Source organism: Eptatretus burgeri, chromosome 6 (assembly GCF_056783735.1).
Source record: "Eptatretus burgeri isolate ZD-2024b chromosome 6, Ebu_testis_v1, whole genome shotgun sequence".
Taxonomy (NCBI): Eukaryota; Metazoa; Chordata; class Myxini; order Myxiniformes; family Myxinidae; genus Eptatretus; species Eptatretus burgeri.
In genome coordinates, this window is record NC_140966.1 from 83,099,767 (window position 1) to 83,169,766 (window position 70,000).

At 43.3% G+C, this 70,000-nt stretch overlaps 1 protein-coding gene across 1 annotated transcript; it reads left to right on the plus strand.

The window, feature by feature from the left end:
* The first annotated feature begins 14,822 nt into the window (after positions 1-14,822).
* On the plus strand, positions 14,823-43,466 carry LOC147025191 (calaxin-like). The gene is made up of 6 exons (XM_085885897.1): positions 14,823-15,016; positions 16,369-16,524; positions 16,627-16,731; positions 32,592-32,743; positions 42,759-42,863; positions 43,372-43,466. Exons 1-6 carry the CDS (start codon positions 14,959-14,961, stop codon positions 43,414-43,416), a joined length of 621 nt encoding a protein of 206 aa, XP_085742023.1. The 5' UTR covers positions 14,823-14,958; the 3' UTR covers positions 43,417-43,466.
* Positions 43,467-70,000: the final 26,534 nt, after the last annotated feature.

The following is a 70,000-nucleotide window of genomic DNA, read 5'->3' on the forward strand; positions in this document are numbered from 1 at the left end:
CTGTCAGTATCTGACGACCCACATTGTGGACAACTAGACCAAACTGGTGATCACCAGAAAAGATCTGACACCAGTACAAGTATGGAACAATTCCACTCTCCAGAGACAGGATCTGAAAACACACCATGAAGAAGCAGATGTCATCATCATCCATCACTTAGTTAGAATTGTGTCAGGTGTCAGTGGTGACTCGCACATCAAAGTGGTCTACGGCGATACAGATGTCTTTGTCCTATTGATTAATTTCTACCTTGAGGAAAAGATGACTGTGGATGTCAGCATGGAGAATCCGTGTGCTGGGAGGACGAACGTAGACATTTGCCAAACAGCAATGAAACACAAAATAATCGCCAAATGTCTGCCTGCCGTACATGCTCTAACTCGATGCGAAATATCTGACCGGATACATGTACTGTGTCGTATTAGTTTGGCATTGGAAAGGCCACGGCACTGAAGGTACCAATGGGTGGACATCATCCCACCTTACTTGGTCAGCTGGAAGCAGATGAGGAAAAGATGATATCTCCACACACCGGTATCAGTTGTGGAAGTCTAAGATGGCCAACTCCAAGATTACCTCTGCTCCAAAATTGAAGTTGTGGCCCCCATCGCATGATGCCTTTGTTCTACATGTACATCGCGCTCATCATCAAGCCATTATATGGAAATTGGCCACTCAGTCAGACCCTCCGAACTTGGATTCCATCAAGTATGGATGGCAAGAAGGTGAGGACGGTGCGACGTTGTGTCCAACCACACTTACACCTGATGCGTCTGCTGCACCAGTCACCATTCTGCAGCTGATCAAGTGTGGATGCTCCACCAGTCGGCCATGTTCCACTGGGAGGTGTGGTTGTGTGGCAACACAGATGTCATGTTCGATGTTTTGCAGTTGTAATGCTGGATCAGACAGTTGTAACGAACAGATAAGGGCAGAAGCTGCTAATCACGACGACGATGACGAAGATTGAACATAATGTAGAACATTGCATCCTTAACAAAGTTAATATTTGTTTGCCTAAAAATAAAAGGTAATTTCAAAATCATATACATGTTCATACTTACTTTATGACATAACCCAAAGTCATAGTCAACTATCCACATGTATCCGGATATATTTGTGTAAAAATCGTATTCCAATATAATCATCAATTCATTGATCATTGCAAGTAAGTTACTTTAGCTGTCATTGACTATTATTGAATGTAGTATTAATATTTGAAGGTTCATCAAATTCAATTTCTTACTCGAAGTGATCAGTGGAACTGCAAAACAGCCATTTTTCATATTAAAATGGTGGCCATCTTGAAAATATGAGACAGGTCATATATATATATATATATATATATATATATATATATATATATATATATATATATATATATATATATATATATATATATATATATATATATACATATACACACCTTCAATTTTATCATTACCGGATTCCTTGGCCATGAAAACATAGTAGTAGACACCAAAATTGTGTGTGTAAGTGCATTAGAAGTGAAGATATAGCCCAAAACAGAATTTATCGAAAGTCGGTGGTGGCCATTTTGTTTTTCACCCCTAAAAAAATTCCTCAAGGGTGCGAGTCTAGCACCCGGCTGATTCTGATTCAGGATAGCTCAGAGATGATGAGTCAACCAAAAAACTTCATAATGACGCCACAACATGCTTTTTCACATTTCCGCTGGACTACCATTTCTCTGACATTCTGCACAAGATGCTGCCTGGGTCCCTCATAAAGAGGGCAATTTAGGAATAAAATATTTACATCTTCAGGTTTCCTGCACGTCTCACATAACCCCGTAGGGTGGCACCAAATTTTATACAGGTATGAATTTAGGCGGCAGTGCCCGAGTCAGCGTACCAAGAGCCACCTGGTCTCTCCGGGAAAGCATGGGAAGTTTAACTAGAGGTACCACATCCGGATGCACCGTGTGACAGAATGTTCCCTTCGTGCTGGAGTCCCACTGAAATTGCCATTTTTTCTCGATCTGGTCCTTGACCAGTCTAATGATTTCCGATGGTCCTAGGGGGATTTGGGTGATATTTTCTGGTTTAAGGGCATGCTTAGCCGCTAGATCACAGGCCTCATTTCCACCAATGCCGACATGAGCAGAGATCCAGCACAGGTTGACCACCAGACCCCTCCACTTCACGATATTAACCAAATGCCAAACTTCCAGTACCAAGTCATTCCTACAACCATCCTGTAAGGATTCCAATGTCTTCAATGCAGAAAGTGAATCCGAGAGGATAACCACACTGAGGGGATTAAACTCAATTATCCATTCTGGAGCCAGAACTATGGCAAATAGTTTGGTCGAGAAGACCGAGAGATGATTCGTTAGCCGAAATGCCCTGACCACCCTGAAATCAGGGATGCATATTGCAACAGCTGTCCTTCCAAGAAAAGGTTCTTTGGAGCCATCTGTATATACATGCAATGATTGTCTCCAAATTGAATTGATAAACTCAATAGCCTGATTGCATGTGGCTGCAGGATTAGCCATGTCTGATTTTCCCCAGAGATTCACATGAAGGCGAGGGGGTTCAAGGGTCCAGGGGGCCCAAATAGGAATTTTATGATGGGGGTTGACTGGAAAGGAATCCAACCCCATTTCCTTAGCAGTCATTTTACATGAAAGACCGAAAGGCGGGGAACTGGAATTCTCATCAAGCTCTAGATATTCCCAGCAGTTTACAAATAAGGCTGAACCAGGATGGTTATCCCCAGATGAGGTGGTTCTATCCCAATATTTCATTTTTTTAAATTCCCAGCAGAGAGACAAGGGCATCTCGCCCGCTTCCACCAGAAGGGCAGACACAGGAGTTCTGCTAAAGGCCCTTAAACAGATACGGATGGCTTTAGACTGGACAATCTCCAATTTTTTTTCCGATTGCTCATGGACATATTCCCAAGGACCAGGCCACCATAATCCAGATGAGAACGAATAATAGCTTCATATAACAGGAGAAGACTATCACGATGTGCTCCCCACTCAGTACCAGCAAGACAACGTAATAAATTGATGCCTTTTGCACATTTACCAGTCAGCCTCTTAACATGGAGAGTCCAAGTTAATCCCTTATCAAAGATGACTCCTAAGAATGATACTTCTGAAGATAGTTTGAGAGAAGTACCATAAACTATCATCGCTATGTCCTCAATCCTTTTCTTGCGGGAAAATATGATGAACTTGGACTTGTTTCCTGATAACTTAAAACCCCAGTCTGAGGCCCATTGCTCCACAAGATGGATATCATTCTGGAGTTTTTTTTTACCCGAAAGGGCTAAACTCTTACAACGGATCCACATGGCAATATCATCAGCGAACAGAAATATCTTGCTGTGGAGCTTGGAATGGGAAGGTACGTCATTAATCAGAATATTAAAGAGAGTTGGACTTCGGCTGCTACCCTGGGGGGTGCCCTTATCTGTATGAAAAATGGAGGAGAGGTTCTGACCGACCCTCACCTGAAAGGATCTATTAGATAAAAAGTCCCCAATCCACTCGAACATTCTTCCGTTGATCCCGTGGTTGGTCATCTTATTAAGGAGGCCATCTTTCCAAACTGAATCATATGCCTCATGGACATCAAGGAACACTCCCAGGAGAGACTCTTGATTATTTATTTAGGGATTTCCAAGCCTCATTTGCCAGTGCTGTAAAGTGGTCCATAACAGACCGTCCCTTTCTGAACCCGCTCTGGAATTTATACAGGAGGTTGTTCTTTTCCAGGAAGAAAACCAAGCGATTGTTCACCATCTTCTCCATTAATTTGCAGATCACTGGAATAAGAGAAATCGGATGACATGAAAATGGGGCTGCACTATCTTTCCCATCTTTAAAGATAGGGATTACAATTGAGTGTTTTCAATCACAGGGAAGTTTCCCTAAGGCCCAAACTTTGTTTAAGAATCGGAGGATCACATTCAACACCCTTTCATCCAAGTGCTTGAACATGAGAAATGATAACCGATCTGGGCCCGGGGCGCTATTCCTCGCCTTCTGGATTTCCTGCTTAAGCTCCCGAAGAGTGAAGTCAAGATTAAGTGAAGAATTTAGAGGCTGAACTGCGTTGGTGGTCACTGGAAATTGATTTGCTAATTGGGGAGTACGAGCTTCCAACTCATCATACTTTATGATATCGGCCCCACTTCCGGAAAAGAATTGGCCCAGCGCCTCTGCCTTGTCCATATTTGAACAAAAGGTTTTGTTCTGTAAGATAATCGCTGGAATAGACTTCCATCCAGAATTAACACCCTGCATACTTTTAACTCTTTTCCATATGGTTTTAAGTGGGGTGTCCGGATTAATCGAAGAACAGAATAATTCCCAAGAAGCAGTCTTTTCTTGTTTAATAGTCCTTTGAGTATACACCCTTTGTCCTTTTGTATTCCACGGCATCCTCCAACCTAAGGGTTCTCCTTAATCTTTTAAGAGCTGTCCTTCTTTCCTGGATCGCTTGTTTGCAACCCTCATCTCACCAAGGGACTTTGATTTTCTTACCCACTGAGCTTCTGTAAGTTAGGATTGTATCCCCAGCTATGCTATTCATAGTTAGGACAATATTCCTGTTGAGGCTGTCAATATCGCTATTGACAATCCCTTCCTTCACTTCTTTGGAACATCGACATGACAAGAGACCCCAGTCCGCCTTGGAAAAGTTCCAAGAAGCCAGTCCTTGTGGGTCCTCAGGATCTCTTTGTAGTTTAAAATTTGTGATCACTAGAAAGTGATCACTACCTAGGTTGTCGTCATGGACCTTCCAATCACATCTCGCTGCTTCAATTGATGAAATGAGAGTAAGATCCAGAGGGGACATCTTCCATGTGGACGGATTGATACATGTTCCCGTTCCATCATTTATTACCACCAAATCAAAGTAATCAATCAAACCCTCGATACATTCACCATTTCTATCTGTGATTTTAGAGCCCCAAAGAATGTTATGACTGTTGAAATCCCCACAAACAATGACCACCCCATCCCCCCTTCTAAAAGCCTCCTGGAGCCTCTTGTGCACCAATGGTTGACAGGGATTGTAGAAATTTGCAATAGAAACCATTCCCCTTGAGCCATGGATCTTGATAAGGTTAAACTCCAATTCTGCAATGCCTTCCATTATCGAGAAGGGTATACCAAATTTGACAAGAATCCCACAGCCACCCCCATTCCCACTTGCTCTATCCCGACGTATTGTTGTGGGGCCGGGTATCGGTAGTGAGCACGACCGCTAGAGGGAGCAGTAGAGTCGGCTCCACCGAACACACCAGAATTGAGGTCGTGCCTTTTGGATAAGTCCGAAAGGCACAGGTCCCTTACTGGACCATGAATCGCCAATAATTTGACCGTGTGGTGTAGGGTCAATTACCAAACTTCAATTTACCTAATTACCCACGCGGACAAAGCTACCGGGGAATTCACACCCTCGACGGACGTTGAGCGGAACGAGCCATTACCGAGCCCGAACCGTGTGTAACCCGAGCGGAGAATACCAAGGCCCGTCGGATCAAATAAACAATTTACCCTCGCTATCTCTCAATGCACACTGTGCCAAGCCAATGAAAGAAACACAGAAACGAGCTGGAACATTTAATAAAAGGGATATTTATTTATAATGGGGCAGGGGAGCACGCAAGAAGGCAGAGTTAACCAAATACTGAAGGAATAGCAATATATGTATAAGCACTCATGCAGTTTTACTTAATAGACTGGCACCACAACCATACACACACACGTACATCCAAAAAGAAACGGACCCGTCAGGTCTTTATTGGAAGCCTCCAGCTCGAGGATGGGCGAGCTGGAGGTCAGAGCCTATTCTCAAACCTCTCCGCCTCGTGCGGTCTTCGACGATCCGGTGTGGCAGGACTCGAACCCGCCGCACAATGCCACTCCAAGCCCAGGCAGGCGATCCTCGCGGGACAGGCTCGCAGGTACACAAGCCACACGAGAAGACGCTCTGTTGGCGGGACCCCAGGAAGGCGACGACTGGCTTCAGGAGACCACCAGACTTCCGAAGACCAAAGAACAGCAGACAATTCTCAACTCTCTCAAGACCAGAAGACAACTCTCAACAACCACTCTCCTTTGGCCCACGCGCGCCTCTCTTATCCCACACTCGCCCTCCCTCATTGGGCAGAGAGAATGCTCTATGCCCATATTTGGAGCCAAGCCAGAATGAGAATGCTCGTGCCCATATTTGGGGCTAAGCCAGAACGAAACGCTTGTGCTCATATTTGGGGCTAAGCCAGAGCGCAATACTTGTGCCCATATTTGGGGCTAAGCCAGAGCGCAATACTTGTGCCCATATTTGGGGCGAAGCCAGCACACCAACATCCAGAGAAGCCCCACCTAGCACACTGGACTTCACCCACGTACGTGCTGACACGCATGCGTGCAATGGTGCCAGTGGATGATGGTGGAAGGAAGTGAGGGTAGGTGTCGTCGTTGTTGTTGGTAATTTAAATCCTAACTATCAAAATAACTCACAGCGCACGTACAATTAATCACCCATTAAACATAGGACGGGACCCTAAGTAGAAACACATACTTACCGAGATAGCTGATCTATAGGACCTGGCTGTTGTGTGCAGTAAGCATCCAAATTCACAACACTACCCCTCCCCTTTTTACAGACTCGTCCCGAGTCGTCAAATTTGCATGTGACCAGTATGTGTAAGTTTTCCCCTAGTACGATTTACCTACGGATCCCTGAGTGTGACATTTTTTCATACATGTCCCAAAAATAAATTACCTAGTGCGCTGCGTAACTAAACTATCAGACTCACACAGATGACTTAACTACATTGCCGGCGCAAAGACAAACAACAGGTGGGACAATAACTTATTTACAATTTTAACTATTTACACTAACCATGGCCCAGGACCTGTTATCTGTGGGAAAGAAGCAAAGCAAGTCAACAGTCATTTTATGTGAGTGAGTGCACAGCAGCTGAAGGTCAGTCGTCCTCAGGGTGTGCTCAAAAGGTCCCCCTTGGGTGTTCCTTTCAGTGAACCTTCTTCTTTGTTCCTTTCATACCCCAGCTGCTGGAGGCAACTCACCCTAACACGGCAGGCCATGCGCCGTCCCACAGGCCATTTGAAACGGTCTTTATGCAAGAACAGGGAGGTAGCCGGCTGCTCAATGTTGCCACTTCTTGTCGTAGTTCATAAAGCCGTCCAAGCATGTTTCCTTTCGAAAGCCATCGTATATTTGTGTGGAAAAGCAAGGCTTGATGTTCATAATCCATATCCACACACAGCTGTTTGAAGAGATGACTGTTTACTGCTCCACCTTTGATGAAGTTGACTACCTTGATAGCCAGGTTCATGACATCCCTCATTTCAGCAGGTGGAGTTCTGGATGCTAAGGCTTTACGATGAAGGATGCAGTGCGTACCTATCGCAGATGGACTCTTTTCTTTCACTCTTGTTATGAAACCAGATTGCAAACCAAGCATGGCCGCAGCTCCATCAGTACACACCCTGACCAGCGAGTCCTACGAAAGTTGATTTTCCTGGAAGAAGTTTGATACCATTTGAAAAATATCTGTTGCTGTTGTATAACTTTCCATGGGATGGCAGAAGAGCATTTCCTCTTTTACACTATTGCCTGACACGAAACGAGCATCCATCAGTAGCTGAGAACACTGAGCAACATCAGTCGTTTCGTCCAACTGGATGGCAAATAGAGGAGAAGCTCTTACTTGGTTGAGAACTTGATCTTTGATGTCTTGAGACATTTCATCGATCCTTCGATTGATGGTATCGTTTGATGGAAAGATTTGGGAAAGCTTGTTTGCACGATCCTTCCCCAGAACAAGCTCTGCAGCACGCAGTACACTTGGTTTTATGAGTCTCTCCGATGTTAGGGCTCCTTTTGCTCTTTGCAATCAACATGGCGATCTCATAGGAAGCCTCAACAACCTTTGAAGTCTGTTGCCAAAATGCTCCACTGCTGTCCATCTTAGCTTGCTTCAAGGACTGCCTTTTTATTTCAAAGAATGCCTTGGGTTTGGTAGCTGGAGCAGGATACATTGTCCTCAAGTGGCGTTACAAGCGTGTGGGCCACATGCCATCATTGCTCAGAGATTTGTAGCATATTATGCACTGGGGTACCTCTGTGTCACCCTTTTGGAGGGACACAAATCCAAATCGAATATATTCGTCAAGATACATCCGCTTTTTTGCACTCATTGCGAATTATTTAGTTTCAAATGGGTACTACAAATCTGTGAAAAAAAATTTTATATTAAAATTTAAATAAAATATAAATTCCAATATTAAATTTAAATAAATGTTAAATCATACTTTTGTTTTTTTTTAATGTTTATCACGATATTATGCAAACACTTGTAAAGAGAATTCCAAAAATAATTGGAGAAATTCTTATTTTTTTTCTCCGGGCTCGTGCCCCCTCTGGAAATGACTCACGCCCCCCCCCCCCAGGTTAAGAGCCAATGGTCTAAGTTCATTTGCAGACAGCTTTCGTGGTGAACCATGTGGGAGGTACTCCACCTCATCTTAGCTCTTTTTCTCCTCCAAGAAGGACAAGACTCACCGTGCACCAACCGGTGCGCAAGAACCACATTCCAGCGTACCAAGTGCCTTCAAACATCTGGAATGAAATATACCTCACCGGGTTCGTGGGAAGGAGAAGTGGTTGTGGTTTACACAAAGACTCGGGTAAAATATCAAATTATTGATGACAGAATATACAGGGTGTAGCAAAACTCTGGAGTCATGGGTCGGCGATGGAATTCTTGACAAGTTTCTCTCTGGCTTAAACCTTAAACAAGTGCGTCCTGCAGAATTTGAGGGATATCACACAAACCCAAATCAGTCTTTAAGATGAAGTGTGCAATCCTTTTTAGTAATGAGTTTATTCTGGAACTTTTCAAGATGAAGGTTGGAGATATCTGAGAATGACCTGGAAAAGAGTGAGGAAAGAGGAAAGGACAGGGCAGAAGCACAATTCTGGAGGATTGCAGTGCATCTGTATCTAGTCATAGAGGAGGTGTCAAGATTGATTTGGAACCTTTCCACCGATGTGGGTGAGAAGTCCACTTTATGCAGAGATCAATCTGATATTGGGGAAAGGGTGGGCAGGGAAGGGAAGAATTGGACTTAATTGGAGACCTTGGTATTTTCATTGAAGACAGTACGAATTAAAATATTCAATTTTTCCCAGAGCAGTTGAACCTGACTCTATCCTTTTGGAGTGAAGGTATAGAAGGAGAATGTGTTCCAGACACAGACCAGGGAGAAAGAAACGAAACACAGAATACTTGCTTGCGGCCAATTTGGGTTCCGCTAGTCCAACAGGGTCTGTGCGTGTCCACTGTGGCCAGAGGCAGGCGAGGACCAGGAGCCTTCAAAGTCATTGGGAGCTCAGCACAATTCTAGAGCCACCACACTGGTGGTAGAGGAGCAGATGGTGTGATGAAAGGATCGACTTGCTCCGCCTCCCCATTCGGTCAGTCGTGTGTCAGCTTTGCTTCCTCCGAACTCCTGTAGACGTGACGGAAATCCTCTGACTCAACTCAACTCTCGCTGGATGTGCTGCCCACCAGCCCATTTATATCCTCCGCTTGTGCCCTGCCCCGTGACATCGCCTAGTCCTGCCTGCTTTGCACTCGTTGGTCATTCAGACATTGTTCAAGCCAAAGCTCCACCCCAAATCCTCTGAGCCCCTCCAAAAGGTTTGACACCTGGCAAAAGTGCACCTGAACTTGTGCCCTGGTTGGCCTGCAGGCCCACTGTCTTGAAGAATACATAAACGACAGATTTGCAGGGGACAAAACACTTTAAAAAAGGGGTTGATGAGAAGTGCTTTCAGACACAATAAGTTTTTGTTCCTTCACCCTCTCTACCTTCCTTCTCCTCAACATCTTGCAATCAATGCACTACAATGCACGTTCTGATCCTCAGATGCCATATTCTTTAGCGGAGGGGCGAACGCAGTTGCCAGAGAATAAGAACAACTTTCGATTTGCCAACCCACCACCCCACTGCCCCAGGGTGGGATGTGTCTGTGGTTTTGCTCAGCCAATCCAGTGCAGTCACAGCGGAGGTAACAATGTCCGACAACAGCTAACCAAAGTTGACAATGCCATCCAAGAGCCCAGCCAATGTTGATGACGTCCCACAACAGCCAGGCCGGCGCTGAGTGGGATGGTTCACTAAAGTGTGAGGAAGGGGGTAAGGAATAAAAGAAGAGATGTACAGAAGTCCAGGCAGCTCATGTGTGTCCCTTGAGGAGTTCAGAGCCTTTTGTTTTTAGAATTGCTTCGCTTCGTCTGTTGAATATTTCTCCACGTGGACACCAATGCTTCATATCATCTTCACCTCTCTCCATTCATTATTTTCATGCTTTCTGACTTTTTCCTTTCTTTTTCTCCAGACTTTCCGCATCTTTCTCACATGCTGGCACACACATACGAACCCGGAATGTAATCTACGGAGCATGGTTATTGGCACACCGCGTCGGAGACGCCGCCTGCCCTCGCAAGACGGAACAAGGTTCCCAAGGCCGCGCAGGTTATCACATTGAGCTCACGGACTTCCCGCAGATTCCCCATTAGACCGGGCACTGCTACCAGAGGAGGGAGGCAGAAAGTAGATAAGAATGGCAATGTGTATGTACGTGTATATTTGATTTGATTGCTTGCGATGCTCCATTCTGAATTCTCCCGCCATTTTACTATGATAATTCCACATTACCATTCCCCCCGGCATTTCCAGTTCAATTGCAACTTGTGTTAATAAATGAATGCAAGTGTTGATTCATTTCTTGACTTATCATGTTCGGGTTTAATCCGGGGTACCGCCCCGAGGCGATTAGTCCGAGTGTTTCAGCGTAACAGTAGCCAATAGAGTACGGCAAGTGGCGTTATCACCGACACAACTCCCCATATGCTTCATTCATCTCACAGGTATGGTAAACTGACCTTGGGCATGAAGGTCCGGTGAGAGGTGAGTGTTGTCAACAGCGTCCGTGGTCTTTTATATCGACATGCCGGATTTGGAGTTATCCGCCTGAGTGGCTAAAACTGCTTCCTTGAATCCACAAATCCAAATTACTGCCTGATGTGTAAGTGTCTGACGTTGGACTCATTCTACAGTACTGACCAGCATGCAGTTATGTATTAATTATACAATACCTACCATCACACAGGTATACAATACCTACCATACCACAGGGAAACACTAATTATACAGCACCTACCACAACACAGGTATACACCAGTTAAACAGTGAATAGGTGTTTTCATTGAAGACATTAAAGAAGACATTCATTGAAGACATTGAAGAAAAACAGGTGTACATTAAGAGTGTGTTGTTATAGGATCGTTGTAGTAGCTAATTATAACATCACAAAATCCACAAAACTGAAAATAGCAGAAAAATATGATCAAATTTTTTTATGCACAAGAACTTCCATAGAAAACCACATGCCATTTCCATGCACAATGATTAGTTTGAAGCAAACTAGCTCAGAAAACTTTCCTATTCATTTTTATGATGGATGTATCCAAAAAAGCACTCAAATAAGGTTTGGGGAGCTTACTGTGTGTATGTTGTCATCAATCACCAGTGCATACACAGAAGAGAGTGACTTTTCCTTACCTCGTGCTACAGAACACCTTGAAGGATCTATCGGACAATGCTTGTATAATACTGCGGCCATGGCATGGGCTGTTGATTTGCCATCAAGGGTTTTTTCATTTTGGTCAAAATTGTCAATAGCAGCATCCACCATAGCATAATCATCTCTCCTTGGTGGGAGATCCTGATGATAGTTGGTCAGAGATCCTGATCGGAGTTGGTGAGGGATCCTGCTGATGGTTGGTGACAGCTCCTGACTGTTCCTGGCTGTTGGGGACAGCAGCAACGGCAGTTGGTGACAGTTGGACTGTTCCTGCTGATTCTGCTCAGTACCTGATTCTTGGCGAACCTGATTTTTGGTTATTTTAGTAGACGCACAATGACTTCTGCCTTGGTAAGCTGAGACTGGATTTCTTTTCCCCCTCAGTAGTCTGCTGGGTACCCATGTCTCGTGTTTTATTGTTAAGTAAGGCATAGTGATAAGCATCTGCTCTTTGTCCATTTTTCTAAAAATACTTGTTGAATTCTTCATTTGTTTGATATTATTTTGTTGATTGAACATTTGATTTGAATTCATCCATTTAATCGACAAGGAAAGAAAAAGTCCTTCAGTTTATTTATTTTTCTTCATAACAAAATTCCTTATTGACGTTTCAACCGATCCGTGCTTGTCATTTCCTTCCATTGATCCAGCATCGTCTGAACCTAGATAGACTTGAAGATTGTAATTCCCAAACGAATTAACTTATCATAGTCAGCGTGCACCAGCGGTAAATGCTCGGCCGCATTACTTAAGATCTAATCAAGATAATATTGGTGCAATGCCGAGGGCACATTCCCCAGTAAGGAGGCCACGTGATCTTCAGTGAAATGGCAAATTAGACGGTGGACACTGGAACTCGTGATTAACTACCACTGTCGCTAATACCACTGTCTTCTACCATCTCCTCTCCGGTCTCGCTCCCCCCCCCCCGCTCTGTCTGTGATGATACTCCATATTTCCGCAGGGTGCTCAATGTCCGCCAGTAACTCCCTTCTGGTAAAACTACCAAAATCACGAATCACTGCTCACTTTCACTCTTTCATTCCTTTTTTTTTTCCCCACCTTTGGAATAAACTCCCACACTCTCTTCAATCCCATTCTTCCCTCCAGGTCTTCAAAACAGCTGCTCACCACCACCTCTCATCTTCCCTCATCCAAAACCACAATCTTTTCTACCTCCGTTAATCCACCCCAAACCGACCTCCTTCAAATTTCCTGCCTTCCTTCCCGAAAGCTCCCTGTCGTGTAAGGTCCTGAAAGTCACTGTGGTGTCCATCTCGTAAACCCTGTGTTCCCCACCCCAACCCTCTCCCTTCCACAGATCTCCAAATGTCTCTGTTCCCCACTGTTTTGTCCTTCCCTCTCTCACCCCTCTTGTCTCCTGTCCCCCTTGTTGTGCATTGTGTTAGCCCTCATACGAGCCTCGACAATGTGTAAAAAAACAAACAAACTTATTGGTGTTTGTGGTTGTTAAGGCCTAAGTCACATTTGCCACGGCGGCCGCAGTATTTCCACGGTCACACAATGTAGCAGTCACATTTGTTTTTATTTTTCGTGGAGCCGCACGGCATATTTAGAAATTGTGGAGACCGAAAACGTGGATTGCCGTACGGTCTTTGATTTGATGTCGCACGGTGACCTGAAGGGGGCCCTGCGGCGGCCATAGAATTTTCAAGGCAGACGCAAGGTAGCCTCAAGGTGCCCGCAAGGCGACCGCAGGGGGGCCCTCAGGCAAACCTGCGGCCAGACGGACGGTAACGAGTGGGTTCATTTTTTTTTTTACCAGTTTTTTTTTCGGCTTGTTGAATTGCTACAGCGAACGTAGAAATGAAAAAAGTTATAACTCCACGTTATAATTCCACGGCGACCCCTACGGCCTGTAAAAGATAGCCATACGCCCAGGCCGCCGCAGAAACTCTGCGGCTGCCGCACGTTTCTGTCAATTCAGAGGGCGTACGGCCACCGTATCCTCGTCGTAGAGCAAATGTGACTTAGGCCTAAGCAACCCACTGCATCACAAAGTTAAATGTGAGTGGTGGTCCCAGGTCCGGTTTTTCCGAGGAGAAACGAGGATTAACCCCCTAATAATACACTCAGTACCCGTGGCCACAACAGTATTTATTCTTATCTGGAGCTGTCACAGATGATGAAATATTCTCTGTCCCAACAAAGACAAAGAGGAAAGACTGGTGAATAAATCATTAGCAAATCAAAATAAACATATACTCAGAATTACTAAAACTTGATCATATTTTTCGGATAATTTCAGGTTTGTGTATTTGTGATGTCATAATGAGCGATGACAGCCAATCTATGAAAACACACTCTGAACAATATGACACCTCATTGATGCTAATTGGTTGAAAGTTGAATATTTAACATCCGCATTTTGTGATTTTGTGACTCGCCCAAAATTGCAAAACTCCAAAAACACAAATCATGTCAAAAATAAATGTTATCGCCAATATGTTTTTTTTCAGAACCATCCATTTCTTACTCCACACTTCCCAATAAACCAAAAAAATATGCTCGTGCTTTGTTCTACCCTGGAGAGGGGTAACTCCTATTTATAGGGCCCATACTGAGAATGGTCGCAGTACTATTTTAGCGGCTCGGGTGGCTGGATTCGGATCCCATGGTCCTGAGATTGAGCCCCATTGGCTGCTGAATTAACACCAGGTGGGATTGACTCAGCCTGCAATCATCCTCCTGAGGTCGGTGAAATGAGTGCCAGTGTAGTGGTAGAGGGGCACAGCATCAGCGGCACAGCTGTGCTTTCAAGGAATGACAGTGACCTTGCAGCCAAGCTGCCATACACAAGAGCAGATCCAGAAGAGGACAATGTTGTCTGTCTATCAGTGTATGTCTGTCCCACACTGAAACACGGAAATGCTCCTCGGAGAGAGAAAAAAAAGAGTAAAAGTTAATTCAAATTAATCTAAACCGAAGGGGAAATTAGAAGTTTTTCAATCTGACAAGAATTAAAAATTTTAATTGGGGCGGTGTATTGGCGTCAGAGCGCAGCCACGATCGCTCCTGAATTTTTTTTCTTTGCTGTGAAGAAGTAGATATCCTCCCTCGTTCTCAGGTATCTCTTTCAATGAGCGCAAGAATAAATGACTTTTCTACATCGTGGTATTTTTTGCCGAGGGCTTCTGCGAGTTTAAATTAAAAGAACGAGTATTGTCGTTTCCATGGTGACAATAACCGACGACCTGAATCTCCTCACAAAAAATCCCATTAATTGATACGACTAATACAAACGCCGAAGGTTCCTCTTTATTCGCCATGTCCAGCAAAACGCAGCAGGAGGTTATGGACAAACTGACGGAACGACACAAGTGCTGTGAGTTTGGAATCACCAGGGGAATGGGTGCGATGGCGTTGCTAAGGTCCGAGGGGTACCGTCGGTGGTGTAACGTCTCCTCGGGGTGTTGAATGAACACCAGGTGGGGTTGACTCAACCTGTCATCCTTCCGAAGTCAGGAAAATGAGTACCAGCATGCTAGTATCAGGGGCATATCCATACCCTCAGAAAATGATGCAACCACAGGCTGCATATGAATAAATAAATAACCCCGACTCCGGTTCCACCGATGGGTTTGGGTCGGTGATTGCATTCACCTGGAAGAAAACCTCTAAACCCACATTTAATCCCGCTCTTCGCCCTCCCCTCCACAATCCCCACATTCAATGAGCCACATCCTGACATCCAGCTCACCTGAGCTCAAGCCCCTCCATCCTCCTACAATGCCTGATGACGGCTGGTCAAGTCTCTCGAGGATATGTCGATCTGATCCCCCCTTCTGTTCCGAAAACCCTGAAGAGGATGGAGTCTTGTTTGAACACTGCTCAGATGAGAAAGGATGTTTATACTGTAAATAAATGGGTATCTCCTCCAAGATGCTGGACCTCTAACCATTTCAACCATCACAGAATCCTTACTCCACCTTGTGGACTTCTCTCTCACGAAGGGTGACACTTTGCTCCTCAAACTTGAAACCTCCATGATTGAACCTGATGGTATTGTTGGTGTGTCTCTCCTATACTGCCCTTCGGGTCTATCCTCCCCTCTTCCCTCTTGCTCCTGTGAGTTCATCATCCCACAACACTCCAATTGCTTTACCTTTCCTGCTTGAAAGTGAATTTCTTTCTACTTTTTTCACACTTCTCTTTATTCATTCCAATTCTTGCTATTTCTTTATATTTTCTCTTTCTTTAATTATCTGTCTAACGGGAAGTAAATTACTGCAGAAATTTTTCCGTGGGTTCACTTGGCTGCACCTGGATGGGTTTGAGGGGTTCCTCAACCCGAACCCGATCCAGTTTCCTCCTGATGACTCCATCTTTGCTCTTTGCTCATACTAGTTCCTCCTGATGACTCCATCTTTGCTCTTTGATCATACTGGTTCCTCCTGATGACTCCATCTTTGCTCTTTGATCATACTGGTTCCTCCTGATGACTCCATCTTTGCTCTTTGCTCATACTGGTTCCTCCTGATGACTCCATCTTTGCTCTTTGATCATACTGGTTCCTCCTGATGACTCCATCTTTGCTCTTTGATCATACTGGTTCCTCCTGATGACTCCATCTTTGCTCTTTGCTCATTCTGGTTCCTTCTGATGACTCCAATGCAGTATTTGGTCTTCCATTTGATTACCTGTGTAAAGGTAGCTCGCTGGTGGTTGTGCGTGCAGTCTCAAAGCAAGAAGTGAAGGAGCTCATCGACTTCTTCGAGAACCAACTGGACAATCACAGCGATCTTCACAAGCCTGGGGGTTTAGATCGAAGCAAGTTCTTCCACATCCTCTTGCACACCTTTGATATGACCGAAGAAGTGATCATGGAAGGTGGTAAGCACATGATGAGGAAGGATTGATTAGATCCCCGTGCCAAGAAAACTGGACTCCTTACATTTTGTTTATTTATTAATTTCTCTGCATGTCTTTCGTCAGTTTTCAAAGCTTTTGCCAAAGAAAACTGTGATATCATCGACCTCAATGACTGGGTGGATGGCATGGCTGTTTTCCTCCGTGGGACGCTGGAAGAGAAGATTAAATGTGAGTGTTGTGATGGCTATTATGGTTTCCACGTCATCACAATTTAGCTCGGCTGTCCACCAAATGAAACACTTAGCAATATGGACATCCACGTGCGACTTCACACTTCCTCGGCAGACAACTCCTGACCGACTGGCAATAAATACCAGGCCAGCTGTACCGACAGCATCTGTCACAAGCCTGAAGTGTCCAGTGGATCCGTTTGTGCTCCCACCTTAGGAGATGATAATTGGGGTTTCTGGGACTCCCATTCAAATGAATGGGGGAAAAGTGGAGAACTTTCTGACTCAAGCTCCAAAAGCCCAAAATAGAAGACTAATTTTCTCCCCACCTATCCCCTTCCCTCCCATACAAGCAAATGTAAAATTGAGACTATGAAAGATTGCGACTTACTGATTAAAGCACTTCTTCCCTTTTATATTTTAATTCCACTCAAAGAGCGAACCAACGAATATTTGCCCATGTTCTACTTTAGGGAATAACTTAATTTTCTTATAACATTCATTTCCATCGAGTATATTCACTTTATCTCTTCAAGCACGAAAGAAAGGGAAGTTTAAACAGCTTTTAAACGTGTTTTCTCAAATTCATTCAAAGCAAGCCGTTTCATTTTCGTGTTAAAATGAGACCGTGTTAAAATAAAATGAGGAGTCAGCCAAGCTGCGTCGCCCGAACCAAGCCAAAAAAATTCCGGTCATTTCCTATGCGGGACACACCCTGAAAAAAACATTGTTGTGAAATCTCCCATTCCATCATCAAGTTGCTTATTTAAACCAACTTGCGTGCCAACTTTTATTTAGAGAATAGATTGTGCAGATAATTTCTCCGACCTTGCGGATCAATTGTTTTCACAAGATGACAGGTGAGATCCTTAACCCAATTCATTATTTGTTGTTTTATCCAGAATTAAATCACTATACAACCAATAATTATTGTGTGTATTTTTGTAACAGGTTGTCCCCAATAAGAACATCGTTGATAACTGATCTAGAACAGGAGGCCTTTCAATTACATGATGAGTGGTTAAAAATGAATGACTTCCTTGAAGACATTCAATCGTTCAGAAAAGAATTAAATGATATTTTTGTTGACTGGCAAGAAGTCCTCTCACTCACGTCCTCTGATCTTGAATGAGTCGAGTCAAAGGTGAGAAATTATCCCTCTGTGTGTCTGTGTGTGTGTGTGTGTGTGTGTGTGTGTGTGTGTGTGTGTGTGTGTGTGTGTGTGTGTGTGTCTGTTTGTGTGTATGCATGTGTGTATTTGTGTTTGTGCATGTGTGTGTATGTGTATGTGTGTGCATGTGTGTATTTGTGTTTGTGTATTTGTGTGTGTGTGTGTGTGTGTGTGTGTGTGTGTGTGTGTGTGTGTGTGTGTGTGGGTGTGTGTGTGGGTGAGTGTGTGTGTGTGTGTGTGTGTGTGTGTGTGTGTGTCTCTCTGTCTTTGACTCATTATTATTATTATTAATATTATTTTTCAGTTTAAACACCTGTCTGGATGAACCAAACACACCACTCTATCTTCTGGAGGTCAATGTTATATTTATTATTTTATTAATATCATAATATAATCACCCTTATATACCCTAATTGTTCTTCACTCTGTTTTGAACAGAATATGTTGATGGAATTTCAAAACCAAAACAAACCATCAGACTGCTGCGAAAGAAGATTTTGTTCAAAGTTATTACTTTTGTTTAATTATAAATGCTTTCCTTATAATTATCTGATTTTGAAGTACAAGAAAATAATAAAGGAGATGTAAAGGGGAGGAGGGTGAGGGTGGCGGGGGGTTTGGGGAGCGTTAGGGTTGGGGGGTAGGTGCGCTCCCCCAACGACCCACCACCCCCCCTCATCCCTCTCCCCTCCCCATGTGTGTGTGGGGAAAGGTGGGGGGTGGGATGAGGGGGGTGGTGGGTCAAAGGTGGGGGCACACATGGGGGTGGGGCTTGTGTGGGTGGGTGGGGCTTATATGGGTGGGGCTTGTGTGGGTGTAGCTTGTGTGAATGGAGCAATTTTTTAAAATTTAATAAACATGTGCATGGGAACTAATAAAATAAATCACTAATTATGTGGATATGATGGATGTTGGATGCGGCTTATGTGGGTGGGGTTTGCGTGGATGTGGCTTGTGTGGGCGGAGTCGAAAAGGGGCGGAGTTAAAAAAGGGTGGAGTCAAAAAGTTCAATTTATCTTTGTCTTTTGCAATTCTTGTGAATAAAATGAAACGAAAATCTCTTCCCCCTTTAATTCACATAATTTGTAAGTCCAAGGAACTGTACCGATGACATCAACAATTTAAAAAATTCATTTGTCCATCGCTTGGTATAACCTTTTTTAAAATGAGATTTCCACCTGTATATTCTGACTATATCACCAACTTTGAAATTAGGCTTTCTGACATTAATCTCTTTTTCATATTTTAATTTTGTAAATGTTTCTGATGGCTTTATCCAAATCTTTGGGAGAAGGGATATCATCTGTATTATCACTAAGAATACAAGTTATCGGCTTTGATTTATCACTAACGAAATATTTAGATTTCGTAAGTGTATTGATGACTTCCGTCATCTGCTTGTGTGTTTGTGTGTTTGTGTGTGTGTGTGTGTGTGTGTGTGTGTTTGCTTGTGTGTTTGTTTGTAGGCACGATAACTCGAGAACGGAAGAAGCTACCAACGTCAAATTACACCACGTGATTCAGGAGGGTGATGGCTAGCGCTGATTAGATTTTGGTCAAAATCGGTCAAAGGTCAAGGTCACAGTGAGGTCAAACATTTGATTTTTGATGGTTTGGTACAGAATCATCGTAGAAACTTCTGGTTTGCGTCGCTACCTTCTCTCGAGACAGCTTTTATTATTAGAAAAAAGAGACAAGGTCAGAGGTCAAGTTGACAATTTCGTAAGTATCAGTCTATGACTGCTTGTTTTTATGTTTATGTGAATCACAAAATAGTTGTATTATATCTTCAATGTTGTAATCATTTAGTTTGTTTTGAAGTTTAAATTAACCGATTATATCTTCTTTTTGAAGACCAGCATTAAAACCTTGTGAGAGTAGTTGATACTCAGGTTGAAAACTCGACTTTGTGAAAATTATTAAATTATCATAATCCAAAAAGTTGGGAGTAAGGAGCATCTTTAAAAGTAAGCAGGTTTTTCCACATCTGCTTGAACCAACTATGAGACATCTTAATGAATTTGGATGATTTTTATGGTTGTTAAATTTTATATTATTTTCCCAAATGGGTAAAAAATCATTCACTTATATATTTGGAAAACAGGTTATTTCATTTTTTATTGGCTTTTTTTGAAACTGTTTTTCCGAAGTTCAGGTTTAATTTCATTATAATCCATTATTTTATTTATACAATATCTTGTGTTGATATTTCCCTGAAAATGACAATCGTTAATAATATAAATCATCAATCCACGAAACATGGTCATCATTTGTTCAGTCTCTTCTCTTGTAAGAAAAGGTGATTTATCACCCTCATACTTTACATTCATTTCTCGAATCAATCTTGTAAAGTAATTTATTTTTGGTGTAAATCTCAAAGAATTATGTTCCTTTTTACATTTTTTATTATCATTAATTAGAAGATAATCACAGAACATACATTGTTTATAGGCTTTTGACTCTGTGTTTAATCCCCGTCTTTTACACGCAGTCAGGTCAGGTTCGATCTGTGACCTGCTACAGGTACCATGTAAACCTGTACTAACCTGTTTCATGGTCGGGTTGTCGGCGACTTAACTGTCTCCCCCACCAGGTTTTCTGGTGAGGAGGATGTTTGGATATGGACACCCAGCAGGATTAAAAACAAAACCTGTCAAAGGGCGGAGGAGCTCCCTGTGAGCCAACGGCCATCCATATCTAGTGCCTAACTGTGTCTACAGACGTCCTCCTGCAGTTGGGTTACTTCTTATTAGGAGGTTGGTGGCAGGATTTGCACTCCGGCCACCGTAAAACCCTTCATTCCGAAAAACGCAAAAACGGAAAAAAATTTGAAAACCCACTCAGTGGGAGTACCTCCTGCGCAGCTTCCCTTCGCAGGGCAGCTCACCGGATGATGGGATTGGGGCAAAGCCTTCGGGACCCCCAATCTTTGATGATAGGAGGGAAACCACGGGGTAACATCCCTGGGTCAGATTGCGGGAGAGTGTGTCGGAGTGGTGCTGAGGTGTCGTCCACCAGACGGCAATCTCCTTGGGTTAACCTGAGGCGGTCCCTTCGGGTGGGTGCCTGGAATGTCCTATCCCTAAGAGAGGATGATCACCTGTCTCTGTTATCATCTGAGCTCAAGCGTTTGGACATCGGGATTGCAGCTCTCTCTGAGGTTCGGAGACCGGATTGCGGCGAGATAATGGTGGGTGGTTACACCTACTATTGGTCTGGTTGCTCTGATGGTTACCATACCCAAGGAGTTGCTGTACCTGTGTCCAATAAGCTGACCCCAATGATAAATGAGGTAACACCGGTCAACGAGCGTATTATGAGATTAAGGATTCGTCACTCCTTAGGTGTCATTTCCCTGGTCTCTGTTTATGCTCCGACTGAGGCGAGTGATCTCACTGTGAAGGATGCATTCTACGCCACACTCGAGTCTGTGGTTGATCAGTGCCCCAGACGAGATACACTTCTAGTCTTGCGGGATTTCAATGCATCGACTGGAACTGATAGGGATGGTTATGAGGTGTGTGTTGGTCCCCATGGGTCAGGAACTATGAACCAGAATAGCACTAAGTTCCTTGACTTTGCAAGAAGTCATGGACTTAGGGTGGCTGGTTCATGGTTTCAGCGCCCATAAGCTCATCGCTGGACTTGGTATTCCAACGCTGGCGGTGTGGCAAAGGAGATTGACCATGTCCTCATTGACGGTCGTTGGAGGATGATCCAGAACTGCAGGGTCTACCGGAGTGCTCAGTTCCTCAATACTGACCACAGGCTTGTTGTAGCAACTCTAAAGCTGCACCTTAAATCCTGCAGAATGGTACCATCCCAGCCTAGGCTGGATGTTGCCAAGCTCAGGGATGAGAGAGTAGCTGAGGAGTTTGCGAACAGGCTGAGTGGACACTTGGGGGGTCTGGGTGCTTTGGGGGGTCCTGAAGAGTTGTGGAGCGCCTTCAAGACCACCGTCCTTGATGTTGCCGGTGGATGCCTTGGAGCTCACCGCAGGGTAAAGAAGAATTTTGTCTCTCAAGGGACCATGGACACCATTGACCAGAGTCGCAGGGCCAGGCTGAATGGCAGAGCTGAGCTGTTCAGGGAGCTGAGGCGTAAAACTGTACGTGCACTAAGGGTGGACAAGGAGGCCTATGTGCGAGGAATCTGTGAGGGGGTAGAGCATCACCTGTGGACAGGTGATTCTCGTCCCGCTTACAGGGGAATTCACGCATTACGTTCATCCAAGCCCATCCCTCGGAGCACTGCAGTTCGAGCAGAGAGTGGTAGGCTCTTGACAGAAGGAGTCTGAAGTGAAGGCCCGCTGGGCCGGTTACTTTGAGCGGTTGTACCAGGCTGATCCCCCAGCTGTCGAGTTGGACGTCAAGGGTGTTACAATCCCTGTTGCTGACCCTCGAATAAACTGTGGTCCACCTTCGCTTGTGGAAACACGGGCTGCTGTGAACCAGTTGAAACGGGGCAAAGCTCGAGGGATCTGTGGCATCCATGCTGAACTTCTCAAGGCTGGTGGAAATGCTGCACTCGTGTCGTTGCATGCAGTTTTGTGCTCTGCCTGGAACACAGGCATCATCCCAACTGACTGGAAGAGGGGCCTTGTTGTCCCTCTCTGGAAAGGGAAGGGTGATCGCCAAGACTGCAACAACTACCGAGGGGTGACGCTGCTCTCAGTGCCGGGCAAGGTCTTTGCTCGGATAATTCTTGATAGGGTTCGCCACCATCTGCTTGAGCACCAGCATCCAGAGCAGTCAGGCTTTACACCAAAGAGGTCAACGATTGACCGTATCCTTGCACTTCGTGTCCTCACCGAACGCAGACGAGAATTTCGGCAGGGGCTGCTTGTAGCCTATGTTGATCTCTGTAAAGCGTTCGATTCAGTGAATCGGGATGTCCTCTGGAGGATTCTTGGTCTTCGTGGGGTGCCACCAAAACTGATTGATCTGATGTCTGAACTCTACTCTGGTACTGAGAGTGCTGTGAAGTGTGGTGGTACCATCTCTGACTTATTTCCAGTTGTTACTGGAGTTCGTCAGGGATGTGTACTTGCCCCCACACTTTTCAGCACTTCTATGGACTGGATTTTAGGGAGGATGTCGGAGAGATCAAGTTGCGGTGCATCATTTGGCAATGTCAAGATCTTGGACCTTGATTTTGCAGATGATGCAGTCATCTTTGCAGAGATTTTAGACATCCTCTTGGGGGCCCTCGAGGTGCTGAAGGAGGAGTCGGAGCCGTTGGGATTACGGATTTCTTGGGTCAAAACGAAGATCCAGGCTTTCGGTGACATATTGGATGCTGCGATCTTGTCTGTACCTGTTTGTGGTGAGGATGTTGAGGTCACGTATAGATTCACTTACCTTGGCAGTGATATTCATGTTTCTGCTGGTTGTGGCCAGAGGCCAACAGAGGTCTAGGTCGGGCCTGGGGAGTCATGGATTCACTGGATCATGGGGTGTGGCGCTGCCGGTACCTGTGCGGGAGGACGAAAGTCCGAGTCTTCAGGTCCTTGGTACTTCCAGTCTTGCTCTATGGGTGCGAGACTTGGACTCTGACCAAGGATCTGAGACGGAGACTTAATTCCTTTGGTACCAGGTGTCTTCGGAGAATCCTTGGCTATCGCTGGTCGGATTTTGTGTCCAACGAGCGGTTGCTGAGAGAGACTCGGATGAGATTTGTTACCTGCATAGTCCGTGAGCGTCAGTTGCGGCTGTATGGACATGTGGCTCGTTTTCCTGACACTCATCCTGCTCACCAGATTCTCTCAGCGAGGGAGTCTCATGAGTGGAGGAGGCCAGTGGGCCGACCACGTGCCTCATGGTTGCAGCAGGTTGACCATCATCTCAAGGAGATGGGGATGGGCCTGGCATCTGCCTGGGGGATGGCCAGACGGAGGCCCCTGGAGTACTGGCGGAAAGTGGATGCAGGTCAGGTATGGGAGCATGTGCCAGAACAGGCAGAGCACAAAACTGCATGCAACGACATGAGTGCAGCATTTCCACCAGCCTTGAGAAGTTCGGCATGGATGCCACAAATCCCTGGAGCTTTGCCCCGATTCAACTGGTTCACCGCAGCCCGTGTTTCCACAAGCGAAGGTGGACCACAGTTGATTCGTGGGTCAGCAACAGGGATTGTAACACCCTTGACGTCCAACACGACAGCTTGGCGATCAGCCTGGTACAACCGCTCAAAGTAACCAGCCCAGCGGGCCTTCACTTCAGACTCCTCTGTCAAGAGCCTACCACTCTCTGCTCGAACTGCAGTGCTCCGAGGGATGGGCTTGGATGAATGTAATGCGCGAATTCCCCTGTAAGCGGGACGAGAATCACCTGTCCACAGGTGATGCTCTACACCCTCACAGATTCCTCGCACATAGGCCTCCTTGTCCACCCTCAGTGCACGTACAGTTTTATGCCTCAGCTCCCTGAACAGCTCAGCTCTGCCATTCAGCCTGGCCCTGCGACTCTGGTCAATGGTATCCAGTGTCCCTTGAGAGACAAAATTCTTCTTTGCCCTGCGGTGAGTTCCAAGACATCCACGGGCAACATCAAGGACGGTGGTCTTAAAGGCGCTCCACAACTCTTCAGGACCCCCCAAGGCACCCAGACCCCCCAAGTGTCCACTCAGCCTGTTCGCAAACTCCTCAGCTACTCTCTCATCCCTGAGCTTGGCAACATCCAGCCTAGGCTGGGATGGTACCATTCTCCAGGATTTAAGGTGCAGCTTTAGAGTTGCTACAACAAGCCTGTGGTCAGTATTGAGGAACTGAGCACTCGGGTAGACCCTGCAGTTCTGGATTATCCTCCAACGACCGTCAATGAGGACATGGTCAATCTCCTTTGCCACACCGCCAGCGTTGGAATACCAAGTCCAGCGATGAGCTTGTGGGCGCTGAAACCATGAACCAGCCACCCTAAGTCCATGACTTCTTGCAAAGTCAAGGAACTTAGTGCTATTCTGGTTCATAGTTCCTGACCCATGGGGACCAACACACACCTCATAACCATCTCTATCAGTTCCAATCGATGCATTGAAATCCCCCAAGACTAGAAGTGTATCTCTTCTGGGGCACTGATTAACCACAGACTCGAGCGTGGCGTAGAATGCATCCTTCACGGTGAGATCACTCGCCTCAGTCGGAGCATAAACAGAGACCACGGAAATGACACCTAAGGAGTGACGAATCCTTAATCTCATAATATGCTCGTTGACCGGTGTTACCTCAATTATCATTGGGGTCAGCTTATTGGACACAGCTACAGCAACTCCTTGGGTATGGTAACCATCAAAGCGACCAGACCAATAGTAGGTGTAACCACCCACCATTATTTCGCCGCAATCCGGTCTCCGAACCTCAGAGAGAGCTGCAATCCCGATGTCCAAACGCTTGAGCTCAGATGATAACAGAGACAGGTGATCATCCTCTCTTAGGGATAGGACATTCCAGGCACCCACCCGAAGGGACCGCCTCAGGTTAACCCAAGGAGACCGCCGTCTGGTGGACGACACCTCAGCACCACTCCCACACACTCTCCCGCAATCTGACCCAGGGATGTTACCCCGTGGTTTCCCTCCTATCAAAGATTGGGGGTCCTGAAGGCTTTGCCCCAATCCCGTCATCCAGTGAGCTGCTCTGCGAAGGGAAGCTGCACAGGAGGTACTCCCACGGAGTGGGTTTTCAGATTTTTTTGCGTTTTTGCGTTTTGCGGAATGAAGGGTTTTACGGTGGCCGGAGTGCAAATCCTGCCACCAACCTCCTAATAAGAAGTAACCCAACTGCAGGAGGACGTCTGCAGACACAGTTGGGCGTGGCATCAGCCTGGGGGATGGCCAGACGGAGGCCCCTGGAGTATCGGCGGAAAGTGGATGCAGCGACGCGCTGTTCTGGCTCATGCTCCCATACCTGACCTGACACGCAGGATAATTCTCAAATTTATCATGTGGACAATCAGGAAATTCAAGAGGCTCAAAATCTAGTATATTATTCATATTTATAAAGTAAAACTTTACTTCAAATAAAATTCATCTTCAGTATCATCTTCGCTACTTTCATTGGTGCTTTCACAATCATCTATAAACTACTTTCATAACTATCGTTTGAACACAAACTCTCGGTATCATAACTGTCTTCTGTTCCAACAGAGATACTATCATCACTCTCATAATCTTCAAAATCTTCAGTTGAATAATGACTCATATCTAATTAGTAGAAAAAACATTATCATCTATATCTATAGCCTTTTTTTCATTAACAGATTCAACTACGACATTTTTTTTATATCAAAGGTAATTTTTAAATGATCCTTAACTACAATTGAATGAAATGTCATTTCACCTGAAATATTAACATCCTTTATTTCATCAGGATTTACATCTTTAGGGTTGTTGAAAAAAATACAAATTTCTCCTTGCATATTACAGATGGTCTTGTCTTTTCTTTCTAAAGCTTCATCCATGAGGTTTTTCTTTTCTGATACTTTCTCTTGTTTCATTGCTTTTTCTGGTTTTGAATATATTGCCAGAAGGAGAGGAGAAACTTTTGTGAGAGCTACTTTAATTGACGTTCTTCCAAATATACCAAAAAGCCCTTCCACTGAAGGAAATTGAAGAACTCTTATTATTCACCACAATTGTTTTTATCCAATAGTTGTTATATTTATCTTTATTAAATTTTGCATCCTTGACACATTTCTCAGTATCTTTTACAAATGAAGAGATTAATTGAAACTTGTCTTTTGTGTCTTGATACATTGTATTTATTAAGTGAAAAAAGTTGGAGGATAAAATGGTTTAAAGCACATGTGTTGTTCGTCTTTCGGCTGCTCCCGTTAGGGGTCGCCACAGCGGGTCATCCGCATATGATCCGCATACTGATTTGGCATAAGTTTTACGCCGGATGCCCTTCCTGACGCAACCCTGGTCGCCTCTTACGACACAGGGATAAGGATTGGGTTTCGCCATGATTCTGGGCTGCCCTACACCCTCTCGTAGCGCGGCCTAGTGCAGAGCTCCCGTCCTCAAGCGATCCTCCAACCCAAGCCTCCGAGTAGCCGGAATACAGGCGCACACCACTACGCCCGGTAGTTTAAGCACATATTCACCTATAAATTAAACAATTTTCATCAAGAAAATTTTATTTTAAGCAAAGTTTTGTTATATAAATATGGTTAATACAACGGACTGCGATGTTTGTAATCATGAATATAAATGTTATAAAAAAAAAACACCTTCAAACCAACAAACACACATTCAATCTTTTCAGACAGATATCTCCACTTGACCAAGAAACAAAACATTGTGATAGATGTGATAATGATATTCTTCCTTTTTTTTTTAATAATAAACACCTTCAATCATGCAAACACAAGAACAATGAAGAAAGGGAAGGTGCCACTAAATTCTCCATTGAAAACACTGATGGGGCATTTAAAGAACAAAAAAAATAAGATTGTTTCACTTTCAAGACACTGGACCATCTTCAATCATGGAAGCTGTTGATATGGTTAAACAAAGTATTGAAATTATAATTAAAAACACATTCAGTGAAATGAAAACTTGTAAGTTTTATATGGGAGTAAAATTGAATATGGTAAGAGAAGGTGATGAAACTACTTCCTATATGAGGACAAACCCTCACTTTATCTCATCATTTCAATATTTTGTAAGATGTGATGTTTATGATGAACTCCAGAGACAAGAACAAGATGTTGATAACACTGTACTAGGTAGTGGATTTGCTATTACAAAAATAATGTTTTTAGATATACACATCTTAAAATCAGATGCTCTTCAAGCTTCTTCTTATATTGATTTACCAAAAGAGATAAAACTTAAGAAAGCAGTTGTTAATATTCAAAACAAAGATAATAAATGATATCTATGGTCTGTTCTTGCTCACTTACATCCTCCACAATGGAAACCTGAAAGGGTTGAACATTATAACAAATACGGGAATACATTAAATGCTAAAGATTTAAAGTTTCCAATGTCATTGAGAGATATTCCTAAATTTGAGAAAATGAATAATCTATCTATTAATGTATATGGATTAACGGATACAAACAAAGTTCAGATATTAAAAAATTCAAACAACTATAAAAATGATGAAACACACATTTACCTTCTCTACTTTACTTCAAAGGAAACATCACATTATACTTTCATCAAAAATTAATCAAGATTAACCAAATTACAACTATACAAGAGAAAATGTAAAATGTATCCTTGTAAGAGATGTCTCAACTCCTTTCATGCAAAAGAACGATTAAATCAACATTCAAAATATTGCAGTAATCATAAATCAACCATAATCAATTTTCCAAAAGCAGGTTCAAACATATCATTCAAAGATTTTAACAAATCTATAAAACATCCGTTTTGATATCTGCTGATTTTGAAAGTATCCTTGAAAAGATAGATACTGTTTCTCCAAATCCAAATAAATCATACACAAATAAATACCAAAAACATACTCCTTGTGGTTTCTGTTATTATATCAAATCATCTGTTGGTAATGAATACAAGTTAGAACTTTAAAGAGGAGAAGATGCCTCAGAGGAGTTTGTAAGACGATTGGAAAAAGACTGCACAAGACGAAGAGAAATAATGGTGAAAACCTATCAACCAATGTCATTAACAAAGGGAGAGAAAAAGGAATTTAGAAAGAACAGTATCTGTCATATTTGTGAGGAGAAAATTGAGGGAGAGGTCAAAGTTAGGGATCATTGTCATCTTACTGGAAAATATCGAGGTCCAACTCATTCCCGTTGTAATCTTAATTACAAGCCCCCAAACTTTATTCCTGTCTTTCTTCACAACAACGCTCACTATGACACACATATATTTATAAATGAACTTTCAAAGACATCTGGAGATATTTCTGCCATTCCTAACACAGATCAAAAATACATCTCATTCACAAAAACAATTCATACATCCCCCATAACCCATATCAGATTTCTTGACACATACAAGTTTATGTCAAGTCCATTATCTAACTTAGCATCAAATATTAAAAACTTACCGAATCTTAAATCACATTTCTCAAATCAAGAAGAGATTGATCTCTTATAACAAAAGGGAATATATTCATATGACTACATGGATTCATTTGAGAAGTTTAAGGAAGCACAGCTTCCTTCAAGGGAAAGTTTCTATGGAAAGTTAAATAAAACTCATATTTCCGATAGAGATTATACACAAGTTAAAAGGGTTTGGGAGAAGTTTAATATAAAGAATCTTGGAGAATATCATGATTTGTATCTTAAAACTGATGTATTGTTATTGGCTGATGTGTTTGAAACTTTTAGAAGTCTGTCACAATAAAAATTCTTATGGATTAGACCCTGCTCACTATTACATGGCCCCGGGTTTGGCTTGGAGTGCTTTGTTAAAAATGACAAAACAGAATTTGGAATTAATCAGTGATATAGATATGGTTTTAATGATAGAGAAGGCTAAAAGAGGAGGAATATCTCAAGTATGTTCCAAGAGATATGCTAAAGCAAATAACAAATATCTTCCTGATTATAATAAGAATGAGGACAACTCTTACCTGATGTATTATGCTGCTAACAATTTGTATGGGTGGGCTATGTCTCAATTTTTACCTCATGGAAAACTTCAATAGGTTAAAGAAAAACATTATGACAAAGTTTTACAAGATATTGTTGTCTCCTCTCAAAAAGAATTGGATGAAGCTGAAGTTGTATATTATTTTGAGGTTGATTTAAAATATCCAGAAGAACTTCATCACAAGCATAAAGACCTACCTTATGCCCCTGATAAAGAAAGTCCAAGAAAAGAATGGTTAAGTGATTACCAACAGTCATTTAATATAAAAGGTAAATCTCCAGAAAAACTACTTTTAAAAAGCTGTTGCCCACAAAAAAAGGAGTACAGAAAAATGAATACAATAAGAAGTTATAAACATCGATTATATACAGAAGAGATAAAGAAAGCATGAGGAGCTTTTGATGATAAAAAATATATTTTAGAGAATGGAATCAATCAATTGTCTCCCTTATGGTTATAAGTATAAGTTAAGATATTTGGTTGGGAATTTTAACAGGCTTCCGCCATCTTTTTACTGATTTATAAATGATAGAACCAATCAATAACCAAACCAAAGAGTGGAGATGTAATCAGCCTTGGTATTTAAATGGGAAACATAAAGAATGTGAGAAATATCAAATAAGTCTTATTGAAGAAATAACTGGGGCAAAAGTAGATAAAACAAATAAGTGGATAAATTTCATTACAAAATAAGTTGGAGGATGTAAAGAAAAAAATTAATATCCTTGAATGGACTGAAAACTTTGATGGTTATCAATTGAACAATGGAAAAACAATTTACTACAATCTCAAAATGATATGTGGCTCAGGAGGTGGTCAAATAAGAGCATTAAGAGAAGTTTCTCATTTCATTTCTGCTCAACAAAGACACTTAAACCAAGAACCAAGTTCCAAGTTATTCTTTGTGAATATACTCGATGGAAATGAATGTTATAAGAAAATTAAGTTATTCCCTGAAGTAGAACATGGACAAATATTCGTTGGTTCGCTCTTTGAGTGGAATGAAAATATGAAAGGGAAGAAGTGCTTTAATCAGTAAGTCTCAATCTTTCATAGTCTCAATTTTACATTTGCTTTTCTGGAAGGGAAGGGGATAGGTGGGGAGAAAATCAGTCTCCTATTTTAGGCTTTTGGGGCTTGAGTCAGAAAGTTTTCCCCTTTTTCGCCTTTCATTTGAATGGGAGTCTCAAAAGCCCCATTTATCATCTTCTAACCTTCATGTGCTTTTGCATTGTCGAACGCGGTTTTCCATTCTTTGCGCATCGTTTACGAGTCGACTTATTTGTTGACCTGGCAACAGATTCTTCCACCAATTTGCACTGCTGACCTCTGATTAATGGCTTGCCAGTTCTTTACTTATTACTTCGCAAAATTAAAAAAATTTTGACAAGTATGTTGATCGCCTCCGTTTGTTTGTTTGTTTATCTGTCCGTTCGCCTCCAGCCCAAACTTCTCAACCGATCGTTCTGAAATTTTCAGAGATTAACATCACCGACTCTGCAACAGTCCCGCATTGAAGTTTCGTCAAATCCGGTCAACCACAAAGGTCGATGTAGGCCAATAGACCAATTTGAGCCAAATTTTCTAAAATCCTCATTTTCATCCGATTGACTTGAAATTTGAACAGGATTTGCATTGCAGGTCAATGAATTCAACCAGCTATTACTGTTGAGCTAAACCTAGGGTAAAATCTCAACGTAGGCCAATAGGCCGATTTGGGCAAAATTTTCTAAAATCCTCAATTTTCATCCGATTGACTTGAAATTTGAAAAGCATTTTCATGTCAGGTCACTGAATTCAACTACCAATTAATTTTAAGGTAAAAAGGTCAACACAGGCTTTATTTCTAAAATTGAGAGGGCCAAAAAGTAAATATATCACGCTATCTCAAAAAGTTGTGGACGAGTTGTGACAAAACAAGGTGGATGAGTTGAATAAGTGACAAGAACAAGTGGATTTGATTTTGGTTTGGATCCAGCCCATTAGTGGGATACAAAACGTAAACTGTTCCAACTGTCAGAGGTATGCGCTCTTCCGAGTGCCATTCTACTTTGTGCTATTTTGCCAAGTTGTCACTATGAGTGATTTTTCATCTTTTATGTTGCTTATTGCAATGAATTTATGCTCCCAATGCAGAAATGTCTTTTTATCGGGAGCTTCTTTGGGAATTGTTTCTGGAAGTCGACACACACCTCTTCCATTGTTTTCTCTGTATATGGATGTTTGTGAACTCAGACACTGACAACAAAATGGTGTAATTGCTTGTATCACCCATGGTTATGTTCACTCAATCTGAAAATAGGGAAAAAGGAAACAAATTTACACTCTGCACACAAAGGCAATGTCATAATTTTTATAAGGGGCAACAAGACATTGTGGCCACCCTGTAGAACAAAACATGGGATTAGAGAAAACTTTTCTTCATTTTTCTTAGAGAGAGAGAAAAAAGGGGCTTTTTGCCATAAATCCTAAATTAAAAGAGAAAGACAATGATTAAGGAAGGGCTTCTTGTTGCTTAGAACGACAGTAACGTCCTCATACCTCTTAGATAGAAAGTACATACCTCTAACATGGAAGGTACATCCCTCTCACATGCAAGTTTTATGCTTCTTATCTCTAGTGAGGGGATCTGATAGAGATGTTTAAGATAATTAAGGGTGTGGACAAGATAGCTGCAGTAGAGGTTTTCAACAGAGTGGACAGTGTTAGGATCAGGTGCCAAAGCTTGAGGGTAAAGATGATGATAGCTAGGACAGTTTTTAGGCAGGGGTCTGTCAGTCAGAGAGTGGTTAATGCATGAATTATCTGCTCGGAAAGGTAGTGGCTGCAGAGTGGGGGGGGGGGGGAGGCCAACAATAGATATTACAAATAAGTTTAAATGGGATTTAATGGTGACATGGATGCATTGGAGATGGTGGAGTATGGGGATATTGTCTTGTGTGCACAGCAAGGAGGCTTGTGTGTGTGAATGGGTGATGATACTGGGGTTGGTGCCGAATGGCCTCCACCTGCACCAAAGTTTCTAATGTATCCTTACATGGAAGGTTCATGCGGTGCAGTTGAGTTCTCTATACCCCCATCCAGGGACTTTGTTCTTATCAAGTGCTGTGCAGTTTGCTTTCAGGTTTACGACTCAAACAGAGATGAATTCATAGACAAGGAAGAGGTCTGCCACCTGCTCAAGGACACCATTGTCCCGACGTTTCCCAGGGAGGATTCAACCAACAACATAAAAAATTTGGTGGATGATGTGTTCAAGATTATGGTAAACTTGGGATTATGTTTATGTTGGGATTATGGTCAACCACCATCTCAGATCGTCCCCAATTCCAATCTTTTATTCCCTCGTTAACCCCACCCAAATCCCTCCACCTTCTAATTTTCCAGTTTTCCCTCCTTGGGTTTTACTTCTGTATCCATCTTGTCCACCCAATGCATCCTCAATGTTCATCTTGTCCATCCCATGCATGTGTATTTTGCATCCTATTTTTGTCTATTCCGTCTGATCTGTTCAGGGCAAAAAGTAGCCCTTCCACAAACCTCAACTTTGTTTACAAAAGAAAACTATACAATGCTATAATACTCCACTGTTAAACCTGGTAAATATATCATCGGTAAGCAAATGTTGGTTATACACAGTAACAGATTGTTGGTTGATACATTGGTTTGTGTAGTATAATTTGTCTCTACCTGTGTTATGGTAGGTACTGTATAAATAGTGTATACCTGTGTTTTGGGAGGTAATGTGCAATGATTTTATACCTGTGGTATGGTAGGTACTGTATCACTAGTTTATACCAGTGTAATGGTAGGTACTGTATAATTAGTGGATACCTGTGTTATGGGAGGTAGTGTATAATTAATCTGTTCCTGAGTTATGTTTGGTGCTGTATAATTAATGTATACCTGTGTTATGGTGGTACTGTATAATTAGTCTCTACCAGGTGCTGTATAATTAATGTATACCTGTGTTATGGTAGGTACTGTACAATTAGTGTATACCTCTGTTATTGTCGGTACTGTATCATTAGTTTATACCTGTGTTATGGAAGGTGCTGTATAATTAGTCTCTATCTGTGTTATCGTAGATACAGTATAATTCTTGTTTACCTGTGTTATGGTAGGTGCTGTCTAAATTGTGTATACCTGTGTTTTGGTAGGAACTGTGTAATTATTTTATATATGTGGAATGGAAGGTGCTGTATATATAATACATACCTGTGTTGTGGGAGGTACTGTATAAGGTTGTGGAGGTACTTAGTCGTTACCTGTGTTATGGTCATGACTCTACCTGCATAATGGTCAGTACTATCGACACTTACACAACAGATAGTAAATTTCAAGTGGATTCAAGGAAGAATTTCCTTGTAGTGTTCCAATTTTTTACTCATTGTCTCTGTAGAAGAAATTATGAAGTCATTGTGTACATTTGAGTCATTTATTTAACAAACAACATAAACAAATACAAACAAACAAACAAATACATATGCGCATATGGAGGATCTGAACACAGACTTGCTCGACATAATAGATCTCTAAAATACATGGTGAATTTTAGTTATTTCGTGTTCAGTGAAACACAGCCCTTTGTCATTTTAAACACTGGTGCCACAGTTTGTCAGATCGATGTATTTCCAGGTGGAAACAATTTTCAGCTTTTGTGCAGCAATCAGCCTAATTTTGAAGGATTGTAGCATATATTTCAAGACCAGATGTGTAAAATCTCTCCCAGCACAGAATAATATCAAAACTGCAATCCTTTAGGTACATTGATGAATCAAATACAATTTATAGTATGGAAGGGGAAAGGTTCAACCTGCTTCTTTGGCAGACTGGGCAATTAAACATAATATGAAGCGATCAGAGTTTAGTGAATACACCTGTACATTTCCTGACACCAAGATTCTCGTTGAGTTGCAATAACGTTCTTCTATCAAGCTTGCTGGTACTAGTGGGGCAACTTAGCTAAATATAGCATAACAATTGTGCATTTTGTGAGGAAAGCACCAAATTTGGCACACTAGTAGCCTATCATATTATGAACAGATTTGGATATTGGGCCATCTCAAATTCAGCCGCTGATGGTTGTGGCAGCCATTTTCCACTGCCATCAAAAATTTTGAGATGGCCCAATATCCAAATCTGTTCATAATATGATAGGCTACTAGTGTGCCAAATTTGGTGCTTTCCTCACAAAATGCACAATTGTTATGCTAAGTTGCCACACTATACCTTAAATCTATCATTTCATAAAATCCCTAAGTAAGTAAAATATTGTTGCGGTTCTTGGAACCGCATGCATACAACAGATAGTGTCCCAAGACAGTTATTGCATTATTATACGTGCAGATAGCCCCTTTCCATTTGTTTAGTGGGACAACAAGGGAGTGCGTTGCGATGATCTAATAGCTAGGGTTGCTTAAATCATTTTTTCCTTCATTTCATCCCTACTCTTCTTTTCGTCTGATTATTCCTGAGGTAAATCAGCGCGTGCGGCACCGCGGTGAGGAAACTGCTGCACAGGTCCTCGTTCCTGGGCAAGCCCGAAATCCGGCGTGTGCAGCGAGTGATGTGAGCTTGGCAGTGCGGGGTTGTCGACTTGGGCTTCTGATGGTCTGGGGAAGATTGCCGGTTGCATTAAAAAGGCATGCGAATAAATACCTCTTAAGAGGCTGTATGAATGGTGTTTTTCACGGCATGGGAAACACGGCCAGCACGCTGCCCACACTGCACAAAACGCATATGAAGGCCGATAAGCCGACTCCACGCCATGTTGGGCGGGATATGAGTGTGCGGAGTAGAAGCGGCTTGTTCCTTTTCAACCTCAATATCCGACACATATTGGTGTTCGCCCCGCGCACACGCTAGCAGAGTCGTGTGAACACGAGTGCTGGCCACGTGTGTAATGGCGAAATCGCATGCACCGTATGGAATGTGCACGAAAGCAGACACGTACGCCGCTCGTGAAACGTGCATGGATTTATCCATGGCAATGTAACTTCGGCCCTCGCTGGCAGCAGTGGATTCTCCACGGATGGTGAACGTCTTCTCGTCTCTACGGCCAGCGAAGCTGCGATCGAGCCGATGAATGTACAGTGTGGGCCACGTTGGCGCACGCGGAGCGAGCGCGTTGATCGGCGCTGGTCGGGCGCCCGAGCAGGAATGCGGGACCCTCGACCAGTCGCCCGGGCACGGCCCAGGGGTTTTTGCAAGACGATTCGTGTGCCAATTTTGGTGTGGGCGATTCATGTCATCTCGTGGGGTTGGAGCGCAATATGTTCATTGTCTGAGATGACCTTGCCGGAAACGAAGTGAGGCGGTTTCAGGCCCAAGCTGGTGGGTCACATGAGGGGTCAGGGCCAATCGGAGTGCCTGATTCAGGTGATGACATTACGATTCAGGGTGGCCCCTCCCCCCGAGCTGCAAATCCTATAAAGGTCGGAGAAGTCCCTCCGTCTCTCTCTTGCTTTTTGAATTTCTCCGCCTCTCTCTCGCCTCACCTCGTCGACACCGCCATGACCAGCCTCCTGCTGCTCGGACTCCGCCTCCTCATCTCCACGACGTCGACCCCACCTGCCTACCTGGTCCCGCCTACTCCTCCACCCTCGCACTCTGGACTCTGCTCCTTCTCGACTAAAGCTCCTCCTTTACGGTGCCCAATTCCTGGTTCGAAACTCCCTCTTCATCAGGGTTTTTGTGTCTGTGTGTGTGCGTATGTGTGTGTCCTGGCGCCTGTCTGCCTAAGTAAGATAACAGAAGATCGTTATTGTTATTATTTTCGCGTTAAGTCTGCTCTGTGTCTGTCCCCTTTTGTAAGTTGCCTGTTTATTGTTGCACCATACGCTTCTTTCTATCCTTGCATTACACACAACAATAAAACTATTCACTGTGCCACATATCTTTCCTCGCCTGCTTGTAAATAAATTATTATTATTAGCAATGTTCCCTGCTCGTTTTTGTCTTTCCTTCCATTGGTCTAGCATGGTCCGAATCCTAGTTTAGCCGGGACTTTATTCCCAACGATCCGTTCCTTTTAGCCAGTACGTCCTTGGCAGTGTCTCTCGGCTGCATCTGATCCGGTAAAGTGATCCGGTTCGGACAAGGCGTACCGAGGGCGTGTTCCCCGCTAATTAAACCACGTGATTAATTAGGTAACCCGATTAACCCATAGACGGGAGGACCCTAGGTCACGCGGTTGAGTTATTGGCGTCCACGGTCGGTTAAGCGACCTGCCGCGTCACGGAATTATCCGTGTGCAACGGCCTTCAATTCCGGGGAGTCTGGTGGGAACAGATATAGCTTAGTGGTATTCTCCTAGTGGTATCCCCCACCTAGTGGTATTCTCACCTGACCCCCTGGCCCGCAACAATATAATTAAATAATAGGCAATTCTTTTCTACTGAATTCAGTTTATTTGAAAGGTCGGCCGGCTTATCATATCTTTACTCGATCAGTCGATCATCTTTCAATACAAAGGAAAGATATGATTTTGTTAGTTAAAATTAAAATAGATACATGTTCAAGCACATAAAATCATACCATATGTGAGTACATTTTCCATTTCAGATTGAATACATTTATCTTAATATCAAATATTAATTAACATTTTATTATCGTTTTTATCACCCTCAAACCCATTATGCTAATTTCGGAGAAATTGCGTCAACATCTCCAATCACGAAATGTGATATTGTTTTGGCCACCTCGGCGGATAATTCCAAACCCGGTGTGTCAATAAAATGACTACATATGCCATTCACGACAGTCACCTTTGGTTGGACCTTCAGGCCCAGGGTCGGTTTACCATACCTGTGAGATGAATGAACCATGCGGGGGAATTGTGCCGGCGACAACTCAATTGGCCAAGCAAAGCAACGCCACTTACCGTACGCTATTGGAAACCGTTACGCTTCTACACTTGGACCAATTGCCTCAGGGGCATGACCCTAGATCAAACCCAAACATGATAAGTCAAGACACGAATCAACACTTGCATTCATTTTTTAACATAAGCAACAATTGAACTGGAAATGCCGGGAGGAATGGTTTTGTGGAATTAATAACGGAAAATGGTGGAGAAATTCAGCATGCAGTAGCACAAGCAATCTAATCAAATATAGAGGTTTGTACACGTTCCCCTTGTCCACTTATTGCCTCCCTCCTCTGGTGGCAGTGCCCGGTCCTATGGGAAAGCTTCGGTAAACCCTTGAGGCCAACGTGATAACCTGGGGGATTTAGGAATGTTCCGTCATGCGAGGACAGGTGGCGTCTCAGACGTGGCGTGGCAATAACCGTGGTCTGTAGAACGTGTGCCAGTATGTGGGAAAGTCTGGAGAAAAAGAAAAAAAAGTCAGAAAGTATGAAAAGAATGAAAGGAGAGAGGTGAAGCATTGATGTCCATGTGGAGAAATAAAGCTATGGACGAAGCAAAGCAATTTAAAAAACAAAAGGCTCTGAACTGCTCAAAGGACACACACAAACTGCCTGGACTTCTGTACGTCTCTCCTTTTATTCCTTTCCCCTTTTCCCACATTTTCGCAAACCCTCCCACTGAGCGTCAGCCTGGCTGTTGAAGGACATCATCAACATATGCTGTTGTAGGGTATCACCAAACATTTGCTGGGCTCTTGGAGGGCATTTTCAACTTTGGCCGGGCTGTCGTAGGATATCATTACCTTCGCTGTGGCTGCAACAGATTATCTGAGGTAGACCCCAGACATGTCCCATCATGGGTCGGGAGGCGGGGGGGGGGGGTGCTTGTAGGGGTCAGAGCATTAAAACATGTCCTTATTCTCCGGCATCCATTTTCGCCCCTTCGCTGAAGAATGAGGCATTTGAGGATCAGAACTTGCAGTGTAGTGCGTTGGTTCCGAGACGTTTTGAGGGCGAAAGTAGAGAGGGCGAAGAACACAAACTTATTCGATCCCACACTCCAATTCATATTTATTCCCATGACCTAAATTAAATGTTAAACAGAATACTTAAATGACTAATCTTACGTATATGTGCTTTGACTTCACTGGAGAGGTGCAAGACGCCCTCTGTGGACCCACAACTGACAATATTGTTGTGGAAATGACTTATCGGGGCTAAGAATGAAAAGATTAGAATAGTTATTTCCCTTAGTTCATGTTTTAGTGCAAGAGTGAGGTAAAATGATCTGTAATAGGAACACGTGTTGATAATATTGTATCGACAGCACGTCGTCTCCCCTCCCAATTCTTTGTGTCTAAAAGCACTTCTCCTCATCCCCCTTTTTAGCGTTTTGTCCCCTGTAAATCTGTGGTGTATGTACTCTTTAAGACAATGAGCTTGTGGGCCAACCAGGGCACAAGTTCTGGCACACTCTTGCCAGATCTCGAACCTTTTTGACAGATTTAAGAGAATTAGAGGTGGAACTTTGGCTTGAGGAATCTCTGAATGGCCTATGAGTGCAAAGCAGGCAGGACGAAGCAATGTCATGGGGCAGGGTACGAGCAGAGGTTATAAAAGGGCTGGCGGACAGCACATACAGCAACAGTTGAGTTGAGTCAGTGGAGTTCTGTCACGTCTATGGGAGTTTTGAGGAGGTATAGTTGACACACGACTGACCGAATGGGGAAGGTGGAGCAAGTCCATCCTTTCCTCGCACCATCCACTCCTCTCCTGCCAGTGCTGTTGCTCCAGAATCGTGCTGACTCCCCAATGACTTGCAAGGCTCCTGGTCCCTGCCTGCCTCTGGCCACAGTATTCAGTGTTTCATTCATTTCACCCTGTTTTTCTCCTGTGTAACGCTTGAGGCCATAAGTTAGATAAGTCAGAATCCCGTTGTTCGAATCCTCAGGGGTGTGTATTTTGGTTTTGCTATAAACTTGTGCTTTTTTGTGATGTCATCATCCTCTCTCTGTTCTTCCCATCCTTATCTCACATACACATTCTGAATTGACTGGGCCTCTCTTTGAATTATCTGGACTGCTATTGATTGCTGATTGGAAATATCTGAGTTGGTTAAAATCCTTTTCGAGGATATTTTGATTTTCGGCACTTCATATCCATTATTAAATTCACCACCTTGCTGGTAAGACCACCACACTGTTTCATTTTGATTATGTCCTCAGAGAGGCAAGTTGCCCGGCTTGCCGCTCGATGGGTTGCGGACGCTCCAAGTTGAGCTTGGTATAAGAGCCGACAGGCCCTAAATCTGGGTTGGTGTATCTCGGCCATTTGGCTGATGTGATCACCTTGTTAATAATGTGATGGACTAGATTAGTTAACTTGACATGCTGTCCGATACATACCAGAATATGTCTTGCATAAGTGATGTGAATTTTAATGTTCTTGTGCATGGTGTGATGTAACCAAGTTTGAATGTAAAATGCATATTTATGCTCCGCCCATGTGTTGCGTCATCTCCGCAGGGAGGGGCGCGGGTGTTCTGCTCTTCCCTGTCTGGCGGAAGGGTGTGTTTGCGTGGAAAAAACAGTTTTTACTGTCACACTTGGAGCGTTTTAAAATGAAGTAAAAGTGATTTAAACCTGTAAGTGTTGGTAAGCTGCCTGGAGCCTTCTTTATTCAAAGAATCGGGACACATAGGCTGTTCCAGGATACGTGGTCCAAATAACCGACACAATCTATACAAATAAAAGGGTGTGTGTGTGTGTGTGTGTGTGTGTGTGTGTGTGTGTGTGTGTGTGTGTGTGTGTGTGTGTGTGTCAGTGTGTGTGTCTCCTCCATAAATCCAAAACCATGAAACCTAGCAGCCTGAAACTTTGCCTGCATACCAAGAAAACTCCAAGGAAGTGTACGAGTGAAAATTAAGTGTTTGGGTTAATTAAAACACCCCTTTTGAAGATAATTAACAGCCTTATTTCATTATATCGTTCATCAGGCGATCCCCGGCCACCTCCCTCACTGGGGTCTGAAGCCGTCATGTATTTTTTTTTGGCCTGCTCAACCATGCCTTGACTTGGAACAAGCCGCAACGATTGCTTAACGATAAAGTTTATTTTTCACTTTCCTCACTCATATCGAATGCCTGTTCATCATCAGCTACGAATCGTTGTGTACATCGCTATTGTAAGTCCTATAACTTTTCAAATTCGGAGCTTGGAGCGATTTCATGCTTGATGAGATGATTTTCCACGATCTACTCTCACGAACTAATTATAGTATATCATTGAAATATGATTTCGCTTTTTAGGATCGGATATCGTCCGGACTAAATAAGTGTCGAAATCTCTTGTGAAATCTGATAAATTAAAGAAATAACGAGTGTTACAATTAAGTCGACATACCTATTTATTTTAAGCAAGCAAGGTTATGTTCCCTCCTCCATCCATACACAAGAAAATGTGAAATTTCCAAAGCAATAAACTTATCTTTTTCTACTGTTTGGAGAATTATATTGAGTGAACAAAAAATTTAGGAACGTACCAAAATTAACCAGCTTCATTGAGCTAAAAGATTTAATGCATTCACTGTATGATTTAATGCAAGACCTCACACCCTGTCCCCAAGAGGGACTGCCTATCCATAGCGTCTGCCAGATCTGTGTCGATATTTTCAGAGGTTTTGTGAGGTGCTCCACATGGAATCCAAGAAAATCTGGTTTAAAAAAAAAAAACGGACGTTTAAAAAACAACAACAAAAAAAAACATTTGTGCAGACCCCAAACCGATGTACCATGTGACACGTGCACAGATGAGCAGGCAAAATGGCAGATTTTCTACAATGTGTTTATTTCAGGGAACCAGCTTCGTTGAGCTATACGATTTAATGCATTTACATAAACGCCTGTTCATCACAGCTACAAATTGCTGTATACATCACTTTTGCAAGTGCTCTAGTTTTTCAAATTTGGAGCTTGGAGTGATTTCGTGCATCGTATGAGATGATTTTCCACGATCTACTTTCACGGACTAATTAAAGTGCATCATCGAAATATGATTTCGCTTTTTAGGATCGGATATCGTCCAGACTCAATAAGTGTCGAAATTGTCGGTCCTGGACTCGTTTACGGTAAATAAATAAATAATTGGACGTGGTGTGTCGGTTCTGTTATTGTTTAAGGTAAATATGTAGTAATAAAAGTGTGTGTGTGTGTGTGTGTGTGTGTGTGTGTGTGTGTGTGTGTGTGTGTGTGTGTGTGTGTGTGTGTGTGTGTGTGTGTGTGTGTGTGTGTGTGTGTGTGTGTGTGTGTGTGTGTGTGTGTGTGTGTGTGTGTGTTTGATTGGTATCTACATGTGTGGTTTCAGAATGTTGAATGGAGTCCTCCTCGGGTGGGCTCAAAGTAACCACCTTCATTTCAGTAAGAGGTCACGATTCATGGACCAAGCTGTGAAGTTTTCTGTTCTCAAAGTTTTGTGCCCAGGGCTCTCTTCAGGATTATTACTTAGCCCAGGACGACTTCCAACTGCAGTTTGTTTGTGGCAATATTTTCAGCGATGGTTTTTAATAACTCTGAGGTTCTTGGTCATCACTGGTTTCACATTGCCATTCTTCAGCTTCCAGGATCTTTTCACTCCATGCTTGAGATCTTGGTATTTAGTCATTTTCTTGATTTTTGCATCGTTAGTCCAACATCACTCATATTAACACCTCAATTAGCAATGCCTTCTTCTCTTCTTTTTGCATCTAAGTATGATAATCTGGTCGCAACGCTTTGTTTTTCATGTTCACGCCCGATGGGATCATTAGGTCGTACGTGAGCGATGGGTACGTCCAATCGTCCATGTTTTCAGTGATTGCTTTGAGTTCATTTCCCAACAAATTTTCTGGAACTGGAATATCAAAGTTTTTTTCAGATGTGCCAGCGGATTACTTTACAAACTCTGGTGTCGTTGTGTGTACTGCTGTTCTGACACGCGTTTTTTATTTTATTTTTTTAGTTCTGTTATTTAGAGTCACATATCATTCTCTTTGCTAACCCCACCTCCACCCCTCACCTGTATTTTTTTTTCCTCCTCTCCCCCACCATTTTCTCTCTGTCCCCTCCCCACTCCCCCTCATAAAATGCTGCACTCTCCACACCTTTATCATGGTGTGTGTGTCTCACGCACCCTTCTCTCCCGCAGTGAATAGCAACGTTTGGTGAGGTGTCACTCTCCCCACCTCCCCCCTAACTCCCTCCCCCCCCCCCTTCCCTACACCTACCTCCTCTCTCTTTCTCCTACCCTCACTTTATTGACATGTCAGTAAAGCGACGGGTTGTATTTGCTAGTAAATTAATATACTGTATGAATTTGGATGAACTAACACTTGAATCCTTCCCATCACAACTTTTCCAATCTTGTATTCATGAGGACTATGATCAAGACAAGAAGATATCATTTGAAGATTTCAAACAATCTGTCATGAAGGAGAATCTTTTGCTCGAAGCATTTGGGCCTTGCCTTCCTGAACACCAGGTTCGTTCTTGTCATTTCATCAAATTGGATTTTTTTTATTTGATGTACCGTACTCTTTACAGAGCGTTGGTGCTGCTGAAGGAGTTTCTTGGCATGGTTATCCTGAGAGGTTTGCATTATTTGTCCATGCTCTATAAGCACGTACCATTTATAAAGCCTCTCTCTGGTATGACTTGGCCGAGGCTTGAACCACCCACGTTCCAGACTCAGAGCACACAGAGCAGACGCTCCAACCATTTCACCACCGAGTCTGGTCCAATTGGATTTAAAAGTTACAGTTCAATAAAATTCCTCCAAAATACTACATTGTATTTTCACCTTATTTTTATTCCATCATACATAATGATAATTCTAATGGAGACTAATGATGTGCAGTACCTTAAACCGTTAATGATCTGAGCTTCCATGTGCTGGGTGATTGTAATATTTAGTGATAAATGTATTTTGCACAGCATTGCATTGTGGGTAAAATGCCATTTTAATATGACCGACTGGTTTTGTTTTTCAGGGAATGCTCAACTCCAACAAACAAATGACCTTCTTTCCTGTTTGACACTGGTCGGTCACAGTTTGGAAATATTATAAATAAACAAACAAACTCTCTGTTGGTTCTTTCAATTATTGTCTCCATCCATTTTCCAATCGAGCACACCCTTTCCTGAAGACACTTCTGCAATTTTTTTTTAACCATCGAATGTTTTGTTTGAGACACTGTTCCTGAATCGATCCCACTCTGACTGCCAGGGTTTGTTGTTCTTCTTTTTCCCTATACAGCACAAGGCTGTGAGTAGCATCATTCACTGGGGGAGCTCCCGTGCCACTGATGCCTTGCCCCTTGTGGGTTTTTGCCAGGAATTTGTTCACTATCCTTATACCCCCTCCCCCAAAACTCCACCCTCACGTGGGGCTGGGACCCCTGTAACAATATCATCCCAGACTTGGTCCTCGAGTGCCCGCACATGGGTATGTAATGGAGGAAGGTGAGGTGCCAACATATTGCCGACATGAGTGGTGCCTGCCTGTGGGCCTGGGGGTGTGTGGTGGTTGGTGTTTTTGGTTTGTGTTTAGAGTTCTCGTATGGGGTTTGGGGTGTCAGTGTCGGGTTTCCTTTATAATTGTGACTTGTTAAATCAAAGTTGTGCGTTTAAAAAAATAAATGTTTTGAAGGAAATGTGGACCGAAAGCGATATCATACACGAGAGGCTGTACCTCCCTCTGTTGAACATCAAAACACCTTCTCGTGGACACAATATAAAAGGTAGATTTAATTGGATTGCACACCAGCACGTTCATACTTGTTAACATTGTTGCATTGGCTCAGTGTACGAGAACCAAGATAAACCATTCAAAGGAGTTTTCATCCGAGTTATCCAGTGGATTGGTGATGTCCCTGTTCATTTGGAATATTTGTTTTAAGTTTTTAACCTCAATTTGTTTTGCGGAATCGATTTTGCTAACACGCACAGTTCAAAGGTAAGTTTCACTTGAACCATGTTTGTATTTCCAGGAATAAAACAAATAATCAAAATAGCTACATTATTGTATTTCTGCCCAAGTCTTTTTGAAGAACAGGATGGCCACTCCTGACACCTGACTGGAACAAGTTTAGGCAGGAATTTGTAATCTGTTTTGGGAGCTGATAACTCACCCACTCTTCGCAAAATATACCATGGGTCTTGAATGTTCACCAACTGATCGTAATAGATAGAACTTCGAGATTTACATTTATCGGTGGGGGGTAGGGGGGGGCACTTTGTCAAGGGCACTCAGACAGATTATAGTCAGGTCAGAAATCAAACTCAAGCTGTACAACTCAAAAGTAAGTGCATATCTTCACCAAAATCAAATCAATTCTTCCTTGTGACACACCCAACCTGTCCACTAAATTTCGGCACATCTTGCTCACAGACAAACAGACGGGAGAAAACATCGGTAATAAAACCAGAGTGAAGTCGATAGCACGTCATGCAAATCCTCACGCTTCACACTTTTAACAAGGTTTAAAAATTCTAAAAACTTCCATCAGGAATGACCTCATGTAAAGTTTTGAGTTCATCTTTTTGTGTTGTGACCCTAAGCTCCCATCCCCTGGAGCATGCACCGGGGGTGGATTCCAAAAATTAGTTTAAAATTTCATACGTTCTCCAATGTTGATTGCCTGGACAAAGTTTCATTTGAAAATGTGCCTGTAATTCCATTTTTGGGGGTTTTTCACTTTTTGACCCTGCCCCAGGGTGTGGATCTAAAAATGGTACTGCCCTCACACCTTCTTGCCATTTGGTGATCATCACTACCAAGGTTGGTGAATATCGGCACAATCGTTTAAGGGGCTGTCACACCTTGACGATTTAGCCAGCGTATGCCGACGTATGAAAAAATTGTCTAAAACGCTGGCACACGTCGAATACGTTATGGGTAAGTTTTGTATACGTTAAGAGCACGCTGAAGCACGCTGGCATACGTCATAGTACACCGAGCTCGTTGACAAATTTTAAGCATGCTCAAAATTTTTCGATGTATGACGCACAAGTTCCACATATGCTGGCCATAAGTTGTAGGCACGTTATGCGATCATTGACACACGTTACTTGTAAGTTAGTCATTAGTCGAAACACGTCGAGGTAATGTTTAGCGTACCCGAAACTTATTTCTAACCTATGAGTAACATGCTTTGAACCTATGTGTAACGTATCTCCAACGCATATTGACATATGTAGACGTATTTGACATCTTCCGGACGACCACAGAACTTACTGAACGTGTTACTAACTTACAGCTACCGTATAATGCCGCATTGGCAGCGTTTAGGGGAATTGGTATATTAAAATGGGGTTCACAGGAGGAACCTGTCAGTGTTCCAGACTCTATGGTTTTTTTTTATTTTTTTCTTCGGCATGACGGTGATGTTGACACTTCGATTTCTAGTGCGGTTATCATTTAAATCGTTGAGCGGACAGCCTATTAATAGCCTACACCACGTGATCGTCAACGATACGCTGCCACACACTATGCATACGTTAGACTATCGTTGGGCATACTTTGTGAACGCCAACAACACGCTAAGCATTCGTTGGTATAAGTTATCCATAAGTTATTGAAACGTTCTGTGTACGTTACTAATACGTTATGCATTTGTCCAACTCGTTATGAATACGCCAAAAAAACATCAATAGTTCAGCGTAGAAAACATTAAAAAAAGCCGAAGAAAACTTCAAAGAATGCTGCAAAGAAGTCTCCTGGCCGTGGCCATGGACGCGGACGCAAGGAGGATCCATCAATCACCTACATCCTCACCGACTACTACTACTACTACTACTACTACTACTACTACTAATGACACGCTCACTTACTACTACTACTGATACTACTGACGGGTTCCTCCTGTGAACCCCATTTTTATATTCCAATTCCCCTAAAGGCTGCCAATACGACATTATACGGTAGCTGTACGTTAGAAACACGTTCAGCAAGTTCTGTGGTCGTCCGGAAGACGTCAATCAAATACGTCTACATACGTCAATGTGCGTTGGAGATACGTTACACATATGTTCAAAGCACGTTACTCAAAGGTGAGAAATAAGTTTCGGGTACGCTAAACATTACCTCGACTTGTTTCGACTTATGAGTAACTTACAAGTAACATGTGTTGATGTGTGTCAACGATCGCATAACGTGCCTACAACTTTTGGCCAGCGTATGCAGAATGTGTGCGTCATACGCTGGCATACGTCAAAAAATTGAGCATGTTAAAATTTGTCGACGTGCTCGGCCTACTACGACGTATGCCAGCGTGCTTCAGCGTGCTTTTAACGTATACAAAACTTATCCATAACGTATTCGACGTGTGCCAGCATATTCGGCAAATTTTTCATACATCGGCATACGCTGGCTAAAACGTCAAGGTGTGACAGGGCATAACGGTGATGTTGACACTTCGATGTCTAGTGCGGTTATGATTTAAATCGTCGAGCGGCAGCCTTTTAATAGGCTGCGCCACGTGATCGTCGGCGATACGCTGCCACGCGCTATGCATACGTTAGACTATCGTTGGGCATACGTTGTGAACGCCGACAACACGCTAAGCATCCGTTGGTATAAGTTATCGAAACGTTTTGTGTACATTACTAATACGTCATGCATACGTCCAACTCATTATGAATACGCCAAAAACTTAAAAAAAAACATCAATAGTTCAGCGTACGCCAGCGTTTTACATACATTTTGATACGTTGCCATATGCTGGCTAAAATGTCAAGGTGTGACAGCCCCTTTAGGAGGAGAAAACATGATGGACAGAATTACAGATAGACAAATAAATATGCGGTCATAGACCAGTGCTTGTGAAATCAAGACTCAATGGACCCCTTTAGATGTTTAGACCCATTAGAACCCTTGAGACCTTTCGATCCATGAGATCCCTTTTGACCCTAACTACAAATGGAAAATCCCTTTCGATATTTCGACCCTTTCCACAAACAAATATGTAGTCACAGACCAGTACTTGTGAAATCAGTCGCTCCAACCTTGACCTTTGGACTTCAAAAACAATAGGCTTCTCACATTTTGATTGGTGAACCAATTCAGTGGACTTCTCACCCACATCGGTCGAAAGGTTCCAAATCGATGTTGACACCTCCTCTATGACTCGACACAGTGGCATATGCACTGCAATCCTCAAGAATTGTGCTTTAGCCCTGTCCTTTCCTCTTTCCTCACTCTTCTCCAGGTCATTCTCAGATATCTCCTACCTTCATATTGAAAAGTTCCAAAATAAACTCCTCTCTAAAAAGGATTGCACGCTTCATCTTAAAGAGTGATTTGGGTATGTGAGATATCTCTCCAGTTCTGCAGGATGCATATAGTTCACCAGCAAACCCCCTCCTAATGAAACTGCTGAAATCCAGAACCACTGCTCACCTCCACTCATATATTTCACTCTTTTCCCCGACTGTGGAACTACCTTCTGCACTCTCTTCAATCCCATTCTTACCCATCAAAATCCATGATCCTTTTCTACACCTGTTAAACCACCACCCTTCTCCAAATTTTACTTATGTATCGATTCCCCCCCCCCCCCCGTGTTCTCCCCGACCCCTCGTTTCGTTACCTGCATCCTTTGTTTGTCTGTCTCTCTACCTTTTCCCTCCACCCTGCTATTAGCATTTCCACTTTCTCCTGCTGTACTCTTTATGTTGTCATGTTCTGTTCTGCGTTCTCACTCTTCCATGAGCCAAGACCATGTATAATAAAAAAGAAAAAAGAAGAGGTAGTTTGAAAGGATCCATGATGCGAGGGAGAGAAGTGACCGATGGGGGTAGAGCCGATGAGCAGGGTCCCCCCCCCCCAACCCCCCATGAGCACCCAAGTACTTAATCAAAGAAAACCTAGCAGTTAATATTCAGCTAACATAATGTTATGGATTTCATACATTTAGGTCCTCGGACAGTTATTACATAAATGCATGTCCATGATAGACCCATCCCCATGTCTAGTAAGATTCTAACTTTGATGCATTGAGAAGGGAAAATAATAGATTCCCTTTTTTATAGGATGGCCTTTCTCTCTTTATGACAGACACGTTCATGCACGTGAGATAGCCATTAGCCCAAAAGAGGCTCATCTACCCCCTTTCCACGAGGACACATTGGCTTGGAGGTGGACGATTTATTTACACCTTGGATTTTCAGCACATCTGATTAAGCACACCGTGGGCTTTTCCTGAGCAGTTTTTCTAATGGTCAAATACGACTGTGGATCATTTACCTCACCCACCTCTTTCACCGACGTTGACACCCACCTCTTTCACTGACGTTGACACCCACCTTTTTCCATAGACGTTTGACACCCCGTTCAGCAGCTCTATGGATGCTAACTGGCTCTTTTTCATATCGGGCTGAACATCAAGGTGATAATTGTTGTTGACGTTTTGTGAGTGCTTCATGTTTTTGCTCGGTAATTCTGGCAAATAGCTGCTTTCTGCCATTCGTCCAGCACCACAAACATGGCATCGTAGGTCAGGAATGATTGCGAGACTGGCAGTTTGTCACATGCAACGATGCGCCAACAGGCAAGGTGGATTTGGCTGAAGTCTGCTTGAGGCTCCGCCCAGACTGGCCGCTTATAAAAAGGACAAGTGGACCGTTTTTGTGACAGTTGGTGACAGCTGATTGCAGCTCTTACAGATCTGAGAAGTTTAGTTTTGTGATAGTTCGTGACAGCCATTTTCAGCTCCAGTCAGATGGTTGGTGAACTGAACTGGCGACAGTTGAGTTTGTGACAGTTGGTGACGGCCTTGCAGCCTTAGAGCTTCTCTCAGCACCTTACAGTTTCTCACAGTGCCTCAGCGCCTTACAGCTTCTCACAGTGCATCAGCGCCTTACAGCTTCTCACAGTGCATCAGCACCTTACAGCTTCTCACAGTGCATCAGCACCTTACAGCTTCTCACAGTGCATCAGCACCTTACAGCTTCTCACAGTGCATCAGCACCTTACAGCTTCTCACAGTGCATCAGCACCTTACAGCTTCTCACAGTGCATCAGCACCTTACAGCTTCTCACAGTGCATCAGCACCTTACAGCTTCTCACAGTGCATCAGCACCTTACAGCTTCTCACAGTGCATCAGCACCTTACAGCTTCTCACAGTGCATCAGCACCTTACAGCTTCTCACAGTGCATCAGCACCTTACAGCTTCTCACAGGGCCTCAGTGCCTTAGTTTCACACAGCGCCTCAGAGCTTCTCACAGTGCCTTACAGCTGCTCACAGTGCTCAGCACCTTACAGTTTCTCACAGCACCTTACAGCTTCTCACAGCGCCTCAGTGCCTTACAGTTTCTCACAGCTCCTGACAGATGTTCGTTGGTTGTAGCTCCTGGTGGTTTCTGACAGTGGGTGACACTTGGACCGTTAATGCTGGTTCTGCTCGAGACCTGCTTTTGGCGTCCCTGGTTCCTGGGGGTGACGACGATTTGTGTTGAAGCCCGTTTTCCGAGTGGGTGCACGGCCAGGCAGGACGCTGGCAACAGACCAAGGCACGCTCACACATTACGGGATGTTTTAATTGATGCACGACAACTTCTACTTGGTAAGCAAGACCGGATTTCTTCCCCCGCTGAATGATCTGCTGGGTACCCTTGTCTGTGTTTAATCGTAAAGTAAGGCATAGTGATAAGCATCTGCTCTTTGTCTGTTTTTCTGTCAATGCTGATTAATTTTTTTATTTGCTTGAGATTATTTTGATTTACTTATTTTCACCACAAGGAAATAAAAAGTTGTTCTGTTTATTTATTTATATTTCCTGATTAATAAATTCCTTCTTGACGTTTCAACCTGTCTGTGCTTGTCCTTTTCTTCCATTGATCCAGCATTAGATCTGGAAGGTAATTACCAAAGTAATTGACCTGTCATAGTCCGCACACACCAGCGGTAAACGCTTGGACGCCCTAATTAAGATCGAATCAAGATAAGATTGGTGCTTTGCCGAGGGCGCGTTCCCGTTCAGGAAGCCACATGACCTCGAGTTAAACGGCAAATTAGACAGTAGACACTGGAACTCATGGTTAACTGGGTGGCGTTCGTGGTTATAAAACAACCCACCGTACCACAACGTTAATTGTGAGCGGCGGCTCCAGGTCTGGCTCGACCAAGGACAACCGGGGAATAATCCCCCTGAGTGACAAGCTGGTGTCTCGGTAACTGTGGCCGCAACAACTGGTGTCCGGGAGTGGGAGATTTTTTGAACCCCTTGATCAATAAATTGGTGTCAGGTCGGCGACCTGTGGTGCGCCTCACGCACTCAAAATTTAGAGCGGTTCGACCAAATTTTAGTTAAATATATTGGGACGGATAATGGCAGACCAACACGGGCAGGTCCCAGTGAGCCATGTAGATGCAAATATGGATACGGAATTGACCCAGGACCCGCATGAAGTCACAATGGAGGGTGAAGAGGAAGCAATGGGAGAGATGGAAAATAACCCCCACCCTCGGTCTCTGGAAAATGCAGCGCCGATAGCGCAGAACGCCAGGTTATCGCCACCAGTGCAGCCCCAGCACAACATGATGTTCATGAGGAAATTAATGGCACAAATCAAAATGGCGAGTGAAGAAAGCAACAGCAAAATGGACAGGATGAGCGAAGAAAACAGCAGAATGGAAGCGATGAACCGAAAAAATGGACGAAAACAGCAGAAAAATTGACGTGATGGGCAATGAAATAAAAAGGGAGATGAGTGAAGCGATGGGCAGAGAAATGGCGGTGGGAGGAGAGGAGGTAAGGGAGTGTAGGATCGGTGTCCGGGAAGAGATGAGGAGAGCGAGGCCAGACTGATGGGAGAGATTGGGAAGATAAAGAAGGAGGTGGAACGATAGGACAGAACAGAACAGAACGATAGGAGAGAACAATAGGATAGAACGATAGGACAAGTAGAACGATAGGATAGAAGGTAGACGATAGGACAGAATGAGTTGACGGAACAAATGGAGAAGAACACAGAGGCGATAAAGGAGTCAAGGGCCGCCGAGAAGGAGACAAGAGAGATGACGGCAATTAAAAACGAATGTAAAATGGCACACGATAAATTGACGAAGAGAGTAGAGGAGGTGACAGATGATGGGAACAAAGGAACGGGAAATGGAAACACAAATAGAAACAACGAAGGTGACGTTAGAGGGGGAAATACAAGGGGCGCATCAGGAATTAACGATGGTTAAAGAAGGAGGTGGATGAGGTAAAAATCAAGATTATTGAAATTGGAGCAAAACAGGAAGAAACAGGTAGTGGAGTAAAGGAAGAGATTATTGAATGCATGGACGTGTTATATTTGCAGCATGACAGAGTGCTCGAAGAACGGGAGGAGGTGAGTACAACAAAGGTGAGTCATGGCGAGACCAGGCACGTACATGATGTGATTGGGTGTGTGTCGAGTTTGGGGGAAAGAAAGGACCTGGGGTTTCTTGGAGTGCCCAATGTGCCGGAGTATGTGCGGAGTGCATGTGACATAACATGGATGAGTGCACACGAAAGAGTGGGACACGGATTGACCCAGACGGGAGTAGTGGTTAGTGTAGTGGACCGGAGTGGCGAGCCTCCTGAGTGAAACAGAGTTGTATTGGAAACCACGCGGGCTCCACAGGATTTTGCGTACGAGGTACGGGAGTGTGCGCGGTCGGTGCTTTGCCAACCGCCCAAGCACGGACGGTGGTGCGATGTGTTAATGGTTTCAGAGGGACCGGCGTGTAAACGCTTCGTGACAGATAAATCACTGGAGCATGGTCGGCGAAACAGAACGGATTTGGCTGCAGTTTTTTTCCCACGGGTACCAGGTGTGCAATATGCACAGTAACTCTGGCATGAACAATGGGCGTGGCGAGCACGGCTTGGTTCCCCGTGGGAAAACCCCAATTCCCAGTGGCAAGAATTAAAACACAAATTGGCTTGCAACAGACATATGACTGAGCATCTCCGGGACGCAGAGGGCTCATTATCATAGGGGTAACAGTGACGGGGCGACATTATGCCCTCCTGTATCGGCCAAAGTGAAGGGGCGAGTGCGCTGTCGACCATCGCCCTGGAGGTGCAAGGGCCGCCGAGCCTTCCCACGAGTACACGAACATGGTAACCATGCACAAGTGGGGCGGGGTGAGCTTGGGGCAGACTCTGCGCCTGCCGAGACGGCCGCAGAAATAAAACGAATTGGAGGTCCGTTCTGAGAAAGAAATCCAGAGAAAAAGTGAGAGGAAAAGGGCAAGAGAAGTGGGAGGAAAGGGGGGGGCAAGAGAAGTGGGAGGAAAGGGGGCGCAAGAGAAGTGGGAGGAAAGGGGGGGCAAGAGAAGTGGGAGGAAAGGGGGGCAAGAGAAGTGGGAGGAAGGGGGGGCAAGAGAAGTGGGAGGAAGGGGGGGGCAAGAGAAGTGAAAGGAAAGCGGAGGCGAGAGAGAGAGAAAGGAGGGAGAAGAGAACGAGAAAAAAAAGACAGGGAGGAAGAAGAGAATCGAGCAAGAAGCGGGTGCAAGCGCACAAAAGAGGAGGAGAAGAAAGCGAGCGTGTGGTGCGCGTGTGGGTGTCTGACCAGTGCCAACGAGACAATTCGTCCTTCCCAGTGCTTGAGCAAGCGAGCGTGTGGTGCGCCTGTGGGTGTGAGCAGCGCTGACGAGTGAGGTGGGGGTCAGTCACCGACGGACCGTGTGGGTCACTGGACGTCATCAGTTTTGTGAAGTGTGTGAAGCTGCCCGTGTCGCAGCACCAGGATCTAAACTCACGACAGACGATCTCGGTGCCCTCCCAGACGTCGACTGGCGTTCAAGGCTGTTCACGAGAGGGTGCACGGCAAGGCTGGGTGCTGGTGACGGACGTGACACGCACGCACATATATCAGGACATTTTCACTTCACAGACAACTACTCTCTGATGAGCGAGACGACTCTTCTGCCCCCCACCCCCCTGAATGATCTGCTGGGTATCCTTGTCTGTGATTAGCTGTAAGTCAACCCCCGATAAGCATCTGTTTTCGTCTCTTTCCTCTCATTTTGATTGGTTTTGCCTGAGTAATTATTCATTTTGATCGCTTTGGAATTCATTCATTTATTTACCTCAGAAAATAAAAAGTTCTTTTTATTTATTTATTTTATTATTAATAAATCATCCGTTGACTTCCAACCTGTCCGTGTTTGTCCTTTCCTTCCAATGGTCTAGCATTGTCCGAACCTCGAGAGACTGGGAGGTAATTACCACAGATTTGACCAAAAATAGTCGACACGCACCAGCGGTTAAAACGCTCGGCCACCCTAATTAAAATCTAATCGAGATAATATTGATGCTTTGCCGAGGGCGCGCTCCCCGCTCATGTAGCCACGTGACCTCAAGTTAAACGGCATAATTAGACGGTGGATACTGGAAATTGTGGTTAGTTGGGTGGCGTTCGTGGTTTTAAAACAACCCACCATACCACAACGTTAATTGTGAGCGGTGGCCCCAGGTCTGGCTCTTCCGAGGACAACCGGGGATTAATCCCCCCTGAGCGACAAGCTGGTGTCTCGGTACCCGTGGCTGCAACAATATATACATATTAGTGTAAACCTGTGTCTGGTACATGCGATAAAATTCGTGCTTACCTGTATCATGGTAGGTACTGCATAATTATCTACCTTTGTTATGGCAGGTACTGTACCTATGTTAAGGTAGGTATTGTATAATTTGTGTATACCTGTTTTATGTAGGAATTGTACAATTAGTGCATACCTGTGTTTTGGTAGGTCCTGTTTAAGTACTCCACACCTGTGTTCTGGTTGGTAGTGTTTCATTAGTATATACCTGGATTATTTAAGAAACTGTATAATTAGTGTATACGTGTGTTATGATAGGAATTGTATAATTAGTCTATAAATGTGTGGAATAAAAAATAATTATATTCATGTATTCTCAATTGTATTCACTTGTTGGTTTTAATTGAATACAAGCAAAGTAGAATTGCATCTTACTAATTCTTATGTGCTTTTATCTCACTGAAATACATATAACCAAGATGAGCATCTCCAATGTTTAAATGAAATTGCCCAGCTGCTGAAGAGAATGCCTTGCTGGCGACTCATTGTCCAACAGAAAGGAATCCACCCGGTCTTTGTGTTTTGTCCTAACCCTGTTATCAGGCTCTCCTCAAGGCTGAACTGGTGTTCACACTACTTCATGCTTGTCAGCCCTCCCCTTCATTTACCCTTGCCAGATGTCTAGTCCTCCCCTGTCTTTTTCTGTCCAAAATAGTATAAAGTGGATTGCTATGTACATTTTGAGCAGAAAGAGGATTGTATTTAGTCCTTGTCCTGCATTTCCTTCTTTCCCATGCACATGTTTGTTGTTATTTGTTGTTAATAAATGGTCTCAGACTCCGACAGAGAAGTACTGAATTTCTTCCACAACATCCAATATGTAAATGAGAAATGCAAACATAAGATGTCAAGTAAAATGAGAATGAAAGGACAGGGAATAAAAAAGTAAAAATAGTAGTGTGCTGAAACTCGATGAAAGAAAGACAAATTCATTTGAATAAGCTACACCAAACTAGAATTGGTAAAGATTGGACATCTATTGATGCAAAAGCAAAACACGAGTGAATGAGTTAATTTTGAGTGGGGAAATAAAACAAAATAAAGCTGAATAATGGACAAATACAAATGGAGGACATGGCAATTTATTAATAAAGATATTAAAAAATGGTGGACACTTCAAAATACTTGTTGCACAGGCAGAAACAGAAGCTTTGATTTTGTACAGGGTGGTCAAAAACAAACAAATAAAAAAAAAAAAATTAAAAGAAAAAAAAGAATAGAAAAAAAAAGGTCGACTCATGAAGTGTATTGAAACAGCAGTTTCATTCAAAATAAAAATGATAAAAAAATAAAAAAATACAGAATTACACGAATCGATAAATGTCAAAACTGAGATCTCATAAATACAGTACACCCTTAAATATCACGCGAGTTACGTTCCTGAGAAGTGCCGCGATATTCAAAACCATGTAATATTAAAAACAAGGGCCTATGGGAAGACGGGGTTAGGTTCCTGGGCTAAGAGAAAATGTAGAGGAAGTTGGACAGCAGCCAAAAATAAAATATTACAATTGAAACAAACTTAAAAAAAAAAAAAAAATTTAACTTTTTTTGGACTTTTACCTTTACATTTATTCCAAAAGGTGATTTTTTACAAAACAGTGGGGTGAGAGGTAAAAACATTACAGTAAATATAAAACACAAGACATAAAGATGACGATGCTCGAGTGGGGGGGGGTAGGGGGACGGGTTAGAAGGATGCTGGGTCCTCCTCACGACCATCTTGGGAGGAAAGGGACCCCAACGAGGCCAGCAGATGGAGAACTTACAAGGGTTGGTGGATCATAGGGTGAGCTGGTTGAGGCACTGCTGGTGGTTGGTGCGGTGGTCATGCTGTCGACCATTGTAAAAAAGCTTGTGATGGTCGATTGCCTCGCTCTAGTTTTCAGATCCTTGTAGGTCTCTTTATAGGGCATCAAAGCAGTTTCCAAAGCCCTTTTAAATTTAATACTTCTCTCCATGAATGGATCGGTCGCAAACACCTTGTCAGCCAGGGCCTTGCCCATATGCAGCACCTCCGCCAGTGTCTTAGTTGTTAGTGGTTTCGGTATACTCACACCTTCCTCATTTGAGCGTATAAGCTCTTCCAGGTCCTCTTCCGTTAACTCCTCTTGACGGGATTCAAGGAGTTCCTCCACCTCTTTCTCTTGGATGTCCTCAAATCCCTCCCCTCCAACACTACGTGCCACCTTCACAATCCTCCGCACTTCTTCTTTTACTGAGGGGAAGCCCTTGAATTCATGCACCACCTCACTCCACAACTTCCTCCAGCATGCATTCCAAGTCATTGGCTTAATCTCTTCAAGAGATTCCTTAATGATATTAATACAGTCAGCGATGTTGTACTTTTTCCAACAATCACTGACTGTCAAAGAAGGGTCATTCTCTATCTGGTCCAATATCCTCTCGAGGGTGCGACGGGTGTAGTACGACTTGAACATCACATTGAGATCTTGGTCCATTGGTTGAAGGAGAGTGGTCGTGTGGGGAGGTAAGAAGACGACCTCCACATTGGGGTGAGCAAACTGCAGACTTTCTGGGTGACCTGGCGCATTATCCAAGATAAGTAGAACCTTGAATGCAAGGTCCTTCGAACCCAGGTACTTTTCGACCTCATGGATGAAACAGTTGTTTAGCCAGTCAATGAATATTGCAGCAGTTACTCGTACTTCCCTGTTGGCACGCCAGAATACCGGGAGCTGGCTCTTGTTCTTCCCTTTGAGGGCGCGAGGATTTAGCGCTCGGTAGAGCAGCATCGGCTTTACGACAAAGTCTCCTGCTGCATTGCCACATAGGAGAAGGGTAAGACAATCCTTAGCCGCCTTGAACCCCGGAGCAGATCTTTCCTGCTTCGACAAGAAGGTACGGGATGGCATCCTCTTCCAGAATAATTCCGTCTCATCGGCATTAAAGACCTGCTCAGGCCTAAATCCCTTCTCCTCGATTAGTTTCTTGAGCTGCGATGGGTAGTTCTCCGCAGCAACATGGTCTGCTGATGCTGCTTCCCCAAGTAATTTCACATTATGGAGGTCAAATCTTCTTTTGAAGTTCTCAAACCAGCCCTTGCTGGCTTGGAACCTGTAGGTAGCCGTGGTTGAACTTGAGTAGAGGGCACCGGGTGCCTCGTGAAAATGCTTATAAATGCGCAAAGATTTCTTCCGTATCAACGGTCCACTCAAAGGCACTTTTTTCTGTGTTTGGTCCACGATCCAAATATTAAGGGCTTTTTCCATCCTTTCAATATTAGGATCACGGGACTGGAATGACACCTTAGCACTTTGAAGAGCACTTGCAGCAACACTTACACGGATCTTTACCTCACTTTTACGGATATACCGCACAGTAGATTCATTAATTCCATAAGAGCGGCTCACAGATGCCACACTTTCACCTCGACCCAACCTATCTAACAACCCAATTTTTTCGCATAAGGTCATCACCTTCCTCTGCCTTTTTGCACTGAAATCACTTTTGTCCATCGCTTTACGCTTGGGTGCCATTATTAGCGGTGTGCAAGAAACGACAAAAGGTTTCTGGTGTGAGATAACCACCCACGTAGATGCAAATGATGACAACTTAGCTCAGCTCAAAACCCAATGACGACTCACGACTGGTCAAAGAAACAACTCAGCGACTGGTTGAAATTAAGCCCCACGATAACTAAATTCATATACAGAAAAAAGTTTCCCGTGATTGCTCGAAACGCTGATAGCTAAACCCACCTTTTCAAAGCATTGACTGTGTAATGCAAAACATTAGACGATTAGAGTGATGCATGACCCAGGATATGCTATAAATGCTCGCCTTGTTGCTGGATGTATATTTGCAAATCGTTGAATAAAGTTATTGATGATGTCAGTTTGTCAGCTTTTTCTTAATTTGAATCTGATGGGGGTACACTTTCATTTCCTTCTGGAGAAATTTCAGCAGAGTCCCCCTTTTCAGACCCAAATTCTGGCTTTGATAACACGTCGACGACTTCGGACTGTGCCCACTGACTGTCCGATACATTCAATGACCTCAATGACTTACAAGTATGACTTTGCCGGTCTTGGGATTTTGAATTGAGGTTTAGCAAAGTACCCTCTTTCCTGAACTTCTTTATCCATGTATGCATAGTTTGCTTAGATGGGGCTGCTCTGCAGTTGAAATTGGCTTTGAACTTTCATTGAGTATCCTTAAATGACTGTGTTCGAAAGAAGATTTTCACCAAAAACGTCTTCTGCTCTGTTGTCCAGGGCATGCTCATGTCTTGAGTAAAGGTAATAATCTTTGACTGTTGTTATATACACCTCAGCTATCCATACCTGCAATATAAAATAAAAGTTAGTAAAAATAAAGTTATCGGATAATACATGGGGAGGGAGAGGTCAAAGGGGTTTTTTTGACCACCCTGTATTATGAGAAAAACAAAGTTTATACCATCTTTCATGTGTTGTCAAATTATATTATGGGATTATACATGCGACATTCATGTCATACCCATTCATCTTATGAAGCTGGGTAAGCTTTTTGCTTGGGTTGCTTATGCCTGTAGAAAGTCTACACGCCCCTTTCAAACTTTTCACCTTTTAGTGCCTGAAAGCCTGGAATTAAAATTACATTAAATCAGACTTTTTTCCACCTTATGCTTTTATACGATATGCTTTTCTGGCAAAGACTGGTTACTGTGTGCATGTGACAACATCCCAAGTACTGCACAAGTCTGGCCTATAGGCAGGGTGGCAAGAAGGAAGCCATTACTCAAAAAAGTCCACCTTGAGTCCCGTTTGAGGTATGCAAAAAACCACTCTGGATATTCTGAAATCATGTGGCAAAAAGTCTTGTGGTCTGACGAAACCAAGATGGAACTTTTTGGCTGAAATGCAAAATGTTACATTTGGCATAAAACCCAACACAGCACATCACCCAAAGAACACCATCCCTACTGTGAAGCATGGTTGTGGCAGCATCATGCTTTGGGGATGTTTGCCATCAGCAGGGACTGGAGCACTTGTCAGGGTAGAAGGGAAAATGGATCAAGCAAAATGCAGAAAAATCTGAGAGGAAAATCTGCTGCCCTCTGCAAGAAAGCTGAAATTGGGATGGAAGTTCACCTTTCAGCATGAGAATGACCCAAAGCACACAGCTAAAGCTACACTGGAGTGGCTAAGGAACAAAAAGATACATGTCCTTGAGTGGCCTTATCAGAGCCCTGACCTAAATTCAATCAAAAATCTGTGGCATGACTTCAAGATTGCTGTCCATCCACACTCCCCACACAACTTCAATGAGCTTCAACAGTTTTGTACAGAAGAATGGGTAAATATTTCCCAATCAAGGTGTGAAAAGTTTGTAGAGACCTATCCCAACAGACTTACAGCCATAATTAATGTCAATGAATGGTTCTTCCACCAAGTATTAACTCAGGGGGGTGGACACTTATCTGACCAAAGTTCTAATTTTGTATTTTTGATTAATTTTCTGAAATTTGTCGAATTTGTTTTTCACTTGGAAGATGTGCGTTACAATGTGTAAACAAGAAAAAGAGAAATCGGAGATTGCAGACCCTCGCCAGGACTGCTTTTGTGTGGTGTATTTTGTGTGGTGTTTGTATACTGGTGTGTTAGGTAATTAATTAGAGACATAATTAGAACTGCCACTTTATAACTGCTCGCAGTGATGACCAGGTACCAAGACATCCCGCTTTGATCGGACACCTGACCCTGACCTATGACATTTTAAAATTATTATTCATCACTCAATTGAATTTAGAATGGGATTAAAATAAATTAAAATCAAATAGGAACAGTCCTGCATTGCAGTAATCAAAAAGAACCCAAACAAGCAAAAAGCAAAGATGAAGTCATCAGGAGGAACCTGGATAGGATTTGCATTTCAACTGCAACTCCTCCACCCTCAAATCCATCAAGGCACAGCCAAGTGAGCCTTATTAACAAAAAAAAACAAAACAAAAAAAAAAACACCATATCAAAAAATTAAATAATTCTGGCTGTCAGACCATGTGTCCAATCGGGTTGAAATTTAAAACATGTATTCCACATTGCTACCAGATCATAAATGTGCTTTCACTTTGATTTAGCGGTTCCAGAGAAAACATAATTTAATATTTTTCTTCAATTCAAATATGGCTGCCAAACCATGTGACCTATCAATTATTCCTCAGCAAACTTGTACACGCATGCCTTGAGGAACATTTGTGTGAAGTACCCTCAATCTGTCCAGCCATTCTGGAGAAGAAGATTTTATAGGTTTAGGGTCAATCCAATATGGCTGCCACTTCCGGGTCTGAGTTTGGAGCGACGGCAGGTTCTCTCAGGGTTCTCTGCCGACTTTCTCAAAGTTAAGTTTCCAGTCGTTATTTGTCCTGTTTTAACTGTTCATTTCCCCACCTACATGCTTAGTGCGTGTTCCTAATTGGGTTTTGTTTCAAAAATCGTGCTATTTTGTGAGTTTTCGTCGAGCTTGTCTTACCGGGTTCCTTGAGGCTTACCAGTCCTTCCCCTGGAGGTGTACGAGCGTTTTTATTTATATTCTCTCCCTATTACCTTCAATTCCTAATTTCCCCACTTTCCCAATGACCCCCCCTCCAATCTATTCCCTCACAACTAAACACTCTGTTTCTTGTCTTAAATTAAACAAACAAACAAACAAACAAAAAAAAAAAATTTCTCCCTCCAGAGCAACGAGTCCCAATTCTTCTTCTTCTTCCTCCTGCCGACACCATCTTTCTTCTACTTGAGCTGACCCACTCTGACCATTACCCTCACGAGTTCTTCCTACAACCTCACACTCCTGAATCTTACCGAATCTTCGAAAATCCATCAAAAAACAATAATTTTCCTTGTATCCTTCCTAACAATACACCTCCTGTAACCACGTGTCTCTCTACCCTCTTCCTGATACTTTTCATCAATCCATCAGCTTCACTCCGCGTTTACCATTCCAAATTCACCACGCACCTCCACGATTTTACTTCGACCTTTCCTTTTCCAAATCTTAGGCAATCCTTATAACAACAACCCAAAAAATTCACTTTTGACCATACACCTCCCATAACCACATGCTTCTCCCACAACCACACGATCTGTTTCCACCCTCTGCATTTACCATTCACCTCAATTTTTTCTTCAACCTTTCCTTTACCTCAACTGATGTCTCTCAAATAATAATAATAATAATAATAATAATAATAATAATAATAATAATAATAATAATAACAAAAACGGTCTCTTATAATGCCTCATCTTCCTCTTTCACATGTGTAGTTCTCATTACCATATCATAATTCACTATTTTTCAATTTCAATAGACTGCTCTCAACTTGACCTCTCCTTCAGACCTTGTCTAAAAAGTCCAACTGTTACAACGTTTCTTCTCTCCATTCCCTTAATTCGCCTTCATTGCATCCCTCAAGAAATGTCTTTAATCGCATCTCTGACCTAAACAATAAAAAAAACCCAGTTTGCTTTGCATGTTCATTTTCCAATCATCATTTTTTTCCAAATTCAGTGCCAATTCACCTCTCTCAAAGAAACCATCACACTCTTCTCCCTCCAAGCTTCCCTCTCACCTTTCTCAAAAACTCCCCCCCCCCCTCACCTTTCTCCCCCAACTCTCCCCACTCCCTCCATTCACCCCCTCACTTTTCAAAGTTGCCCAAGTATCTCTCCCTGGTTACTCCCTCCTCCGGTATGACAGACCTGAGCCTCGTCCTGGTGGAGGAGTTGCTCTCTTCATCAAAGACTCTATTCCTCACTCTCCATGCACTGCCCTCACTCCCCCACATCCCCAGGAATACCTCTGGCTACGGCTTCCCCTCCATTCCCACCTCATGTTTATATGTGTACTGTCCCGTCCACCAAACAGTGATGACTCCATTTACACCTCACTATCCGAAAACATGGACCAACTTCTGTCCTCTCATCCGAACTCTCACGTCCTCATATGTCGTGACTTCAATTGTCATCATGCCGGTTGGCTCGGTGTGGGTACCTCTTCCACCTGCCGTGGTACTTCAGCAAAAGACTTGGGCGACTCCTTGGGACTGACTCAATCGGTCAACTTCCCGACCCGGATCTCCACCAATGGTACTCCATCTCTTCGGGATCCGATTTTGACAAATTTCCCTGAAAATATCTGCTGTTCTTCCTCCACACCAATTGGTTCTTCTGACCACGTGCTTGTCAAAGTAGACATCTCTCTGGCTGTTACCAGAGAACCACCTCAGCGCCATCGAGTCTGGGATTTCACTCAAGCCGACTGGCAGGGTCTCCAAGCAGCCATCAAACTTCTAGACTGGTCTCCCATCGCTACTTTCTCCAACATCAACTCATCCTGGGAATTCTTTCAAAGAAACTTGCTCTCCCTCATGCACAGATTTATCCCCTCTCGTCTTCAGTTGTCCTACCCTTCCTCTCGCCCTTGGTTCACTGAAGCTTGTGGCGAGGCAGTTGTCCTGAAACTTGCCTTTTCCTTATGGAAAGCAAACCCAACTCAGGGCAATCTCAGTTCCATCCATAAAGCTCAGAACAAATCTGTGTCTACCCTCAGGAGAGCCAGAAAACAACATCTTTCTCATTTCAAGTCTGAACTCTCAAACCTCTCTCTCCCTCCTCCAAATCCTGGTGGCGTCGAATCAAATCTGTTTCTGGTGGATGTTCCCCCTCCATCCCCTCGCTTACCTCAAATGGCCGGACTGCTGATACTGCACGTGAAAAGGCTGAATGCCAAAACTCGGTGTTTGCATCGAAATCTTGTGTCTGAAACCCTTCACTTTCTGTACCCACCTTACCCAGTCGCACCCAACTGTCCCTGGGAGTTTGTGTCCTTTCTTTTGACAAAATGGAGAGCTTGCTGTCAAACCTCACCTCAGATTTTGCAACCGGTCCAGACAGTATCAGCCCACGTGTCTGAAAAACCTGCTCCTCTGCTCTTGCTCACCCTCTCTCTGTTATATTCACCCTCTCATTTGCTCAGTCATCTGTCATCTGCTTTGAAATCAGCAAACATTACCGCTCTGGATAAGAAAGGTGCAAAAACAGATCCCTGCAACTACAGACCTATTAGCCTTCTCCCAATCATCAGCAAGGTTATGGAATCCATCATCGCTTCAGACATTAAATCCTTCCTCGTCTCCAATGGCTTGATTTCCGATCATCAATTTGGTTTCAGACCAGGTCACTCTACCCTGGATATGCTGCTTCTGCTTTCCCAACAATGGATGGAGGTCTTCAATGCCAGACATGAAATCAGAGCCATATCCCGCAACATATCGCGTGCTTTTGACACTGTCTGGCACCCTCCCTGCTCACCAAACTCTCTTCCCATGGTATCAAAGGCCAGATCCACTCATGGCTCGCAGAGTTCCTCTCCTGTCACAGCCAACGGGTGACCCTAAATAGAGTTCTTTCATCCCCTCTTCCTGTCCAGGCTGGAGTTCCTCAAGGTAGTGTTCTGGGCACTGTTCTCTTTCTGGTTTTCATCAACGATTTCTCTGACTCTCTGGAAAATCCTCTTTATCTCTTTGCTGATGACTCCACCCTCTGCCGTACCATCTGTTATCGCTCAGACTGAGAAGCAGCAGCTTCTTCCCTCTCTGCAGATCTGGGTAAAATCGCAAACTGATCCAACACATGGAACATGTCTTTCAATCCTGACAAATCTCACACTCTCACCATGTCTCTCCCCTCCTGACCCCATCTACTTTCTCAACAATCCTCTTGAAGAAGACCTTTCATTCAAGTTTCTGGTTGTCATTATCTGCCATGATCTTTCCTGGGAAAGCCACATTTCCAACCTGGCCTCCAAAGCCAGTTGCCGACTGGAAATCCTCCATCATGCAAAGTCCTTCCTTGGCCCACCTAAGCTCCTGACCACATACAAAGCTTTCGTCCGCAGCCTGATGGAGTACTGCTCTCCCCCTCTGGGCTGGTGCTCCTGCCTCTCACCTTTCTCAGCTTCACGTTGTGGAAACCAAGGCATTTAGGATCATTGGTATCTCCCGCGGTGAGGCCGAGTCTTTGGGACTCTCACTCTTACCGCAGGCAGGTCGGTGGTCTTTCTGTCTTCAGTCTCCTCTCTGGTCTTACCACCCCCTCCCTCTTGCTCTGTCTGCAATATGTCCCCTCCCCCCCAATTTTTGCACAGGGTGCTCAATGTCTGCCAGCAACCCCCTTCTGGTAAAACTACCAAAATCACGAATCACTACTCACATTCACTCTTTCATTCCTCTTTTTTCCCACCTTTGAAATAAACTCCCACACTCTCTTCAATCCCATTCTTCCCTCCAGGCCTTCAAAACAGCTGTTCATCACCACCTCATATCTTTCCCCATCCAAAACCTCAATCTTTTCTTCCCCCGTTAAGCCACCCCAAACCCACCCCCCTTCAAATTCCTTGCTTTCCTTCCTGAAAGTCCCTGTCATGTCCAGCTTGTATACCACGTGTTCCCCACCCCCATCCCTCTCCCTTCCACAGATCTCCTAATGTCTCTGTTCCCCACCGTTTTGTCCTCCCCTCCTCTCACCCCTCTTGTCTCATGTCCCCCCCCCTGATGTGCATTTTGTGTTCGCTCTCATGAGTCTCGACAATGTAAACAAAAAAAAAAACATAAAAAAGGTAGGGCCTCATTCATTACCTGCATTGAAGCTTCAAAAGTTTCAGGTACAACTTTAACATTTCATACAAGATGAAGATCTGCAAAACAAAGCATCACTGTTGATATATTTGGGTTGAAAAAAAGTGGGATTAACAAAACAAGAACAAGACAAACTGGAGTGTGGGGGAACTTTTTTTTTTTTAATAGACAAAGCAAGGTCAGTCTATTTTGTTCAATGTGAGCACTTGCCTCACAATGTTGTGACCACAGGTTTGAATACCCCATACTGTGTTGATTTATCCATGGAGTCCTCTGCTTGTCGATTGCAAGGAAAGATAACCAGCAGGAAGGTGCAGAGGTAGCGCACTTCCCTTTGAGCTGTCTGGTCTGGGTTTGATTCCCGTTCTGACTTTAAACTGTCGGAATGGTACTTCGCAGGTATGGCGTTGCATTATAAAGTGCGCCATCCCTCAGTGAACCTTAAGTTGTACGTCCCGTATTCCAGCATTTGTTGGTGGATGTTGAAGATTCCAATCGCAAACATTGGGCAATCTATCACCAGCACCCTGGCCAAATTTTCGCACAGATGTATGGGGGCATTGCACCAGCATCAAGATCACACCTCAACAACAATGCCACGTCTAAGTCCAAATTCATACAATGGAAACCTGGTAAGATTTGAGGTATCATAAATGTATTTTTTGAGGGGGACAAAAATGGTAGTGGTATTAATGAAACCATCAATCATTAAAGACAAACGATGATTTAACCGATAACTCTTTTCCCTTAACTGGGATATCAGAGGAAATCAAAGATGTTACTAATTTTACATTTCCAGCACACTATGTTCAGTTGTGTATTGATTTGTAAACATAAAGTCTTCATTATAGTGAACACAGTGTAGTTGTACAATTACACACAATGGACTTTTCCTGTCATTGTCACTTTGGTTTGGGGCCACCTATTACCTTCACCACCAAAAATGGATGGAGGTTATATATTCACCCCTGTTTGTTTGTTGGTCTGTCTGTGAGCAGGATATCTCAAAGAGTTGTGGAAGGATTTGTATTGAACTTGGTGGATGGCTTGGGTGTGTGACTTGGACGAATTTATTAGATTTTAATGAAGATCTGGATACGATAATTAATTAATTGACCGGTGTTTGTGTGTGTTTGTTTGTTGTGCTACTCCTACAGTTCTGAGCAGAATACATCAATACTTGCTAAATAGGATCAGCATTACCTCAAATAATGTATAGGGGTGAGGGGTGTTTTCATCTTTCCCGGTAGTCTTGGGGGGGGGGGGTGGTAGGAGGATACAAATTTTATTTGTAAATGTGTATCATGGAGCACCACCTCTAAGGGGGGAGGGTATTACAAGTCTCCACCATTTACAATACAGTGCTCCTCTCCCCACGTTTTCCTGTCGTGAGGTGTTTTGAAGTACAAGCAGTAGATATGTTTTTCCTTCATGCACATAACCCGGGGTTTGTGGGGTTTTTTTGCCGACACAGAGATGTCAGTTGCCTATACACTGCCCAAATAAAGGTATGCATTAGAAGAATGTGTTGCATGCCTGGAACAAGATTGTTCGAAGGGTGGGTACTCTGCTAGTTTTTAAGTAAGTCTCCACAATTGAGAAACAGCCAAAAATGGTATATAGCATGATTTTTCAAAAAGTTGGGGATGGATGATGACAAAACTTGGTGGACAAGCTGGGTCGGTGACAAGAACAAGCCGATTCGATGTTGGTTAAGGTATCGATGCAGACCTGGCTAGCAGTGGGATACAAAATGTAAACTGTTCAGCCTGGTGGAGGTATGCGCTCTCCAGTGTGTCGTTCTCGTTACCCTCGCCGAAGGAGAGGATTTGGAAGTTTGCGACTTAGCAAAAAAAAATTTTTTTGGACATGTTGATCGCCTCTATTTGTTTGTTTGAACGTTCGCCTACAGCTGTTATGTACATGTATTATTTTTTGGAATTCAGACATGTACACGTATGGATCATGTATTTGACATGCGTAGCTATGGTCGCTCGAAGCACGGTCTCATTGAGACATGTAGCAAGCATCTAAAGTTTAAAACTAGATCATCTGGAATGGGATTTGGGAGAGCACATACCTCTGCCAGGCTTCACAGTTTACATTTTATATCCCACTAATCGGCTGGATCTGGATCTGGACCTTAACAAAAATCCAATTGGAGTTATTGTCACCTACCCAACATGGCCACCAAGTTTCATCCAAATCAGTCTATAACCCTTTGAGATATCCTGCTCAGACAGACAAACAGGGATGAAAACATAACCTCAGCCCACCTTTGGTGACAGAGGTAACCATTACCACTCATTCCAAAAATATCCCTTACCTTCAGTTTACAAGCATGTTGCATCAACTCAAGTGAGTCTCCAAATGGGCTCATGTCCCAGGTAGCACCCCAATGATGCCAATGAAAGGAAAATAAAATCAAATCAAATGGGAACTGATCTTGCATCACAATATCCACAGGTGATGTCCCATGACAGAGTGGCCCCTCAGACAAAAAATGCTACATTAGAACAAGAGTCCATGAGAGTTGTACTCTCATATACTGGAGTTGGTAACAGGTCCTACTGCAGTAGTCTGCAGAGAATTACTACTGGAAAGGAATGCTATTTTTGCCTGGGCTACCAGTGGTTTGCAACTTGTGCATTAAGAAAAGAGTCCCTTATAGCCATTCATTCATTCATTCTTGTGCAGCAAGAAATTGCTGGCATTCATCATTGATGGGAGTGTTGCTGCACCCTTGATGCAGACAGGTGCATTGATTTAGTGCAATGCAGGAATGTGGAGGTCAGATCATGTTATGCAGGGAAGTTTATACTCGGTGGCGTAATTACCCAGGTCACGTAGTGCAAAGTGGGGGAAAGCAATCGTTTCACTCTGTCTGTCAGTCAGTCTATAATCAAGGAACTATGAATTTTTCCAATTTAATTTCAGATTAAGAACATGAATCGGCTGGTTTGCACTTCCAAAAACTTGCAGTTAAGGAGCACTTTGGCTCTGAATTTGGAACCTGGTTCCGTCCCAACCAATCAAATTTATACAGGAATGGAGGATCCACTTGTCCACTCCGGGTGGGGGAACATTGAATCATGATAATTATTCTGCTACATTACACTACATCAGAAAGCTCCAGTTGAAATCCAAAAACACACACACACACACACACACACACACACACACACACACACACACACACACACACACACACACACACACCTTGCCTATTTATAGTGGAAAGAAAAAAAAAAAAAAAAAAAGAGAGAAAAAGGGAAAGAGAGGGGGGAGTTAGCAGAGAGATGTTATGCTTTATGAACACGCACACTAGTGCTTGGCCGGTATTGGCAATTTTTTTTGGTAATCACCATTAGCTGATTGGAATCAGTGTGATTTCTGACTATAGTATGTACTGTATACAACCCAAAAAGAGAGTAGCGTTAACTCTTGCTTTGGGTGAATTTCAAGAAACAAACTTTTAAAAAAATCAATAAATAAAACCTTACATTATAGACGCTTCAAGATGTGCATAAATATGATTCTTTATGAGCTGCCAATCGTCATGTGATGGGGAGAAAAAAAATTGGCTCAGAAATTTAGAAAACATGTCAATACAGCCAACAGCTCGGAAATTGGGTGTTATCAAATTTATTTTGCTTTGAAACTCACAAAGAGAAAGCACATAACCTTTCTAAAGCACACCCGATTCATGTTACATCACCAATTGTTTTTGAAACAGCCACGAGTACAAATGAAAACGCGATTGCTCGTATGCTGCTGAGGATAAAAGTTAAAACCTACTGTACCTGTACGTCTGTACCTCCATCCTGGCCATACCAAGGTAATGTGTTACTCGAGCAGCAAGTCTTGATGTCATACATTCCAGGCGCACACGACTCCATTAAAGTATCAATTTAATTTTTTTTAATTCCCACATTTAAAAAGGTAATAGTTGGTCTCCCGCTAAGCTTGTTAAATCACCAGGTGAGTATCCTCCACTCCTGTGTGGAAAACGTAGCCTGTTCCAAGTTCCGTACGAAGTCCCACACGGATAAAGTACATGAAAAGGAGAACCACAAAGGCTTAACTTTCAATATAATTTTTTTAGATATGGAATTCCAGTGAAAAATTAGCAAAATTCAATTCAACAAGCTCAAATGAGCTAAATCCTCGTCTTCTTAATGATGACATCATAAAAACGAATATGACGTCATTGTGATGTATCAGGTTTGCAATAAATTATCTGTGCTAATGCCCGGCTTGATTCCTGCAAACAAAATGCAAACAGCTTGCCCAGTTTCCAAGATAATGGTATAGGCGATTTCCATTAGCAGCGATATTATGACGTCAACTTTTTTTCTAGGAAGAATTTCCAAAATCGGAGATGGTTACTGCCTGCGCGTGGGCTTTCTGCAAGTTTCACGAAGATCCGATGAAAACTCTGGGTTGTGAAACAAAAAATGTCAAAATATAGGAATGACATCATAAAAATTGATATGACGTTATAAAAATTGATATGACGTCATAGTGATGTATCATATGTGTGGTAATTCATCTCTGCTAATGCCCCGTTCGATTCCCGCAAACAGAATTCAAAAAGCTTGCCTAGTTTCGGAGATAATTTTTTGGGCGATTTCCATTAGCGGAGATATTTTGACGTCATAACTTTTTTTTCTAAGAGGAATTTTCAAAATCTGAGATGGTTACTGTCTGCGCAGGGTATTTTTACATAATATATGCCAAGTTTCAGGAAGTTTCGATGAAAACTGTAGGCTGTGAAACAAAAAAGTCCACAAGAAGAAGATGAACAACAACGAGAGTAAGACTTCGAGATCCTCCACGAGGATCTAAAAATATATCAAGCCACAGAGAACACAAAATGTCAGTCTATGCTTTTCACAGCTCGAACCAACATGGAGGATCTCCGAACACGAGGTCGACGGACGTTGATTTTTAAAAAAAATACGTATCGATGTTGAAATGACAGGTGGATAATCAAAGCAGATCACACACAAAGGATAAGGTTAAGAGTGTCTCGAGGTTATCGTATGTGCGAAAATGAAACAAAGACACGCACAGTCGTCTCCAGGCGTTTATAACCGATTTGAAGGTAATGAGGCATTCAATGATATGAGTGAGGAAAGTGGAGAAAAAAAAAAACATTTTTTGAGTGCTTAATCATGAATAAATAATTGCAGCCTGTTCCAAGTCAGGGCATTAGTGGGCAGGCCTGAAAAAAAAAAAAAAACGAAGGTGAATTAAGACCCCAGAGAGGTAACTAAGGATGAGACTTGATAAAGGATATAATTAAATAAGGCCGTTAATAATCTTCAAAAGGGGTGTTTCATTTAACCCAAACACCCAATTTTCATCCGTGCACTCCCTCGGAGCTCCTTTTAGT

What these genes read in the sequence shown, in the direction of transcription:
- LOC147025191 (XM_085885897.1), top strand. Translation starts at nt 14,959, where the DNA reads ATGTCCAGCAAAACGCAGCAGGAGGTTATGGACAAACTGACGGAACGA. An exon ending in AGAAGTGATCATGGAAGGTG is followed by an intron (nt 16,525 to 16,626) that starts GTAAGCACATGA and finishes GTCTTTCGTCAG; the next exon opens with TTTTCAAAGCTTTTGCCAAA. An exon ending in GCTGGAAGAGAAGATTAAAT is followed by an intron (nt 16,732 to 32,591) that starts GTGAGTGTTGTG and finishes AGTGCTGTGCAG; the next exon opens with TTTGCTTTCAGGTTTACGAC.